At 44.6% G+C, this 60,270-nt stretch overlaps 2 protein-coding genes across 2 annotated transcripts; both read right to left on the bottom strand.

Annotated features, from left to right (window-relative positions):
* Positions 1–25,745: 25,745 nt before the first annotated feature.
* Positions 25,746–26,699, bottom strand: LOC307099295 (olfactory receptor 7A10-like; the record flags this gene model as incomplete). The annotated part of the gene is made up of 1 exon (XM_079770647.1): positions 25,746–26,699. One exon carries the CDS (start codon positions 26,697–26,699, stop codon positions 25,746–25,748), a length of 954 nt encoding a protein of 317 aa, XP_079626773.1.
* Positions 26,700–35,880: 9,181 nt separating this feature from the next.
* Positions 35,881–36,860, bottom strand: LOC307100512 (olfactory receptor-like protein OLF4; the record flags this gene model as incomplete). The annotated part of the gene is made up of 1 exon (XM_079772979.1): positions 35,881–36,860. The coding sequence occupies exon 1, from the start codon at positions 36,826–36,828 to the stop codon at positions 35,881–35,883; it is 948 nt and encodes a 315-aa protein (XP_079629105.1). The 5' UTR covers positions 36,829–36,860.
* Positions 36,861–60,270: the final 23,410 nt, after the last annotated feature.

The following is a 60,270-nucleotide window of genomic DNA, read 5'->3' as shown; positions in this document are numbered from 1 at the left end:
TTGGGTCTCTGAAAGGAAGGGCTCCTTGTAGAAGTCTGAATTGCTTCCTGGATGGTTAATGTTGGAAACTGAAGCTCTGTTCTCAGACAAAAGAGCAGGAAGGTGTCAAGCATTAGTTTCAGAGTCAGACTTGAGACTCCAAAAGAAACAAGTACGTTCTTTTCCAGCCTAACCTTGCACATGTTGTGAACCTGCTGCAGAGGAGATATTACTCTTCCTTTAACAGCTGGTTAGATGCTGTTTGCATTGTTGCTCCCACCTCTGAGCACCCAGTTTCCCTGTGGGACACACTGGTCAGAACAGAATGGAAAATATTCCTGCCGATTCTTTGTTTCCAAAGGACCAGGTTAGAAGATAAGTGAATCCTGTTTTTGTTACTCCTTCTCCATGACCCTCTTGAGGTCTCTTCTCCCAGCACCTTATCCAACTTTGAATTAAATTTTCTCTAAAGTCCAAGATTGAGGAGACTGGCTTGACTAGGAACTTTGGATTTTCAAAGTACTGACCTGTCGTGGGGCACAGCCCATGATACGTCCTGAAAATTGCAATTTCTCTCTTCAACAAGGGAGAGAACTGTGTGACTTTGACGTAAAGTCATACTCCTTGGCTTCATGACACATTTTCCAAATCAATGATAAATTTCATACTTATATCAGAAGATAAGAGCTGCTATTTAATCCCGCATGATAAGACCTTTGTTAATTATGAGACATAATTATATAATTCAATGTTATATAATCTGAGTTAAGTACCTTAAATATATTGTTTGATTTAAATTTTATAAAAGTTCTTTCTCTGAAATGATAAAATTATGACCTTCATTCTCCATTGCAGAAGTGGGGCTTGAAGAAGTTTAGTGACAAACCCAAAATTATAATCAGGGTAAGGTGTTGATTAGAATCTGTCATGATGCTTTCAGTTCTCAAATTGTGCAGTTGTTCCCAACGAGGGAATATCTGAAGGTAGGCTAGTAAATACTTGCAATACCCAACACACATATGTATGTCACATTTAGAAGGTAAAAATTCTTAGTCTAGATGAGCCCTTCTCCAACTTCAGAGTGCATATTATTGACTAAAAAATATTATTGACTAGATGTTTCATCACCAAGAGGATTTATTCAGGAAAAAAGAAAGTATTGCAACTCATGACAAGCCACATGCACACTCTGGCCTGTGTGCCAAATGGAGGGATACTCATGGAGGGGAAGGAAAAGGGAAGGGGAAGTTAGAACCATGGTTTGTTTGTTTTTTAATAAATCTTTATTGTTTAGATTATTACAGTTCTTCCTTTTTTCCCCTCCATAGCTCCCCTCCACCCAGTTCCCACCCACCCTCTCCCCTTACCACCCCCGACTGTCCTCATCCATAGGTGTACGATTTTTGTCCAGCCTCTTCCTTCACCCTCCACACCCTCTTCCCCCAGAGAATTATCAGTCCACTCCCTCTCTATGCCCCTGATTCTATTATATTCACCAGTTTATTCTGTTCATCAGATGTTTTATTCACTTGATTTTTAGATTCACTTGTTGATAGATATGTATTTGTTGTTCATAATTTTTATCTTTACCTTTTTCTTCTTCTTCCTCTTCTTAAAGAATACCCTTCAGCATTTCATATAATACTGGTTTGGTGGTGATGAACTCCTTTAGCTTTTTCTTATCTGTGAAGCTCTTTATCTGATCTTCAATTCTGAATAATAGCTTTGCTAGGTAGAGTAATCTTGGTTGTAGGTTCTTGCTATTCATCACTTTGAATATTTCTTGCCACTCACATCTGGCCTGCATAGTTTCTGTTCAGAAATCAGCTGACAATCATATAGGTGCTCCCTTGTAGGTAACTAACTGTTTTTCTCTTGGAGCTTTTAATATTCTCTCTTTGTCTTTTGCTCGTGGCATTTTAATTATGATGTGTCTTGGTGTGGTCTTCTTTGGATTCCTTTTGTTTGGGGTTCTCTGCGCTTTTTGGACTTGTAAGTCTATTTCTTTCACCAGGTGGGGGAAGTTTTCTATCATTATTTCTTCAAATAGGTTTTCAGTATCTTGCTCTCTCTCTTCTTCTGGCAACCCCATAATTCTGTTGTTGGTACGCTTGAGTTGTCCCAGAGACTCCTTACACTATCTTCAAATTTTTGGATTCTTTTTTTCTTTTTGCTTTCCCGGTTGGGTGTTTTTTTTTGCTTCTTTGTATTTCAAATCTTTGACTTGATTCTTGCGATCTTCTAGTCTGCTGTTAGATCTATGTATATTATTTTTTATTTCAGTCAGTGTATGCTTTATTTCTAGTTGGTCCTTTTTCATATCCTCAAGGGCCTAAATTTATTGGCTTTTCTAGAAAATTCTTGAACAATCTTATAACCTTGGCTTTGAACTCTATATCTAGTCGTTTGCTTTCCTCCATTTCTTTCATTTGTGACCTGGTTCTTTGTCTCCACATTTTGGCTGCTTCCCTGAGTTGTTAGAGTGGCTTTGTGTGCTAGGTGTCCTATAGGGCCCAGTGGATCAGTTTCCCCAGTTACCTGAGGTGGATACTCTTGGTCCCTCCTTTGTGGGCTGTGTGCACAGTCTTGTTGTAGTTAAGCCTTGATTGTTGTTGGTATTACTGGGAGGAATTGACCTCCAGGCTAATTGTCTCTGAGGATTAGCTGTGTCTACAATGGGAGAACTTCTGTGCTGGAGACACCCTTATGAGACAAGACTTGCTTCAGTGGGGCTTTGGTGCTTACTGAGTCTGCCCCTTGAGTGTGTCCCTTATGGATCTGAGGAGTTGTAATCTGGATGGTCCCACTCTGACCACTGGGTACACTGGCTCTTGGATCTCCAAGGAGGTGCAAATTTAGCCTCTGCCTGAGGCCACCCAGCAGGAGCTATGAAGAGATCTGCAGATTCCTCTTCTTTGTTTTGGTTTTGGAGGTGCCCAGAGGAGGCCCAGCTGTGAAGCAATGCAAGCTGCTGTGGGGCCTTAGGCCTTCTTTTGGATGTTTTGCATCTCACTGACTCAGCTGCAGTTTGTTAGGTAAGTTTAGAATTCAAAGGACCAGGACATTCATATGCAAAACCTCTGCGCTCATCTTGGATGGGGCAGAGTCTCAAGGCGGAGCAAGCAGCAGTGGCTTTGTGAGGCGGGATCTCAGTGTGGAGCAAACCTCAATGGCTTCCCATCAGCCCTGCCCTAAGAGGCCCCCAGGTCTTAGTGTCCGATGGTAATTGCTGCAAGCACCTCTGAGAGAAAGCCGCCCTCAAGTTTCACCCGCTGCCAGACAGTCCAGTTTCTCCCCGTATGAGTCTGGGTCCCCAGAGTCTCACCCGGAACTGGAGTTCCGAGCAGTCGGGAGCTTTTTTCTTTCTCTCGATTGAGAAAGCCAGCCATGTACTCAGTTGCCAGCCCTCTCTGCGCGCACACCTCTGTACCTCTGCCTTTTGTCTTTCCTTCTAGTTGTAGAATTTCCACTCAGCCAGCCTTCCTGTGGTTCTGTATAATGTCCGTTTTTTCTTTTAGTTGTAGTTTTGAAATTGTTGTGCGAAGCAGCAGTTCAGGTGTTTACCTATGCCGCCATCTTGGTTTCCCCCTCAAGTTTCAGGTTCCAGAATCTTTTTATTTTGATGTATTCCCATTTGTTTATTTTCTCTTTAGTTTCTATTGCCCTAGGGCTGTATCAGTGAAGATTTTGCTGACTGTGGATTCCTCTAGTATTTGTACGGTTTCCCATCATATGTTTAAGTCATTGATCCATTTTGAGTTTATTTCTGTGTATGGTGTAAGTTGGTGGTCTAATTTCATTTTTTTGCATGTATCTGTCAAATTTTCCCAATACCATTTATTGAAGAACTGTCTTGACTCCATTGTATGCTCTTGTCTCTTTTGTCAAATATTAATTGAGCATAGTGGTTTGGGTTGATTTCTGGGTTCTCTATTCTATTCCATTTATCTATATTTCTGTTCTTATGCCAGTACCAGGCAGTTTTGAGAACAGTAGCTTTGTAATAGAGCTTGATATCTGGAATTGAGATCCCTCATACGTTGTTCTTCTTTCTCAGGATTGCAGCCGCTATTTGAGGTCTTTTTTTATTCCAGATGAATTTTTGGAGAGCTCATTTTTGGTCTGTGAAATATGCCATTGGTATTTTTATGGGGAGTGCATTGAATCTATAGATTGCTTTGGGTAGTATGGACATTTTAATGATGTAGATTCTACCAATCTATGAACATGGTATGCTCTTCCATCTATTTATGTCTTCCTCTATCTCTTTTTTCAATGTCCTATAGTTTTCTGAGTAGAGGTCTTTTACCTTCTTAGTTAAGTTTATTCCTAGGTATCTTAATTTATTTGGTGTGATGGTAAATGGGATTGTTTTCTTAGTCTCTCTTTCTGTAAGTTCCTTTTTGGTGTATAGATATCCCATAGATTTCTTGGTGTTAATTTTGTATCCTGCTACATTGCCAAATTCATTTATTAAGTCTAATAATTTTTTGATGGAGTCTTTAGGGTTTTCTATGTACAGTATCATGTCGTCTGCGAATAATGACAATTTTACTTCTTCTTTTCCAATTTGGATGCCCTTTATTTCATCTTCTTGTCTGATTGCTGTGGCTAGCACTTCCAGTACTATGTTGAACAGTAGTGGTGAAAGTGGGCGATCTTGTTTTGTTTCTATTCTTAGTGGAAATGGTTTTAGTTTTTGCCTATTGAGTATGATGTTGGCTGTAGGTTTGTCATATAAGGCTTTTATTATGTCGAGGTATCATCCTCTATTTCCACTTTGCTGAGCATTTTTATCAGACAAGGGTGTTGGATTTTGTCAAATGCTTTTTTCTGAATCAATTGATATGATTATGTGATTTTTGTCTCACAATTTGTTTATGTGATGTATCACATTTATTGATTTGTGAATATTATACCAGCCTTGCATTCCTGGAATAAATCCCTTTTGGTCATGGTATATCTTTCTAATGTAATGCTAGATCCAGTTTGCTAGAATTTTGTTGAGGATTTTGGCATCTATGTTCATCAGGGATATTGGCCTGTATTTCTCTCTCATTGTGGTGTCTTTATCTGATTTTGGGATTAGGGTAATGCTGGCTTCATAGAAAGAGTTTGGAAGTGTGCTTTCCTCTTGAATTTTTTGGAATAGTCTGAGAAGCATTGGTTTTAGTTCCTCTTTGAATGTTCGGTAAAACTCCCCTGTGAAGTCATCTGGCCCATTGCTTTTGTTTGCTGGAATCTTTTTGATTACTGTTTCAATTTCCTCAGTAGTTATTGGCCTATTCAGGTTTATTGAATCTTCCTGATTGAATTTTGGAAGCTTGTATTTTTCTAGGAATGTTTCCATTTCATCGAGGTTGTCCAGTTTGTTGGAGTAGAGTTGTTCATAGTATTTTTTTACAATCCTTTGTATGTCTGTGGGGTCAGGTGTTACATCACCTCTTTAATTTCTGATTTTGTTTATTTGGGCCCTCTCTCTTTGTTTCTTGGTGAGCAAATGAACCAGCTCTTGGTTTCATTGATCTTATGTATTGGTTTTTGGTCTCTATGTCATTTATCTGCTCTGATCTTTATGATCTCCTTCCTTCTGGTTACACTGGGCTTTTCTTGTTGCTCTCTTTCTAGTTCTTTAAGTTGTAAGGTTAGATAATTTATCACCATTTTTCTTTTTTCTTTTCTTTCCTTTCCTTTTCTTTTTTTCTTTTTTTTTGAGGTAGGCCTGTAGAGCTATGAACTTCTCTCTCAGGACTGCTTTCATTGTGTCCCATAGATTTTGGATTGTTGTGTTTTCATTGTCATTTGTTTCCAGGATGCTTTTAATTTCTTCTTGGATCTCTTTGGTAACCCAGTCATTGTTTAATAGAATGCTAGTTAATCTCCAAGTGTTTGATTCTTTTCATTGTTTATTGTAGTAGATTTCTAGTTTTATGCCATTATGGTCTGAGAAGATGCTTGTTGTGATTTCTATCTTCCTGAATTTGAAGAGACTTTGCCTGTGTTCTAATATGTGGTTTATCTTTGAAAATGTCCCGTGTGCACTGGAGAAGAACGTATATTCTGTAGCTTTGGGGTGAAATGTTCTGAAGATGTCAATTAAGTCCATCTGATCTAATGAGTCTTTAGGATTGCTGTATCTTTGCTGAATTTTGTTTAGGGGATTTATCCAGTGGTGTCAATGGGATATTAAAGTTTCCTACTATGGTTGTATTGCTATTGTTCTCTCCCTTGATATCTTCCAGAAGTTGTTTTATGTATTTGGGTGCTCCTGATTGGGTGCATATATGTTTACCAGAGTGATAACCTCTTGTTGAATTGCTTTCTTTAGTATTATGAAGTGGCCTTTCTTATCTCTTGTTATGGCCTTTACTTTTAGGTCTATTTTGTCAGATATAAATATTGCAATCTCAGGTTTTTTCTCATTTCCATATGCCTGAAAAATTTTTTCCATCCCTTCACTATCAGTCTGTGTGAATCCTTTGTTCTGAGGTGCGTCTCTTTCAGACAGCATATATATGGGTCATGTTTTCTTGTCCATTCAGCTACCCTATGTCTTTTGATTGGATCATTTAGTCCATTTACGTTTAATGTTATTATTGATAAGTACTTACTTTTCATCATTTTTATTCTTAATGTTTGTGTTCCTTCTTGCCTTTCTGTTTCTTCTTTTTATAGCAGTCCTTTAGGATTTCTTGCATTTCTGGCTTGGTGGTAATAAACTCTCTTAGCCCTTTTTTGTCTGTGAAGTTCCTGATTCCACCTTCAATTTTGAATGATAGCTTTGCTGGGTATAGTATTCTTGGATTCATTCCCTTGGTTTGCATCACTTTGTATATTTCATTCCATTCCTTTCTGGCCTGGTGTGTTTCTGTTGAGAAATCCATTGACATTCTAATGGGAGATCCATTGTAAGTAACTTTATGTCTCTCTCTGGCAGCCTTTAACATTCTTACTTTGTCATTGATGTTTGCCAATTTGATTATGATGTGTCTTGGTGTTGGTCTTTTTGGGTTCATCTTGTTTGGGACTCTATGTGCTCCTTGGACTTGTGTGATTTTTTTTCTTGCCAATATCAGGAAAGTTTTCTGTCATTATTTCTTTAAACAGGCTTTTTATTCCTTGCTCAGTTTCCTCTCCTTCTGGCACTCCTATTATGCGGATGTTGTTTTGTTTTGCATTGTTCCAAAGCTCCCTTATGCTCTCCTCTTGCTTTTTAAGTTTTCTTTCCAGTTGTTGCTGTGTTTGTTTATTTTTTTTCTACCTTGTCTTCTAATTTGCTGATGTGGTCCTCAGCTTCTTCTAGTCTACTGTTTAAGCCTTCCATTTTGTTCTTTATTGCAGCTATGTCATTCTTTATTTCCTCTTGGTTCTTTTTCATGTTGGTGACATTCTCATTCAGCTCCTTATAATTCTCATTCATTTGTGTGTATTTGTCATCCAGCCATTTGAGCATCCTTATAACCATTACTCTGAATTCTTTCTCTGACATGTTACTTGCCTCCATTTCATTTAATTCCCTTTCTGGTGATTCCTCCTTTTCTTTCTTTTGGGGATTGTTTTTTTTTTCTCCTCATTTTTTGCTGTAACGTTTTAATTATTTCTGTTTCTTAGATTCAACTTCTTTGCTACCGAGGTTCTTTTGGGGGTGGTACTAGAGATGCGATCTCCCAGGTCTCCTGGGCTTGGTGATCTAGCAGAGCTCCCTCCTTGAGCTATTTGGGTTCTCTTGATGTATTTGGATCTTGATGGTTAGTTTCTTATTTGTGAATGAATTCTCATTTCGGGTTGGCAATGTGACTCACCCCCAGTTTCGTTGTGCACACTGTTTTGGATGTGATTGTGGTTCCGGCTCTTGTGGCAAAGGTTGTCTGAGGTCTTGCTGGTATGTTATCACTGTGGGTTCCCAGAGTCCACAGTCTGGGAGGAAGGAGTCTCAGGGTCTGAAGCTCAGGTACTGTGACTTTGGCCAGTGTGGTGTGACTCACGCTGGATTAGCATCACTCTGCAATTCACTGCGAGGGGCACTATGCCCGTGACAGTGGGGTGGGGGGGGGGGGCGGGTGTCTTGTAGTTTCTGGTTGAGGCAGTGGGACTCTGGCCAAAGTGATTTCCCTCTCTGAATCATGAAGGGGTTCAGGATCCTCTGGCTAGGGATGTGGGAATCTCAGGGTCTGTAGCTGAAATAATGTGAACTTGTCCAGGGAGCCAAGTCCTCAGTAATTCACTGAGCTGTCCAGAGGTAGGCAGCTGGGAGAGGTATGTCGTGGATCCTACTGAGGAACCCGTGCACCCCTGGTTGGAGAGGCTCACGCTCAGTGGCAGCACACAGAGGGGCCCAGGTGCTTTCTGCTGGGGGTGTGATATTGTGAGGCACACACACTGGATTGGAATGATTGTGGTGTGCCACTGACCCCGTGGAGGGAAAAGTCCCGGTTTCTGCTTCAGGGGATATGCTCCCTTGGTTGGATATGCACGTTCAATGGCTGCTTACAGAGGTGCCCAGGAGCTGTATACTGGGGCAGTGGGCTCAGGAGTCCCTGTGCCAGAGTGGCACTACCATGGGGACTGGATCCCAGTGGCCAGGTTTTTGCCTTGCGGCAGTTCTTAGAAGCACCTGGGGCCACCTGCCAGGGCAGTAGGCTCAGGGGTCTTGTGCACTGGATCGGTGTGACTGCAGTGACCAGAGGTCAGCAGCTGAGGAGTGGGAAGTCCGAGTTTCTACTGTGAGGCCTTGAGCCTTTGGTTGGATACAAGTGCACCTAGTGGCAGCTCACAGTGGCACCCAGGAGTTGCCTGTTGGGGCAGTGTCTTCAGGGGGCCTGTGTGCTGAAACCATGCGACGCAGTGTCTGATGTCTGTGGGTAGGCAGCCGGAAAGGGGGATGTCCAAATTTCTACTGCCAAGGCTGTGCTCCCTTGTTTGGATATGAGCACACTGAGCTGGGGTTCAAGGAAGCACCCAGGAGCTGCCTAAATGGGCAGCAGGCTCATGAGGCCTGTGTGCTGGAAAGGCACAATTGTGATGTGCAGAGGTCAGCAGCCAGGGAGAGGGATGTCCCAATTTTTGCTGCCTTGTGCCCTTGGTTGAAATCGCATGTGCCCAGCAGTGGCTCACAGAGGCATCCAGGAGCCGTCTATCAGGGTGGTGGGGCTCATGAGGCCTGCGCTCTGGAAAGGTGTGACTACGGTGTCCTGAGGTTGGCAGCTGTGGGGTGGGAAGAGTCAGTTTTTGCTGCCGAGGCCTTGTGCCCTTGGTTGGATTTGTGCAAGCCCAGCAGCGGCTCACTGAGTCACCTGGAAGCCGTTTGCCAGGGCGGCACACTCAGTGTGGCCCTTGCGTTGAAGCCGCGTGACTGAGGTGTCTATGGGAAGGCAGCCAGAATGGGGGGAAGTTCGAATTTCTATTGTTGGGGCTGTGCACCCATGTTTAGATACAAGTGTGTCCCGTGATGGCTCACAGAGGCACCCAAAATCTGCCTTTGGGGCGGTGGGCTCAGGAGCTGAAAAAGCATGAATGTGGTGTCCAGAGGTCAGCATCTGTGAATTGGGTAGACTCAGTTTTTGCTGCTGCGCCCTTGTTTGGATTTGCATGCACCCAGTGGTGGCTCATAGAGGTACCCCAGGGCTGTTTGCCAGGGCAATGCACTCAGAGAGGCCCTTGTGCTGAAGCTGTGTTACTGAGGTGTCTCAGGGAGGGCAGCCGGGAGTAGGGTAATTCAGAATTTCTACTACCGAGGTCCTTGTGCCCTTGGTTGGGTTTGTGTGCACCAAGAGGCAGCTCATAGAGGCACCCGGGAGCCATTTGCCGGGGCGGTGCACTCAGTGTGGCCCTCGTGTTGAAGCCCTGTGATCAAGGAGTCTGTGGACAGGTATCTGGAAAAAGAGGACTCAGAATTTCTGTTGCTGGGGCAGTGAGCCCTTGTTTGGATAAGAGCACGCCCAGCGGGGCTCACAGAGGCACCCAAGAGCTGCCTTTGCAGCCTTGGGCTCAGGAGGCCTGTGCGCTGGCAAAGCGCAGCTTAGTGTCCAGAGGTCGGCAGCTGTGAAGTGGGAAAACTCAGTTTTTGCTGCTGTACCCTTGGTTGAATTGGCGCATGCCCAGTGGTGGCTCACTGGGGTACCCCGGGGCTGATTGCCAGGGTGATGCACTCTGATGGGCCCTTGTGCTGAAGCCGTGTGACTGAGGTGTCTCTGGGCAGGCAGCCGGGAGTAGGGGGAGTCCGTATTTCTACTGCTGGGGGCCTGGCAGTGCGCTCAGGCACCCAGAGGAGCCCTGGCGCTGAATCCGAGGTGGCTACGGGGAGGTATCCAGAAAGGGGGAATCCAGAATTTCTGTTGCTGGGGCAGTGGGCCCTTGTTTGGGTAAGAGTGTGCCCCACGGCAGCACCCACTAGTGGCCTGTGGAGTGGTGGGCTCAGACAGCCTGTGTGCTTGAAAAGTGCAACTATGGCGCTGGAGAAGCACAACTCTGGTGTCAGGAGTTAAGCTGCTGGGGAGGGGAAAGTTGCACTTACTGCTGTGGTAGCGTGCACCCTTGGAGGTGAAGGTTCAAGGGTCCGTGGGTCTGTGGGTGGGGCAGCAGGATTTTGGCTGGAGTGGCTGCCAGGTCCCAGGCCGTGTCCAAGGCCTGTCTTGGTGGTGGTGTTGATGAGTTCCTAGAAGAGGTCTCTCTCCCCTTCAAGATGGCTTGGGCTCCATGCCTGTGCCCGAGTCCCTCAGTCCGGGAGTGCCCGCAGCAGTGGTAGTCTCTCCCTGTCCAAGAGAGCCTGGTCTGCCAGTCCCAGCTGCGCCTGCCGGATTTAACTGTCCCTCACTCACTCGCACACACACCACACACATCCACACACTCTTCTTTCACACCCTCACTCACTCACACCCTCTCCCTCACCTCTGTCCTGCACGCCATTGGTATTTTAATGGGGATTGCATTGAATCCATAATTGCTTTGGGTAGTATGGACATTTTAATGATGTTGGTTCTACCAATTCATGAACATGGTATAGTCTTCCATTTGTTTATGTCTTCCTCTATCTCTTTTTTCAGTGTCCTGTAATTTCTTGAGTACAGGTCTTTTGCCTTCTTGGTGAAATTTATTCCTAGGTATCTTAATTTTTTGTTGTTGCAAGGATAAATGGGATTCCTCCCCCCACCCCACCCCCACTGCAGGTTTCTTTTTATGTGAGTTCATTATTGCTGTATAAAAAAGCCATAGTTTTCTGGGTGTTAATTTTTTATCCTGCTACATTGCCGATTCATTTATTAATTTTAGTAGTTTCTTTATGGAGTCTTTAGGGTTTTTTTTTTAATGTACAATATAATGTCATCTGCGAACAATGACAATTTTACTTCTTCTTTTCCAATTTGGAAGTCTTTTTTTTCTTCTTGTTTGTTCGCTATGGCTAGCACTTCCAGTAGTATGTTGAACAGGAGTGGTGAAAGTGGGCATTCCTGTCTTGTTCCTGTTCTTAGCGGAAATGGTTTTAGTTTTTGCCTATTGGGTATGATGTTGGCTGTAGGTTTGTCCTACATGGCTTTTATTATGTTGAGTTAATATCCCTCTATTCCCACTTTGCTGAGAGTTTTTATCAAGAAATGGTGTTGGATTTTGTCAAATGCATTTTCTGCATCAATTGATATGATTATGTGATTTTTGTCTCTCAATTTGTTTATGTGATGTATCACATTTATTGATTTGCAGATATTGTTCCATCCTTGCATCCCTGGAATAAATCGCATTTGGTTATTGTGTATGATATTTCTAATGTAATGCTGGATTTGATTTGCTAGAATTTTGTTGAGAATATTAGCATCCATGTTCATCAAGGAAATTGGCCTGTAGTTCTTTTCTAAAAAAATTCTTTATTGATTAAGGTATTACATATATGTCCTTATTCCCCCACCGCCCCCCTACGCCCCACACTCATGCCCTCAACCCCCTGTTGTATGTGTCCATTGGTTAGGTTTATATAGATGCATAAAAGTCTTTTGGTTGATCTCTTCCCCTTACGCCCACACTCCCTTACCTACCCTCTGAGGTTTGACGGTCAGATAGATGCTTCTCTGTCTCTGGATCTATTTTTATTCATCAGTTTATGTTGTTCATTATACTCCATAAATGAGTGAGATCATGTGATATTTATCTTTCTCTGACTGGCTTATTTCACTTAGCATAATGCTTTCCAGTTCCATCCATGCTGTTGCAAATGGTAAGAACTCCTTCTTTTTTTACCGCAGCGTAGTATTCCATTGTGTAGATATACCACAGTTTTTTAATTTACTCATCTGCTGATGGTCACTTAGGCTGTTTCCAAATCTTAGCTATGGTGAATTGTGCTGCTATGAACATAGGGGTGCATATATCCTTTCTGATTCGTGTTTCTAGTTTCTTGGAATATATTTCTAGAAGTGGGATCACAGGGTCAAATGGGAGTTCCATTTTTAGTTTTTTTGAGGAAACTCCATACTGTTCTCCACAGTGGCTGCACCAGTCTGCATTCCCACCAGCGGTGCACGAGGATTCCTTTTTCTCTGTATCCTCACCAGCACTTGTCATTTGTTGATTTGTTGATGATAGCCATTCTGATAGGTGTAAGATGGGTACCGCATTGTCTTTTTGATTTGCATGTCTCGGATAATTAGTGATTTTGAGCATATTTTCATGTTTCTTGGCTTTCTGAATGTCCTTTTTAGAAAAGTGTCTATTTAGGTCATTTGCCTATTTTTTGATTGGGTTGTTTATGTTCCTTTTGTTAAGTTGTGTGAGTTCCCTGTAAATGTTGGAGATTAAACCGTTATCGGTGATAACATTGGCAAATATGTTCTCCCATTCAGTGGGCTTTCTTGTTGTTTTGTTGATGGTTTCCTTTGCTGTGAAAAAGCTTTTTATTTTGATGTACTCCCATTTGTTTATTTTCTCTTTAGTTTCCATTGCCCTAGGAGCAGTATCAGTGAAGAAATTGCTTTGGCATATGTCTTAGATTTGGCTGACTGTGGATTGCTCTAGTATTTTTATGGTTTCCTGTCATATGTTTAAGTCCTTCATCCATTTTGAGTTTATTTTTGTATGTGGTGTAAGTTGGTGGTCTAGTTTCATTTTTTTGCATGCATCTGTCCAATTTTCCCAATACCATTTATTGAAGAGACTGTCTTGACTTCATTGTATGTTTATGCCTCCTTTGTCAAATATTAATTGAGCATAGTGGTTTTGGTCAATTTCTGGGTTCTCTGTTCTATTCCATTGATCTATATATCTGTTTTTGTTCCAGTACCAGGCAGTTTTGAGAACAGTGGCTTTGTAATACAGCTTGTTATCCGGTATTGAGACCCCACCTACTTTGTTCTTCTTAGGATTGCTGCAGCTATTCGAGGTCTTTTTTTTTTTTTTTAATTCCAGATGACTTTTTGGAAAGTTTGTTCTAGGTCTATGTAATATGCCTTTAATATTTTAATGGGAAGTGCATTGAATCTATAGATTGCTTTGGGTAGTACAGACATTTTAATGATGTTGATTCTACCAATGCATGAACATGGTATGTTCTTCCATCTGTTTATGTCTTCCTCTATCTCTTTTTCAGTGTCCTGTAGTTTTCTGCATATAGATCTTTTACCTCCTTAGTTAAGTTTATTCCTATGTATCTTAATATTTTTGATGCGATGGTAAATGGAATTGCTTTTTTAGTCTCTCTTTCTGTAAGTTCACTATTGGTATATAGAAATGCCATAGATTTCTTGGTGTTAATTTTGTATCCTGCTACATTGCCAAATTCATTTATTAAGTCTAATAATTTTTTGATGGAGTCTTTAGGGTTTTCTATCTACAGTATTGTTTCATCTCTGAATAAGGACAGTTTTACTTCTTATTTTCCAATTTGGAGGCCTTTTCTTTTTTCTTTTTGTCTAATCGCAATGGCCAGTACTTCCAGTACTATGTGGAACAGGAGTGGTGAGAGTGGGCATCCCAGTCTGGTTCTTGTTCTTAGAGGAAATGGTTTTAGTTTTTGCCTATTGGGTATGATATTGGCTGTATGTTTATCATATGAGGCTTTTATTATGTTGAGTTAATATCCCTCTATTCCCACTTTGCTGAGAGGTTTTTTTATCAGACAAGGGTGTTGGATTTTGTCAAATGCCTTTTCTGCATCAATTTACAGTATATGACTATGTGATTTTTGTCTTTCAATTTGTTTATGTGATGTATCATGTTTATTGATTTGCAGATATTGTACCATCCTTGCATCCGCAGAATAAATCCCACTTGGTCATTGTGTATGTTCTTTCTAATGTAATGCTGTATTTGGTTTGCTAGAATTTTGTTGAGGATTTTAGCATCTATGTTCATCAAGGATATTGGCCTGTAGTTCTCTTTCTTTGTGGTGTCTTTATCTGGTTTTGGAATTACAGTAATGCTGGCTTCATAAAAAAATCTTTGAAGTGTGCCTTCCTCTTGATTTTTTTTTTTTTTGGAATAGATAAGTTTTAATTCTTTGAATGTCGGTAAAACTCTAATATGAAGCCATCCGGTATAGGGTTTTGTTTGCTGGATGGTTTTTTTTTGCTACTGTTTTAATTTCATTAGTAGTTATTGGCCTATTCAGGTTTTGTGATTCTTCCTGATTGAGTTTTGGAATCTTTTCTAGGAATATGTCAATTTCATTAAGGTTGTCCAGTTTTTTGGAGTAGAATTTTTCTTTTTTTTTTTTTTTTTTTTTTTTTTAAATTTCTTTATTGATTAAGGTGTCACATATTTGTCCTCATCCCCCCATTCCCATCCCACACCCCTCCCCTTGGATGCCCCAACCCTCTGTTGAACTTAAGCATTGGTTAGGCTCATATGCATGCACACAAGACCTTTGGTTGATCTCTCCCCCCTCCCCCCACCCTCCCCTATCCTCCCTCTGAGGCCCGATAGTCCGATCGATGCCTCCTTGTTTCTGGTTCTGTTCTTGTTCATCAGTCTATGTTGTTCATCATTTCCCCTAGATGAGCGAAATCATGTGTCACTATAGATATACTTATAAGAATTGAATGTGCGACGAGCAATAATAGTTATGCTGACAGGCAAATGAATCAGTCTGTAGTGAGTTTCTTTCTGGACCAACAGTTCTTTTGAGACCCAATATCAATGTCCACCGGTTCCCTATGAGTACATGTCGGCACTGACCCCTCAGCTCTGGATGGTGGACAAATGGTGGTAATGCAGGTCCGACTCCCTCTGGTTTGGTCTCGGCTGGACCCAGGGGCACTGCTTCACCCGGATCCAGGGGCCCACGGCCTCACCTGGACCCGGGGCCAGGCTCACCCGGCTCCAGGGGCCCGCGGCCTCGCCCGGACCCGGGGCCCAGGGCTCACCCGGCTCCAGGGGCCCGCGGCCTCGCCCGGACCCGGGGCCCAGGGCTCACCCGGCTCCAGGGGCCCGCGGCCTCGCCCGGACCCGGGGCCCAGGGCTCACCCGGCTCCAGGGGCCCGCGGCCTCGCCCGGACCCGGGGCCCAGGGCTCACCCGGCTCCAGGGGCCCGCGTCCTCGCCCGGACCCGGGGCCCAGGGCTCACCCGGCTCCAGGGGCCCGCGTCCTCGCCCGGACCCGGGGCCCAGGGCTCACCCGGCTCCAGGGGCCCGCGTCCTCGCCCGGACCCGGGGCCCAGGGCTCACCCGGCTCCAGGGGCCCGCGTCCTCGCCCGGACCCGGGGCCCAGGGCTCACCCGGCTCCAGGGGCCCGCGTCCTCGCCCGGACCCGGGGCCCAGGGCTCACCCGGCTCCAGGGGCCCGCGGCCTCGCCCGGACCCGGGGCCCTGGGCTCACCCGGCTCCAGGGGCCCGCGGCCTCGCCCGGACCCGGGGCCCAGGGCTCACCCGGCTCCAGGGGCCCGCGGCCTCGCCCGGACCCGGGGCCCAGGGCTCACCCGGCTCCAGGGGCCCGCGGCCTCGCCCGGATCCGGGGCCCTGGGCTCACCCGGCTCCAGGGGCCCGCGGCCTCGCCCGGACCCGGGGCCCAGGGCTCACCCGGCTCCAGGGGCCCGCGGCCTCGCCCGGACCCGGGGCCCAGGGCTCACCCGGCTCCAGGGGCCCGCGGCCTCGCCCGGACCCGGGGCCCAGGGCTCACCCGGCTCCAGGGGCCCGCGGCCTCGCCCGGACCCGGGGCCCAGGGCTCACCCGGCTCCAGGGGCCCGCGGCCTCGCCCGGACCCGGGGCCCAGGGCTCACCCGGCTCCAGGGGCCCGCGGCCTCGCCCGGACCCGGGGCCCAGGGCTCACCCGGCTCCAGGGGCCCGCGGCCTCGCCCGGACCCGGGGCCCAGGGCTCACTTGCCTCCAGGGGCCCGCGTCCTCGCCCGGACCCGGGGCCCAGGGCTCACCCGGCTCCAGGGGCGCACGGCCTCGCCCGGACCCAGGATTCAGCCTCACCCGGACCCAGGGGCGCACGGTCTCGCCCAGACCCAGGATTCAGCCTCACCCGGACCCAGGGGCGCATGGCCTCGCCCGGACCCAGGGGCCCGCGGCCTCGCCCGGTCCCGGGGCCCAGGGCTCACCCGGATCCAGGGGCCCGCGGCCTCGCCCGGACCCGGGGCCCAGGGCTCACCCGGCTCCAGGGGCCCGCGGCCTCGCCCGGACCCGGGGCCCAGGGCTCACCCGGCTCCAGGGGCCCGCGGCCTCGCCCGGACCCGGGGCCCAGGGCTCACCCGGCTCCAGGGGCCCGCGGCCTCGCCCGGACCCGGGGCCCAGGGCTCACCCGGCTCCAGGGGCCCGCGGCCTCGCCCGGACCCGGGGCCCAGGGCTCACCCGGCTCCAGGGGCCCGCGGCCTCGCCCGGACCCGGGGCCCAGGGCTCACCCGGCTCCAGGGGCCCGCGGCCTCGCCCGGACCCGGGGCCCAGGGCTCACCCGGCTCCAGGGGCGCGCGGCCTCGCCCGGACCCGGGGCCCAGGGCTCACCCGGCTCCAGGGGCGCACGGCCTCGCCCAGACCCAGGATTCAGCCTCACCCGGACCCAGGGGCGCACGGCCTCGCCCAGACCCAGGATTCAGCCTCACCCGGACCCAGGGGCGCACGGTCTCGCCCAGACCCAGGATTTAGCCTCACCCGGACCCAGGGGCGCATGGCCTCGCCCGGACCCAGGGGCACGTGGCCTCACCCGGACCCGGGGCCCAGCCTCACCCTGACCCAGTTCCCAGCCTCACCCAGACCCAGGGACACGCGGCTTCACCCGGATCCAGGACCCAGCGGGGTTTCGTCTTCTTGATCCCATTTCCTGTTGGTCAATTCCATCTCAGTAATTCCTTCGGCCATTTTCTCAGAGCTCCAGGGCAGCCGCCGCAGAACTCGTTGGGCGGCGGGCTCGGCGTAGCTCCGGTGTGCCCGGTGCGCGGCAGCGGGCTGGTCCGGTGTTGCTGCGTCAGCCCTTGGGTCTGCAGCGGTGGCCAGTCACCGAGCGTGCGCACCTGGCCGCTTCCGTGGCGTTGAGATTCTTGAAGGACTCGGAGGTCAGCAAGCGCGGAGTCTCCCACCCCATGACTCCCAGGGGCTTGTCTGTCCGTGCTCGGCAGCGAGTGGGGCCTTCCCCTCAGCCGGAGACCGCTGGGGGAACTGCGCCGAGCACGTTCCAGGCCGCCACTGTGTCGTCTGAGCCGTAGTTCTTAAAGTGTGATCTTTGGGTCGCCGGCATCAGCATCATCCCGAGTACCCCTCTCTTTTATTCTAGTTGTAGAGCGTCTGCTCAGTCAGCCCTCCGGTGGTTCTGGATGGTGTCTGCTCCGCTCTCCCGTCGTAGACTCAAAATTGTTGTGGTAGGCAGCAATCAGGCTTCCGCCCTATGCCTCCATCTTGGTCTTCCTTTGTATAGTTAAGTCTTGATTGTTGTTGGTGTCGCTGGGAGGAATTGTCCTCCAGGCCGATTGGCTGTGCGGATCCTCTGTGACTATAAAGGAAGAGTTGCTGTGTAGGAGACAGATTTATGGGCCGGGGCTTGGTGCAGCAAGGCTTTGGCGCTCACTGAGTCTGCCTCTAGAATGTGTCCTTTATATGAGTGGTTGAAATCTGGTGTCATCTCATACCGACCACTAGATGCCCTCGTTTCTGGGTCTCCAATGGTGTGTAGGTCAGCTACTACCTGAGACCACTCAGCAGGACTTACGGCAAAAACTGCAGTTTCCTCCTCCTGTCTGAGCGTCCCTAGAGCAGTCCGACTAGAACCGCAGTTTATCTGGTCAAGCTGCCACAGGGCAGGCCACCTATATGCAAAAGCCGTTGCTTGGAGCCCAGGTGTGCCTGTAAGACGTGCGGGGCGGAGCTGCAAAATGAGCTGGGCGGGTCCCAGGGCGGGGCGAGTCTCAGGGCGGGGCGGGGCCTCAGGGCGCCACCAGACCATGGCGAGGCGAACCGCTCTGGCTGCAAGTCCGCTCCTTCTGCCCTCCACGCTTCCAAGCCCCCTCGCTCCGCACTCCAATGCAGCAAACACTGATTGCTGGGCGCGCCTCCGCAAGGAAGTCACTCCCACTCTCCGATCCGAAGGCCGAGAGTCGCGCCTCTCCCCGCAGGCGTCTGGGGCGCTAATCTCCCCTAGGTTTGGAACAAAAGCCACAATTCCCTTCCCCCGACCCACGCGCCTCCGCACCTCAGCTCCTCCAGAGTTTGCTCTTTCCTCTTCTCTCTTAGCTGTAAATCCACCATTCAGCCTGCTCTCCTGTGGTTCTGGGTGGCAGACGCTCTGTGCGCGCAAAGTTCCTTTGTTTAACCTTGTAATTGTTGTGCGCGAAATTCCCTTGCTCGACTCTGCTGCCCTCCCGGTTCTCCTCTCCCAAAATGGCCAGAGGACCCGAGTGTAAGACAGGAAGTCCTAAGAATCCTCCAAGTCGGTGTTGGCGGTCTCCGGGGCCCCGAGGATCTCAGTGGGGAGCTCGGTCGGGTCGGTGACGCGGGTGGGCCCGTCTCGCAGAAAGATGGTCTCTTCCTTCACCGAGAGCCGCTGCGCCGAGTCCGCGGCTGCCGCCACAGCAGTTGCCGCGGCGCCCACGAGCCCATGGCCCCGGCTGCGGTGCTGGCTGAGAGGAGCCGCCGCCCGGTCTGGGGAGACGCGAGCAGGAGTCGCCGCGCTTGCCAGTCCATCTTTTAGTTTTTTTTTCGGAACTGCCATGCGAGGCAACAGATCAGCCGTTCACCTCCGCCGCCATCTTTTTTCCTCCTCTGGAGTAGAATTTTTCATAGTATTATTTTACAATCTTTTGTATGTATGTGGGGTTGGCGGTTACTTTACCTCTTCCATTTCTGATTTTGTTTTCTGGGTCCTCTCCCTTTGTTTCTTGGTGAGCCTGGCTAGAGGTTCATCAATCTTGTTTATCTTTGAAATAACCAAATCTTTGTTTCATTGATTTGTTTCATATTGTATTTTGGTCTCTATCTATGTCATTTATTCCTGCTCTGATCTTTATTACATCTTTGCTTCTGCTTACTCTGGGATTTTCTGGTTGCTCTCTTACTACATCTTTAAGTTACAGGGTTAGATAACTTATTACCATTTTTTTAAAGGTAGGCCTATAGAGCTATGAATTTCTACTCAGGACTGCTTTCACCGTGTCCCATAGATTTTGTATTGTTGTGTTTTCATTGTCATTCATTTTCAGGTTGTTTTAATTTCTTCTTTGATCTCTTTGGTAACCCAATCATTGTTTAATAGCATGCTATTCAGCCTCCAAGTGTTTGAATTTTTGTGACTGTGTTTATTGTAGTTGATTTCCAATATTATGTCATTGTCATTTGAGAAGATGCTTGATATGATTTCAATCTTCTTCAATTTGGAGAGACTTTGCTTGTGACCCTATATGTGGTCTATCTTTGAAAATGTCCCATATGCACTTGAGAATAATGCATATTCCTTAGCTTTGGGGTGAAATGTTCTGAAGATGTCAATTAATTCCATCTGATCTAGTGAGTCATTTAGAATTGCTGTGTTTTTTTTCTCCAGAGGATTTATCCAGTGATGTCAGTGGGGTATTAAAGTTCCCTACTATGATTGTATTGTTGTCCATTTAACCCTTGATTTCTCCCAGAAGTTTTTTTTTTTAACGTATTTGGGTGCCCCTGTATTGGGTGCATATATTTTTACCAAAGTTCTGTCTTCTTGTTGTATTGATTCCTTTGGTATTATGAGTGGCCTTCCTTATCTCTTGTTATGGCCTTCACTTTGAGGTTTTTTTTGTCAAATATAAGTATTGCTACCCCAGCTATTTTTTTATTTCCATTTGCCTGAAAGATATTTTTCCATGCCTTCTCTGTGCTCCACTTGTTCTGAGGTGGATCTCCAGTGGATGGCATATACATGGATCATGTTTTCTTATCCATTCAGTTACTCGATGTCTTTTGATTGGAGCATTCAGTCCGTTACGTTCAAGGTTATTGTTAATAGGTACTAGTTTGTAACCATTTTTATTTTTTGTGCCTATGTTCCTTCTTCCCTTTTAATTTCTCTCTCTCTCTCTCTCTCTCTCTCTCTCTCTCTCTCTCTCTCTCTCTCTTACAACAGTCCCTTGATAATTTCTTGAATTGTTGGCTTGGTAGTGATAATCTCCCTTAGGCTTTTTTTTTTGTCTGTGAAGCTCCTGATTTCCCCTTCAACTTTGAATGATAGCCTTGCTGGATAGAGTATTCTTGGACTCAGTTCCATGCCCTGCATCTCTTTGTATACTTCCTTCCATTCCTTTCTAGCCTGATGTGGTACTGTTGAGAAATAATTTGAAAATCTAATGGGAGATCCCTTGTAGGTAACTCTCTGTTTCTCTCTTGCAGTCTTCAAGTCTCTCTCTTTGTCATTTAAGTTTGCCATTGTAATTATGATGTGTCTTGGTGTGTTTTTGGGTTCATTTTCATGGGAATCTATGTGCTTTGTGACTTAATTATTCCCCAAATTAAGGACGTTTTCTGACATCATTTCTTCAAGTAAGTTTTCTAACCCTTGCTCTTTTTCTTGTCATTCTCTCATCCCTATCATACATATGTTGCATTGTTTCATGTTTTCCCAAAGCTCCCTTCAGATCTCCTCCTGCCTTTTAAATTTTTCTTCAATTGCAGTTCAGATTGGATGTGTTTTGCTGCCCTGTCTTCTAATTCATTTATTCGGTCCTCCACTTATTTTAGTCTACGGTTGAAACCTTCCACAGTGGTTTTTATTGTAGCTATATCACTCTTTATTTCCTCTTGATTCATACATTAGTTGTTGATTTTCTCATCCATCTGGTTTATGAACTGCATGACCCTATTCTGAATTCTTTTTCTGAAAAATTGCATGCCTCTGTTTCATTTAATTCCTTTTCTGATGATTCCTCCTTTTCTTTCCTTTGGGGGTTGTTTGTTTGTCTCCCCATTTTTGCTCTCACTGAAAGATCTAGGTATTGAGTCACACTGGGCCTGTGACTGTAGCAGCGGCCTTGGTGGTAGGTTGCATGGTCACCAGGCCCAAAGTCGATGCATCAGTCTTGGTGGAGATTTGTGCAGTTGTGGTGCTTGGGGTTGATGTGTAAGGCTTGGCTTTTTGCATTCACTGAAGTGGCACCTGGGGCTAAAGCGTCTGGCTGGAGCTAGAGGAGTGCATTCCAGAAATCACAGGAGCCCGCAGTCAAGGAGGTTGGAGTCTTGTGTTTGTGGGTTCACATCTGAGGCAGCAGGTCCCTGGCCAGAGTAGCTGTAAGGTTCTGGGTGGTGTCCAAGGGCACCCTGGGTGGAGGTTAGGCTGGGCTCAGTCACAGCAGCTACCCGCTTCAACATGGCATGGCCTCTGTGGCAGAGCTGGCTGCCCCAGGAGAGATTGCAATAGTAGCAGAGACTACCTGGCTAGGGGAGACTGGTCCACCAGTCTCCCTAAGTCCTGCGGAATCTGACTGCCCTTCACACACACATACACACACCCCACACACCCACACACTCCCCTTTTGCTCCTTCACCCACTCACATGCTCTCCCTCACTGCTATCTTGCTGTCTGCCATCTTCCTTCCACAATACTATTGTTAAAGAGAAAACCACCGGCCCAAAATGGCATCACTCCAGTTAAAAGCCCAGGATGCTAAATCTAGATTTCATACTGGATTTAATGGAAGTTTCAACATCTCTCAAAAGCTTAATTTTAATCAACCAGCCTTAAATTTTCTGGTCAATGAACAGTAAAGTAGTCTGTCACATGGTCCTTCCCATCCCCCACAGAAAGAGAGGGAATCTGTATGATAGAAATCCTTCCTCCCGTCTTGGCCCCCAAATAATTCTTTCCCTTCCTGTTTTTAGTAGCTCCTTCATTCCTTCCTCTTTTCTATAAACATCCTTTTTTTGTTCATCCCCTCTGAGCTCCCCTTTAGTTGTCAGATAGGAACTTTTATCTCTCCCTTAAAAAATTTAAACTTTGAGTCTTGCCAATAATAAGAATTATCATCAGAGATAACATTTTATGACCTACTAGAGGCCTGGTGGTTGAAATTCTTGCACTTGATGGGGTCCCTCAGCCCGGCCTGCACCCTCTCTCAGTCCGGGAGCCCTTGGGGGATGTCCAACATCCTTTGCACTGCTGCGGAGGTGGCAGAGGCTCCTGCCATCACTGCTGAGCTCGACAGCTGTGAGCCCAGCTTCTGGCTGAGCGGCGCTCCCCCTGTGGGGCAGCTACTGCTTTGAGTGTCTTCCCCATGGTGGTCAGTGTGTGTCATAACAACAGGTCATTCTGCCATTCAGTCAATTTTCATATTAGCATTTTATAATATAGGATACCTAGGGCAGGGCAAATTTCTAATTACTGAACATCTTTTCTTCTTTTTAAAAAAATATATTTTATTTATTTTTTACAGAGAGGAAGGGAGAGGGATATAGAGTTAGAAACTCGATGAGAGAGAAACATTGATCAGCTGCCTCCTGCAAACCCCCTACTGGGGATGTGCCCACAACCAAGGTACATGCCTTTGACCGGAATCGAACCTGGGACCCTTCAATCCACAGGGCGACGCTCTATCCACTGAACCAAACCAGTTAGGGAACATCTTTTCTTCTTATTGTCTTACAATGTCCTTCCTCCCTTCTGTAGCTCCAGTTGCTTTACCTCTTAATGCCGTATAAATGGTACCTCACTGTCTCTTTCTATCTCTGAACCTCTCATGCACGTTTCCAAGTAGATTCCACTGGAGATATACACTGAGCAGTCAGACTATTATGATCTCTGAACGCATAATAATCTGGCCATTCAGTGTACTTCTCTTGAATACCTTATTTATTTGATATCAAAGATACTATAAATCATGCACCTGATCAGTTTTCCCCTTTGCACTGGCTGATAGAAAGCTCAGGGAAAATAGGTGGTTGATCTCCAGCAAAAGTCTAGAATACTTTTGGTACCAATTTGAGATACAAATACACTGAGTGGCCAGATTATTTTGCTTTCAGAGATAATAATAATCTGGCCACTCAGTGTATATTTGATAATCAAGTTTTGCCAGTAAATATATTTTTAATTACTTTATTGATTAAGGTATCACATATTTGTCCTCATCCCCCCCATTCCCATCCCTAACCCCTCCCCACGCGTGCCCTCACCTCCCTGTTTTCCGTGACCACTGGTTAGGCTCATATGCATGCACACAAGTCCTTTGGTTGATCTATCTCCCTTATCCCCACCCTCCCCTACCTTCCCTCTGAGGTCCGACAGCTTGATCCATGCTGTTCTTGTTCATCAGCCTATGTTGTTCATCATTTCCCCTAGATGAGTGAGCTCATATGATACTAGAAATACACTTATAAGAACCGAAAATGAGACAAGCAATAATGGTTATGCTGAGAGGCAAATGAATCAGTCTATAGTGAGTTTCTTTCTGGGCCAACAGTTCTTTTGAGTCCCAATTTCTATGTCAAACAGTTCCTTATGTGTACATGTCAGCAATGATAGTTCAGTTCTGGATGGTGGACAAATGGTGGTAATGCAGGTCCGACCTTCTCTGGTTTGGTCCTGGGAAACCTGCAGCGACGCAGAGCTGCGCCAATAAATATGATAGTTATGATTGTTCCCTATAAACCTCAGTCTACTGATAATGATGCAATAGGATAGGAATGCCAGGGCACTTGCCTGGTTTCCACTACTTCTGAGATCAGAGTCAGTATTGTGACTAGATGGACTCTTGTGGTCCTTATTATATTTGCCACAATTGGACCCTCATCTAAATAAGACAGTAAAACCTGTAAATTATGTATGAAATACAGTAGCATGTTGGTATCACAAGTACCCAACTAAGCTTTTTTTCAAAGACACCCAACTCAGATAATCATATTGCCATATGTATGACATTGCTACTACATAAGCACTCACACCACCCACAAAGTTCCCCTTTAATGTTAATTTGATTTGGAAGTTGAAATATATGCAATTTTATTTTTAACTAGTGGCCCACTGCATGAATTCATGCACGGGGGCCGGGGGGGGGGGGAGGGAGTTCCCTCAGCCTGGTAGGCGATCAGTACTGATCAGGGAAGGCTGGCCAACCAGGTGGTGGGACTGCGGGAGGTTGGCCAGCTGGCTGGGGGGAGGGACCATGGAGGTTGCCCTTTTGGGGGAAGAGACCACAGGAAGTTGGCCAGCTGGGGAGAGGTACAATGGGAGGTTGGCCAGCAGCAGGTTGGCTGTGGGAGTGCACTGACCACCAGGGGGCAGCTCCTGTGTTGAGCATCTGCCCCCTGTGGGTAGTGCACTTCAAGTGATTGGTCATTTGATCGCTCAGTCATTCGGTCATTCAGTTGTTTGGTTGCTTAGGCGTTCATACTGTATATATAGATTAGAAGCAAATTCAATATAAGCAAAGGAAGAAAGTTCACATTAAACAATGAATATATCTAGTTAGCAAAGTTTATTTGGAATTAAACACAGAATTTTTGTGATTTTTACACAAGATTAACATATTACAAAATTCCCATCTTAGAAAGCTAGATAAGTGACCTTATAGGTGAGCCCGCTTTTCCTTCCTCTGCTCTAATTTCAAGTCTTATGTTTTAAAGAAAAAGTAAACCCACAAAACCTTAGCCATCCTGTCTTGGACCCTAATACAGGCAGAGCCCTTCAGTCAAAGTCCATTTCCTATCTCTCTGTCTGCCTGTCTCTCTCTCTCTCTCTTTCACACACACACACACACACACACACACACACACACACACACAATTTCCTGTGTGGCATTTGGACATGCTAGACCTGTGAGTAATAAAACTTACATTTTCATAGTTCCATGATGCTTACTGCAATCGTAATAAGGACCATAAGGATCCATCTGGTCACAATATTGACTCTGGTCTGAGGAACAAGTAGTAGGACACAAGCCAGTGCCCACACATTCCAATCCTAGTCTATCACTATCAATAGATGGAGACTTATAGGGAACAATCATAAAGTGTACAGTATCAGGAAGATCAGTTAAGGTACTTATGTACAAAGAATGAGGGACGGATGGTGAACACAAGAACAAATTCCTTACAATGATATATGTAATTTGACAAGAAATTATTGTTAAGACATCAATGTTGCCAGTGAACTAAATGAAAACTTCCAAATATTTCTGACCAAGACTGGGGAAAACATTGTGAAGGTGAAAAAAGACAAAGGGAACAACTGTCCATATAACAGACAAAGCAGAAAGCTTACTAAAATGGTTACTTAAATTGTATAGGCGAGTTGAAACAAACAAAGGAAATTCAAGGACAGAATACAAGGAACAAGTCTGAAAACTACAATCTGATGAAGGAATCTCAATTTCTGGTTTTGGGTCTTGGAGCACTTTTCTACCTCAGGATGATTGTCCCTTTTGTACCTGCCATCCCATAGAATCTTCTCAGGGCCCTCTTTATGTCTTTGTTCCTGAGACTGTAGATGAAGGGGTTCAGCATGGGTGTGACCACAGTGTACATCACTGAGGCTGCTGCGCTTGAGTGTGAGCTTTGGGTAGCAGCAGAGCTGAGATACACTCCTAGGACTGTACCATAAAATAAGGAGACAACTGAGAGGTGAGACGCACAGGTAGAAAATGCCTTATACTTCCCCTGAGCTGATGGGATTGCACAAATGGAGGACACTATCTTAGAGTAAGAGTAAATGATACCAGCGAGGGGACCACCACCCAGTAGTGCAGTTACAAAGTACATCATGATGTTATTAAGAAAGGTGTCAGAACAGGCAAGTTGGACGACCTGTTTGATTTCACAAAAATAATGGGTGATTTCAAAGTGTGTACAGAAGGACAGCTGCAATACCATTATGCTTTGTAACAGGGAATTCAGGCCACTAATGATCCAGGACACCAGAACCAGCAGTCCACAGAGCCGGGGGTTCATGATGACCATGTAGTGCAGGGAGTGGCAGATGGCTACAAAGCGGTCATAGGCCATCACAGTCAAGAGGATGTTATCCAACATTGCAAATAGTAGGAAAAAATACATCTGGGTGATGCAGCCTTCATAGGTGATGGCTTTGCTCTGTGTCTGGATGTTCACCAGCATCTTTGGGATGATGGTGGAAGTTAAACAGATGTCTACCAAGGACAGGTTGGAGAGGAAGAAGTACATGGGTGTGTGGAGGTGGGAATCTGTGGTGAAGGCCAGGATGATGAGCAGGTTTCCCAACACAGTGATCAGGTACATGGAGAGGAAAAGCCCAAATATGAGGGGCTGCAGTTCTGGTTCCTCTGAAAATCCCAGAAGAAGAAATTCTGAAATTGGGGTATCATTGCCTCGTCTCATGTGGTGTAGGTGACTTGTAGGAAAGAAAAAAATAGCATGATCAATTTTTAAACAAATGGCTATCACTAACACAATTGAAATACACCAATTATACTTTGCAGTAAAGTAATCAATATCTATTTTTTGAACATATCACCCCCTTTAAGACACACACCCCAACCCATGACATCTCTGATTAGGAATTTCTGTCCTCCTCAAACCTTTTCCCCAAGGTGGTCATGGATTACACAGGTTTTTGTTTGTTTGTTTTAAAATCCTTATTATTGAGAGTATTACAGATGTCCCCCTTTATCAACCCCATTATCCCCTTTACCCGGTTCCCATCCCACTGTTGGTCTTTACCATGCTACTGGCTGTGTGCATAGGTAATGCATATATGCACATAAGTTCTTAGGTTAATCTCTTCCCTACTCTCCCCCTTCCCTCTGAGATTCATCAGTCTGTTCCATGTTTACAGGCCTCTGGTTCTATTTTATTCATCAGTTTATTTTGTTCATTAGATTCCTTGTTCTTTCACCTTTATTTTTAGTTTGTTTTTATTGTCATTCTATTGTTCATATTTTTGGTATTTTTCTCCTCCTCCTTCTCCTTGTCCTCCTCCTTGTCCTCCTCCTTCTCCTCCTCCTCCTCCTCCTCCTCCTCCTCCTCCTCCTCCTCCTCCTCCTCCTTCTCCTCCTCCTCCTCCTCCTCCTCCTCCTCCTCCTCCTCCTTCTTCTTCCTCTTCCTCTTCCTCTTCTTCTTCTTCTCCTTCAAGAATACCCTTAAACATTTCATGTAATACTGGTTTGGTGGTGATGAACTCCTTTATCTTTTTCTTGTATGTAAAGCTCTTTAACTGACCTTAAATTTTAAATGGTAACTTGGCTGGGTAGAGTATTCTTGGTCCTTGATATTCATCATTTTGAGTATTTCTTACCACTCCCTTCTGGCCTGCAAGTTTTCTGTTTAGAAATCAGCTGAGAGTCTTATGGGGGCTCCCTTGTAGGTAACTAACTTCTTTTCTCTGGCTGCTTTTAAGATTCTCTCTTTGTCTTTTTCTAAAAAGTATATCTTTATTGATTTCAGAGAGAAGGGAAAAGGAGAGAGAGATAGACACATCAATGATGAGACAGGATCATTGATTGGCTGCCTCCTGCACATCCCTTACTGGGGATTGAGCCCGCAACCTAGGAATGTGTCCTTGAGCAGAATTGAACCCGGAACCCTTCAGTCTCGGGTCCATGCTCTATCCACTGAGCCAAACCAGTTAGGGCTACAGCCTAATAATTGTTAATATCCTCATATGATGGTGAAGATTGCAGTATCCATTGGCCTATGATGATGGACAGATAATCAATATGCTGTAGGTAGAGAGCTTGGTGTACTTTCTTCTTGTTAGTAAATGAATGGTTACCACTGTGATGGGATGAGGCTGATTATTCTACATCTCAAATGTCTTTATTGCTTCCCAACACTTCGGTCTCCAATACCACAGACATATTTCAGTTCCCTGTCATCTCTGCCTTCTAACTGGTGGGCACCCCTCTAGCCAAATGCACACATTGACAGAGAGAACTTTAATGCTGATCATTGAACTCTCTGATTTAAATTCCTCCCCTAGTCATACCTCACTGGAGATAGAAGCCAAAATTCTGTAGCTTCAAAAGGGAGGCTCAAGTGTCTGTGAACTTTCAGTCAGCTCCACCCTCAAAGAGCCCTGTCATCCCTCACGCTGTTCTAGTAAACATTGATCCTGACTCCAGTTTCATCTGACACCACAGCTTCAGGCCTCAGAGCCTTTATGGGCTTGCTTTCCTCTGCTTGGGGTCACCCCATTGGTCTTTTTGGAATTTTTTACCCCCTTCCATCCTCCAAATTTCAACTCCTCTTTCAGAGAGACTGGATTCTCTCCTTCATGAACCTTTTATTTACCTAACATTAGCACAGGAAAAGGTCACTTTCTCTGCTCTTAATCTATGTGATAAGGCACCCATGTTGAGACTTTTATTTAACTCCATGTGTTTGTGCCTTGCTAGACTGTGAGTACCTAAGGCATATAGCATGTTATACAAACTCATTCTCCCCTTTCAGATTTAGTTTAGTGTGACTGAATTCTATGACAGGATTCTATGAAGTTAGGTGTGGAGGACATTGAGGAGTGTTCTCCATATTCTGAGATCAGGAGACATTAGGGTGTCAGGTTACATTTGTAAGAATGAAATAGAATGGAATCAAGGAGGTACAAAAGGAAGTATTAGAGTGTGTCATACATAGTGAGAGGACATACATAATAATTTCATGGTTCCCTGTGTTCACTCATGCATGCGTGTGTGTGTGTGTGTGTGTGCGTGTGTGTGTGAGTGTGTGCACGCACACGCAAAAATGATGGGTGACAATGTAAAAGGCATGTCTTATTTTGGGACACAGTAAAAAAATCTGGAATTTAACACAATAAATGCAAGGACAGCTTACAAGGCCACTTCCTGATAATGAGGGAAAATAATAGTGAATAGCCCAGCAGAGAGCCAGGTGCAGAGAGAAGAGGGAGCCAGCGTGGGTACTGAAGTTACCTGACTCAAGGGACCACACACTGACTGGAATTTCACTGCTCCACTGGCCTCATCACAGCATCCTCTCCAGTCTCTGATCTAATTGTGATTCCTGCACCTATTCCATGTTTATTATATCACCCTGGTGTTTATATGGCTCAATAGCATCTTTCCTTTGCTATTTTTGGCTTTGAGTTTAGACCTCTTTTGTGACACAACTGATGGGTGGACACTAGTCCTGGTTCTGTTCCTTGTTGACATATAAATCATTCCAAACATTTTTTTATAAAATCCTGCTAATGCCACAACAATCGATCCCCTTTCATATTCACCCCTGAGAATATGATATCATAGCACACTTATTTCATTGTACTGGGCCTTCTTTGTATAATGTGAGGTCAAATGAGCAGGGAGCTCACTGACTGACTTTGTTCATTTATGTAGTTTTATACTTGTGCGCTTTTATATGGAAAAAAGTTAAGGTATGGAATATTCATAATATAAAAATGGCAGGGAACATAAACATGGTTAAATATTGTGTATTCAAATATTGGCATTAATAAAATGGAATAAAATTGTAAACCAAAGAAGAGCCAAACCCCCTGCCCCACAAAACTTTAATCACATCAGTATAGCCCTCCACTGCCAGATATATGGGCAAGGATGTGGAAATAAAAATACAAAAATATACTTTTAAAAGGCAGTGAAGTAAGCAGTATCTACAATTATAATTTCTTCCTATGTAAACATAAATAGATTATGCTTAGAAAATGGATGGAAAAGATCATTAATTGAATGCAAAAGAATGTTTTTGCCAAGGTGAAAGATGTAGAACTGTTTATGTTTAAAAGTTATGGGAGAAGACACAATATGACAGACTGATGGAATTGACCACACAAAATTAATACATTTTTATCCATTCCCCTAAATCCATCTATACATATATAAAGGAATTCTATACCAAACAGCAATGACTTTAGGAGAAAACTAATTTAGCATACTAAATGTATTAACTATGTATTCGCCTACCTAACAAACAGATATGGCAGTCTCTCAGTTCTGAGCTGGCCTGGTTAGGCTCTCAGGTTACCTCAGGGAGAAATTCTGGGATGCATTCTTTGAATCTTCCCACAGCATCTGCTGCACTCTCAGACTCACCTGGCTGGGTCCCTGAAAGGAAGGGCTCCTTGTAGAAGTCTGAATTGCTCCCTGGATGGTTAATATGGGAGACTGAAGCTCTGTTCTCAGACAAAAGAGCAGGAAGGAGTCAAGCACTAGTCTCAGAGTCAGACTTGAGACTCCAAAAGAAACAAGTACGTTCTTTTCCAGCCTAACGTTGCACATGTTGTGAGTCTGCTGCAGAGGAGATATTACTCCTCCTTTATCTGCTCATTTGATACCTGTTTGCATTGTTGCTCCCACCTCTGAGCACCCGGTTCCCTGTGGGACACACTGGTCTGAACAGAATGGAAAATGTTCCTGCCGATTCTCTGTTCCCAAAGGACCAGGTTAGATGTTAAGTGAATCTTGTTTTTGTTACTTCTTCTTCATGATCCTCTTGAGATTTCATCTCCCAGCACCTTACCCAACTTTGAATTAAATTTTCTCTAAAGTCCAAGACTGTGGAACCTTGAATTTTCAAAGCACTGAATTGTTGTGAGGCACAAGCCACTATACCTCCAGAAAATTGCAATTTCTCTCTTCAACAAAGGAGAGGACTGTGTGATTTGATGTAAAATCATACTTCTTGGCTTCATGACACATTTGCCAAATCAATGAGAAATTTCATACTTATATCAGAAGATAAGAGCTGCTATTTAGTCCCACATTATAAGACCTTTGTTAATTATGAGACATAATTTTATGCTATACAATCTGAGTTTAGTACATTATATGCATTATTTGATTTAAAGTTTATAGAAGTCCTTTCTCTGAAGTGATAAAATTACCAATTTCATTCTCCATTGCAGAAGTGGGCTTGAGTAAGTTTAGTGACCAAGCCAAGATTATAATCAGAGTAAGGTGTTAATTAGAATCTGTCATGATGCTTTCAGTTCTCAAACTGTGCAGTGGTTCCCAACGAGGGAATATCTGAAGGTAGGCTGGTAAATACTTGCAATACCCAACACACATAATTATGTCATATTTAGAAGGTAAAAATTCCTAGTCTAGAGGAGCCCTTCTCCAACTTCACAGTGCATATTATTGACTCAACAATTTTATTGACTGGGCGTTTTATCACCAAAAGGATTTATTCAGGAAAAAGAAAGTATTGCAACCCATGCATGCAGACATGCCAAGCCACATGCACACTTTAGCCTGTGTGCCAAGATGGAGGGGTCCTTATGGAGGGGAAAGGAAGAGGGAAGGGGAAGTTAGAACCATGGAGTTTTATAAACATAGAGTTCTTCCTGTAGGGCTCTCCCGATTACATACAGTGTGAGAAATTCCATTAGTGCTAGCACCTCCCATAGTCCCTCCTGACTGGTTATGTTTTCTTAAATTCTTGTTAGTCTTTATCAATACGAATCACCCACAATTCTAGTTCAAGTACAGATACTGATTCAGCAGGTGCTGGTGGGCCTGTGGCATCTGCATTTCTCAAAAGTCTCAGGAAAATGCTGGTTTTGAGGTCCTAGTCTGAGGACCACTCTTTGAGTAGCAAGTTTTGGTCCTGTTGTAGAGTAAGGGGCAAGTAGTTGTAGGCCATCTTCACCAAAAATTGTGTTTGCTTAAGATTTTGAAGGGAAGATGAACAGTTATGCACTGCTTAACAAACAGGGATATGTTCTGAGGAAAGCATGCATAGGCGATTTTGTCATTTAGGGCACATCAGAAAATGCACTTACACAAACCTAGATGGAAACCTAGGAAAATTAAGTAATCCTGAAAATACCACCTTATCCACCACCATTAGCTGAAGACAGAAAAAGTTGTTGATGGAGGGGAGTCAGATATAGGTGGTTACCAGGAAAAGCACAGTAAACAGGGTAAGGTTGTTATGCAGGTTTAAGTAATTGTCTTTTGCATTGATATTAGTTTCTAGAAATAAGGTCACTGCCTCCCCATTCCTAGTACAGGCTCAGATAGCACACTCCTTTGTGGGCTGTGAGCTCAGACAGGATGGCAAGGGGGCTGGGAGCATAAGGCTTGTGCAGTCCCCTAGGCTGGTGCAGATTGGAGGGGAGTGTTTGCCCCAGGAAAGATGGCACTGGTCTTGATGTGGCTTCTTCTACAAATATTTGGTTGTAAGACTTCTGTTCAGCTGTTTTCAGTGGGATCCCCAGGTTGATTGTTGTATAATTTAGTTGTGATTCCAAGTCCTGGCTGGGAGGAGGAGAGAGCAACTTCTACCAGCTCTGCCGCCATCTTCCTCAACAATTTTACTTTAAACCTTTGTGTCAACATTTCTTTCTTTAAATTTCACTTTAATTTAACCATTTGTTCTTTTAACTTCCATTCCCTCCAGTTTTTTTTCAAGTTCTCTTTCAACATGAAAGATGAAAATTTTAATGAGTCTATGTTGGACATATATGTGTGTGTGTTTATTAGAAAGAAATTCAGATAAAATGTACACACATGTACGCATACATATACTTCTTCCCTGTGAAGGAGTTCTTAGACTTACCAAATATTTCTAATTATTTTATTTATTAACAAAATTGACTGAATTAAGTTTATCACCTCACATCATCACCAGAAATAAGGAAGCAGAGGATCAGGGTAATTACTTGTACTCTTAATTTCTGTATGGCTCCTTTAATTCAGAAAAGTTTGCATTTTAAATATGTTCAGTTTATTTCATCCATTAATTCCAATAAGTTATTTAAAATAAAAACAATTAGTTAGAACCAAAAATGAATTCAGTAACATTGTGGGATACAAAATGAATTTACAGACATCTGTGGTGTCTAATAACAAACGGTCAGAGAGAGAAATTAAGAAAACAATCCCACTTACAACTGCATTAAAAAGAATAAATACAAGGAGTAAACATAACCTAGGAAGTGAAAGACCTTTACACTGAAAACTATAACATATTGCTGAATGTTAATGAAGAAGATGCAAAAATAGAAAGGTATACTCTGGTAATAGATTGGAAGAATTAATATTGGCATCACTCAAGCTAAAAGTCCAGGATGCCAAACCCAGATTTAATACTGGATCTAATGGAAGTGTCTACATCTCCAAGAAATATAATTTTAATCAGCCAGGCTGGAAACTTTTGGTCAAGCACCAGTAAGGTAATCTGTCACATGGGCCCTCTCCATCCCTGTAGAAAGAGGAAGGAATCTGCATGATAAAACCCTCTTGTTCTCATCTCCCAAAGAAAAGATGTCAAGCTCCCCCACACCCCCGCCCAATTCCTTTTTTTTTCTGTTACTAAGAGCTCCCTTATGCTACTCTTTTTTTTCTGTAAAAACCTTCTACTTTTGCACGACCCTTCAGAAATTTCTCTTAGTTGTTAGGGGGGATGCTGTCTGATTCATGAATCACTTAATAAAGCCAATTAGATCTTCAAATTTACTAGATTGAATTAGAAAAATACCCAAAGCAATCTATATCAATTCAGTGCAATCTCTATCAAAATTCCAATGTCATTTTTCACAGAAATAGAACAAACAATTCTTAAATTTGTAGGAGCTACCAAAGATCCTGAATAGCCAAAGCAATCTTGAGAAAGAAAAATTAAGCTAGAACCATCATGCTCATAGGTTTCAAACTACATACAAAGCTATAGTACTTAAAGCAGTACAGTATTGGCATAAAAACAGACTCACAGATCAATGGAACAGAACAGAGAACCCAGAAATAAACCCATGCACATAAGGTCATTAATTTAGGAAGAAGGAGCCAAGAGTATCCAGTAGGGAAAGGGTAGTATCTCCAATACTTCTCTTTAGCTCAGAATGTCACATGTGCCTCATTTCCCCTTTGTCTCTGTACCTCTCATGAATGTATGTGTTACTGGACCGCTTCTGTGCTGGGGCTTGGTCCTGCCCCAGCACAATCTGGAACTTTTGGGTGTCAGGTGACCTTCAGATCCTTGACTCATCCAGGAAAGATTTCAAGGATGAATCCAAGTGAGAATAAAGCAAGTTTTATTGAGGTAGAGACAAAGAAAGAGGCCTGGGCGTGGGTGCCACTGTAGAAGAAAAGTACCCATATGAGTGGACCAATGTGAGAGTGAGTTGCGCAGGTGGTCAGTTAGTTCCTGGGATTTTATGTGTGTTCAAGGTGGAAGAGGGTGGGGGGTGTCTCCAAGCGCTGTGGCACCAAATTCTGACTCTGCCTTTTGGGTGGGAGGGGGCCTTGTTCCTAACAGGGTTGTTGTGGAAGTGTCATGGAGTTTGTCCCCCTTGGCCACCTTTCTATTTGTGGTGTCACTTTTCATTGTAATGATGGTATAATGAGCTTTGGGGTAGGTCTTTGGTCAATTTTCTTCCATCTTGGAATGATCTGGTTCTAGTCAGTCCTTGTTGTTGTGACCTCTAACCACTGCAGGGGTTTCCTGCCATAAACTGTTTTCTCTTTGATCATGCCCAGATGTGGGGGCTTTGGTTTCTTTCTCTCCTGCCTCATATCCATATAGAAGCCACTGGGACATATATACTTGATAATCAATGTTCCCAGGCATTATTCTATGAATTCTGGACATGGAGTTGAATAAGGTAATAAAACTAGGAGATTAGTTATAAGTCCTAGTAGCATGATACTAGTGTAAATACCTGACATTAAACTTTTGATGCATGAGGCATCAATTTCAACGACATCTATCTCAAATAGTCCTATTGCCAGGTTTATGACAAGGCTACTAGAGAAGCACCCAAGTCTCCCCTCCCAACTCGACCTATACTCTCTGTCTCTCTCCCTTCTTCTTCCCTTCTCCATTCTAAGACCTTCTAATGGGTCCCTTAGGATGCTGTGTATCCTCTAGGACCCATGAGTAATAAACCTTGTGATTTCATAGATCCCTCATGATTGTTGCAATTATAATAAGGATCACAAGAGCCCGTCCATCCAAACATTGACTGTGGTCTGAGGAACAAGTAGCAGGGCCCAAGGCCAGTGCCCAGGCATTTTCAGCCTATAGCATTACCATCCATAGGCTGAGACTGATAAGGAACAATGATAAAGTCAACAGTATCAGAAAGAGCAGTTAAAGTACTGATGTATAAGGAATGAGAAATATAAAAGTTAAAATGGAGGTGTCAGATTTTTCTGGAATGAAATTATATAAATAGTGTGAGTAACCAAGCAAAGTTTTTCCAACATGAATAATACAACTTATGACTATTCTATCTATAAAATAAGAAAAACTCCCTAATAATGATGTAAGTCATTTGAGAATAAATTAACCTTCAGAAATCCATGTTGTCCATGAAATAAACTGGAATTAGCATTCTGATCAAGGTAGGAAAATGTATATTAGGTTAGAACAAAGGAGAAATGGAAGAACTGTCTGTGTAATAGACGTAGCAAAAAGCGTAATAAAATGGTCACTTAAATTGTATAGAGAAGTTGAACTGAAATAAATGGAAATTCTGGGAAATAAATAAAAGAAGCAAGTTGTACAAACACAATCTGCTTGAAGGATCTTAATTTCTGGTTTTCAGTCTTGAAGCCATGAAATCAAGTGCACTTTGTCAGACTCAGCACAGCTGTTTTTTTATAGCCTCCATCCCAAAAAATTGTTTCAGGGCCCCTTTTATGTCCTTGTTCCTGAGACTGTAGATGAAGGGGTTCAGCATGGGTGTGACCACAGTGTACATCACTGAGGCTGCTGCACTTGAGTGTGAGCTTTGGGTAGCAGCAGAGCTGAGATACACTCCTAGGCATGTACAATAAAATAAGGACACAACTGAGAGGTGCGACACACAGGTAGAAAATGCCTTATACTTCCCCTGAGCTGATGGGATTGCACGTATGGAGGACACTATCTTAGAGTAAGAGTAAAGGATCCCAGCTAGGGGACCACCACCCAGTAGCACAGCTACAAGATACATCACCATGTTATTAATAAAGGTGTCGGAACAGGCAAGTTGGGCCATCTGATTGAGTTCACAGAAAAAGTGGGGGATTTCCAAGTCTGTACAGAAGGTTAGTCGTAACACCATTAAGCTTTCTAACAAGGAATGCAGAGCACTTGTGATCCAGGACACCAGAACCAGCAGTCCACAGAACCGGGGGTTCATGATGACTGTGTAGTGCAGGGGGTGACAGATGGCCACAAACCGGTCATAGGCCATCACGGTCAGGAGGCAGTTGTCCAGTCCTGCAAATAGTAGGAAAAAATACATCTGGGTGATACAGCCTTCATAGGTGATGGATTTGCTCTGTGTCTGAATGTTCCATAGCATCTTTGGGATGGTGGTGGAGGTGAAACAGATGTCTACCAAGGACAGGTTGGAGAGGAAGAAGTACATGGGCGTGTGGAGGTGGGAGTCTGAGCTGACGGCCAGGATGATGAGCAGGTTTCCCAACACAGTGATCAGGTACATGGAGAGGAAAAGCCCAAATATGAGGGGCTGCAGTGCTGGTTTCTCTGAAAAACCCAGGAGAAGAAATTCTGACACTCCTGTAAGATTCCCTGGTTCCATGAGGTGGGGTGACTTCCAAGAAAGAAGAAAGGAGCATGAGGACTTTTCATACACTCTAGTGTTACTCACGTGGCTCTAACGCTACAGTGCGTCTCCCGCAGTCAAGAAAGTAGTTTCAGTATTTTGGTCTGGATTTGGTTCCATCTAGGACCTTTCTGTGTCATTTCAGAGTAGGAATTTTTCCCAATCTGCTTTTTACCTAAGATGTCAGGTATACTTTAGTTTTAATGGGAAAATTTTCATGCATTTCAGGAATATGTACGGAGTGCTGACCATGGTTTCAGCACTGTCCGGGCTATAAGTAGAGGGTGCTGAAGAACAAAGTCCCTACAACTCAATCTGGAGGAAAGAATATAGAAGCAAATAATAGAAATATGTAAATACTAGTCGATGGTAAAAGGTGAGAACACCTAGTTGATATCAGCACTTCTCCAATTTCAATGTTCCTATGCAGTCCCCAGGATTCGGGCTCAAATGCAGAATTTGATGCAGCAGGTCTGGAGGGCTCAGAGACTCTGCATTTCCGACAAGCTCCCTGGTGGTGTGATGCTGCAGGTCCTGGCCTGAGGACCACTCTCTGAGTAGAAAGGCTGTGATTCTGTGTTAGTGTTAGCTGCAGGTAGTTTTCATCTTATGATCCAAGTATTGTCTTTGCATGGAGTTTTAAGGAATAGTGTATTTACTCATTGTAGAAGCTATGATGAAATATTTGTTTCTGTTATATAAGGGCCCTTGAGGGACACAAAATAATACTGAAAAATGATTTGTAGGAGGTAGAATAATCACCTCTAAAAGGTGTCCACATTCTAATTCCAAGTACTTTAAATATATTATTTTTTTATAGCAAGGGAAACTTAGGGTAGCAGATGGAACAGGGTTGTTAATTGGCTGACTTTATTTTATTTTAAAAATATATTTTTTCATTGGTTTCAGAGAGGAAGGGAGAGGGAGAGAGAGCTAGAAACATCAATGATGAGAGATAATCACTGATCAGCTGCCTACTGCACACCCCCAAAGGGGATCAAACTCACAACCCGGGCATGTGCTCTTTTTTTGTTTTCTTTAAATCTTTATTGTTTAAAGTATTACTTATGTCTCCTTTTACCCACATTGACCTCTCTCTGGCACTCCCACTCCCCAGCACATGCAGGGCATGTGCTCTTGACCGAAACCCACCCGGGACCCTTCAGTCCACTGGCCGACGGTCTATCCACTGAGCCAAACCAGGTAGGGAGCTAATTGACTGAGTTTAAAATAGAAGATGAGCCTAGATTATCCAGGTGGAACTAAGGTAAACACAATGGTCCCCTAGATGCAAAAGGAGAGACAAGATTAAAATGTACACTATTGGTTTTATTTTGTTTTAAATATATTTTTATTGATTTCAGAGAGGAAGGGAGACTGAGAAAAAGAAAACAATGATGAGAGTGAATCATTGATTGGCTGCTTCCTGCAAGCCCCCTACTAGGAATTGAGCCCGCAACCCCACCATGTGCCCTTGACTGGAATCAAATCCGGGACCCTTCAGTCCACAGGCTGACGCTCTATCCACTGAGCCAAACCAGCTAGGGCTACGCTATTGGTTTTGATGAAGGAGGAAGGGCCCTGAGTGAAGGAATGCAGGTGGTCAGAAATGCAAACTGGAATTGGGAAGAAAACAGATTCTCCCCTGAGCCTCTAGAAGGAACCCAGTCCTGCACACATCTTGATATGAGACTCATTTCAGGCTTCTGGCACGTAGGCCTGTATATGGTCACTTTCAACAAAGACTGCAGGAATATTTTACAGCAGCAATGGAAATCTAACGGAGTAATTTATTCAGTAAAATATGATTCATGGAACTTAGTTTAAGTCTCTCTATTCATTAGGTTCCTTGGGTAAGGGCATTTTACTTGGAAAACCCACATTAAATAAAGAAGAAAATTTAAAACTATTTGGAGATATTCCACCCCATGAGCTGGAACAGTGAAGTCCTCATTACATAGATGTAAACTATTGTGAACTATGATGCCTTTGTGTCATTAAGACTTAAGGTACAGTGTGTGGCCTTAATTTCTCTATCACTGAACTGTAAGAAGTATTGTTTCTCAGCACACTATACTCTTTGGCTAGAAGATGGTCAGTCCTCAATTTATATTCACCCAGTGCATGGCAGAATTTCTCATTCAAAGTATGGAAAAATGACCACTGCAGGAAAAGGTTGAGTGTGAGATAGGAATTTCCACTAACTGTGCAATATAGAAAGTAAAAGAGTACAAAACCCCAAAATATATGCAGCCTCATGAGTGATGAAGGAGAACTATTTAGTATTCCTCTTTAGACTTGTTAAATATTCTTCGTGTGAATACCAGTGTGAGAGAAGAGACTGCAATGTATGTCTCACTAACTGCTGTTTCAAGCTACTCATATCTACACTCATTAGTCCGAATCTTTTCAAAGAACACAAAGCAATTTCAAATACACCTCGTCTTAGAAATTTAATACAAACACTCTAACTTCACTGCATTGTCCTCTACACCTAATACTCTATCTCCTTCTCCCTGAACAGCAAAGCTTCTCAATATGTTTTCATTTCACTACAGGCATTTTATGCATCTCACTCATTCTACAATGTCATCGAACTGGACTCCCATTTCCACCACTCAATTGTCAACTATGGGCCATATATTGCAGATTCAAAGAGATACATACATATTAACATATTAAGTAAATTGAGTATAAGTTAGTTACTTTACTTAACCAAGAATACAAACAGAGATATAGGGCCTCTGGGCTGGGTTGATTAGGGTCACAGTTACTCTGGTAAAAGCTGACATGTTCCATCCTCCCTGACCCTTTCCTGATGTACCTGCTGCATTACCAGACTCACCTGGATGGGTCTCGGAGAGGAAGGTCTCCGTGTGGAAGTCTGAATTGCTCCCTGGATGTTTGATGATGAGACTGAAGCTCTGCCCCACACGAGACAGCAGGAAGGAGTGAAGCATCAATCCCTGAGCCAGCTAAAGAATCAAAAGCCACAACCATGTCCTGTCCCCCAACATTGTACAAGCTGAGGACTGCACAGGGGAGATATTTACAGCTCTCTCTATACCTGCCCATCAGGTACATTTCCCTTGTGTCATTTAAACATCTAAGCACATGATTTCCCTCTAGGCCTCTGGAATAAACAGAAAGAAATTTTTCCTAATGATTCTCTGATCCCAAGAGACCAGGTTAAAAATCAAGTGAGTTCAGTTTTTATGATGCCTTGTCTTGATCTTACATGCTTTCCAGAGATCTAACCTCTTACTACCTCATTCCAACACTGATTGACCATTTTCTTTTTTTTTCCAAAAATTTTTTTATTAAGGTATTATATGTGTACATATCTTACCATTGCCCCCCCCCCACTCCCATATATGCCCTCACCCCCCAGAGTTTTGCATCCATTGGTTATGTTTATATGCATGCATACAAGTCCTTTGGTTGATCTCTTATCTTCCCCACCTCTCCCTAACCTTCCTGCTGTAATTTGACAGACTGTTTGATGCTTCACTGCCTCTGTATCTATCTTTTTGTTCAACAGTTTATAATGTTCTTATTATCCATAAATGAGTGAGATCATGTGGTATTTTTCTTTCATTGACTGGCTTATTTCACTCAGCATAATGTTCTCCAATTCCATCCAGGTTGCTGCAAATGGTAAGAATTCCTTCTTTTTTATGGCAGCATAGTATTCCATTGTGTAGATGTACCATAGTTTTCTGATTCAGTCATCTGCTGATGGGCACCTAGGCTGTTTCCAGATCTTAGCTATTGTAAATTGTGCTGCTATGAACATAGGGGTGCATATATCCTTTCTTATTGGTATTCCCAGTTTCTTAGGATATATTCCTAGGAGTGGGATTACTGGGTCAAATGGGAGTTCCATTTTCAGTTTTTTTGAGGAAAGTCCATGCTGTTCTCCACAGTGGCTGCACCAGTCTGCATTCCCACCAGCAGTGCACGAGGGTTCCCTTTTCTCCACATCATCGCCAACACTTGTCGTTTGTTGATTTGTTGATGATAGCCATTCTGACAGGTGTGAGATGGTACCGCATTGTTGTTTTGATTTGCATCTCTCGGATAATTAGTGACGTTGAGCATGTTTTCATGTGTCTCTTGGCCTTCCTTCTGTCTTCTTTTGAAAAGATTCTATTTAGGTCTGTTGCCCATTTTTTTATTGGATCATTTATCTGCCTTTTATTAAGTTGTATAAACTGCCTGTAGATGTTGGAGATTAAACCTTTATCAGTGATACCATTTGCAAATATGTTCTCCCATACAGTGGGCTTTCTTGTTGTTTTGTTGATAGTTACTTTTGCTGTAAAAAAGCTTTTTATTTTGATGTAGTCCCATTTGTTAATTTTCTCTTTAGCTTCCATTGCCCTAGGGGCAGTATCGGTGAAGAAGTTCTTTTGGCATATGTCTGAGATTTTGCTGCCTGTGGATTCCTCTAGTATTTTTATGGTTTCCTGTCTTATGTTTAAGTCCTGTATCCATTTTGAGTTTATTTTTGTGTATGGTGTAAGTTGGTGATCTAGCTTCATTTTTTTGCATGTATCTGTCCAATTTTCCCAACACCATTTATTAAAGAGACTGTCTTGATTCCATTGTATGTTCATGCCTCCTTTGCCAAATATTAATTGAGCATAGTGGTTTGGGTCAATATCTGGATTATCTATTTTATTCCATTGATCTATATGTCTGTTCTTGTGCCAGTACCAGGCTGTTTTGGGAATAGTGGCTTTGTAATACAGCTTGAAATCTGGTATTGAGATTCCTCCTACTTTGTTCTTCTTTCTCAGGATTGCTGTGGCTATTCGGGGTCTTTTTTTATTCCAGATGAATTTTTGGAGAGTTCTTTCAAAGTCTGTGAAATATGCCATTGGTATTTTAATGGGGAGTGCATTGAATCTATAGATTGCTTTGGGTAGTATGGACATTTTAATGATGTTGATTCTACCAATCCATGAACATGGTATGTTCTTCCATCTGTTTACGTCTTCCTCTATCTCTTTTTTCAGTGTCCTGTAGTTTTCCGTGTATAGGTCTTTTACTCCTTAGTTAAGTTTATTCCTAGGTATCTTAATTTTTTTGGTGTGATGGTAAATGGGATTGCCTTTTTAGTCTCTCTTTCTGTAAGTTCACTATTGGTGTATAGAAATGCCATAGATTTCTTGGCATTAATTTTGTATCCTGCTACATTGCCGAATTCATTTATTAAGTCTACTAGTTTTTTGACGGAGTCTTTCGGATTTTTTATGTACACTATCATGTCGTCTGCAAATAAAGACAGCTTTACTTGTTCTTTTCCAATTTGGATGCCTTTTATGTCTTCTTCTTGTCTAATTGCAATGGCTAATACTTCCAGTACTATGTCAAACAGGAGTGGTGAGAGTGGGCATCCCTGTCTTGTTCATGTTCTTAAGGGACATGTTTTTAGTTTTTGTCCATTGAGTATGATGTTTGCTGTGGGTTTATCATATATCGCTTTTATTATGTTGACGTATGAGCCTTCTATTCCCACCTTGTTGAGAGTTTTTATTAAAAAAGGGTGTTGGATTTTGTCAAATGCTTTTTCTGCATCAATTTATATGACTGTGTGATTTTTACCTCTCAGTTTGCTTATGTGATGTATCACGTTTATTGATTTGCGGATATTGTATCATCCTTGCTTTCCTGGGATAAATCCAACTTGGTCATGGTGTATGATCTTTCTGATGTACTGCTGGAGCTGATTTGCTAGAATTTTGTTGAGGATTTTGGCATCTATGTTCATGAAGGATATTGGTCTGTAATTCTCTTTCATTGTGTTGTCTTTATCTGGTTTTGGTATTAGGGTGATGCTGGCTTCATAGAAGGAGCTTGGAAGTGTTCCTTCCTCTTGAATTTTTTGGAATAGTCTGAGGAGGATAGGTTTTAGTTCTTCCTTGAATGTTGGGTAAAACTCTCCTGTGAAGCCGTCAGGCCCCGGGGTTTTGTTTGCCGGAAGCTTTTTGATGACTGCTTCAATTTCGTCCATAGTTACTGGCCTATTGAGCTGTTTAGATTCTTCCTGATTGATTTTTGGAAGGTTATATTTTTCTAGGAATATGTCCATTTCCTCCATGTTGTCCAGTTTGTTGGAATAGAGTTGTTCGTAGTATTTTGTAACAATCCTTTGTATCTCAGCGGGGTCTGTTGTTATTTCACCTCTTTCATTTCTGATTTTGTTTATTTGGGTCCTCTCTCTTTGCTTCTTGGTGAGCCTGGCTAGAGGGTCATCAATCTTGTTTATCCTTTCAAAGAACCAACGCTTGGTTTTGTTGATCTTTTGTATTGTTTCTTTGGTCTCTATGTTGTTTATCTCCGCTCTGATCTTTGTTATTTCCTTCCTTCTGGTTACACTGGGCTTTTCTTGCTGCTGTTTTTCTAACTCTTTGAGTTGTAGGGTTAGGTAATTTATTACCATTGTTTCTTGTTTTTTGTGATAGGCTTGTAGAGCTATGAACTTCCCTCTCAAGACTGCTTTCTCTGTGTCCCATAGATTTTGGATTGTTGTGTTTTCATTGTCATTTGTTGCCATGATGTTTTTTCTTTCTTCCTTGATCTCTCTGGTGACCCAGTCCTTGTTTAATAGCATGCTGTTTAGTCTCCATGTGTTTGATTTCTTTGGATTGTATTTATTGTAGTTGATTTCCAGTTTTATGCCACTGTGATCTGAGAAGATGCTTGATATAATTTCTATCTTCTTGAATTTGAAGAGACTTTGCCTGTGACCCAGCATATGGTCTATCTTTGAAAATGACCCATGTGCACTTGAGAAGAATGTATATTCTGTGGCTTTGGGGTGAAATGTTCTGAAGATATCAATTAATTCCATGTGGTCTAGTGAGTCATTTAGGATTGCTGTTTCTTTGCTGATTTTTTGTTTAGAGGATTTGTCCAATGGTGATAGTGGGGTGTTAAAGTCTCCTACTATGATTGTATTGCTATTAATCTCTCCCTTGATATCCTCCAGGAGTTTTTTTTTAAGTATTTAGGTGCTCCTATATTGGGTGCATATATGTATACCAGAATTATTTCTTCTTGTTGGATTTTTCCCTTTAGTATTATGAAGTGGCCTTCCTTATCTCTTGTTATGGCATTTACTTTGAGGTCTATTTTGTCAGATATAAGTATTGCTACCCCAGCTTTTTTTTTTTTATTTCCATTTGCCTGAAAGATATTTTTCCATCCCTTCACTTTTAATCTGTGTGAGTCTCTTGTTCTGAGGTGGGTCTCTTGTAGACAGCATATATATGGGTCATGTTTTCTTATCCATTCAGCCACTCGATGTCTTTTGATTGGAGCATTTAGTCCGTTTACATTTAAAGTTATTACTGAAAAGTATTTGTTTGTAGTCATATCTATTTTTGTGTCTGTATTCCTTCTTACCTGTTTATTTCTTCTTTTTATAGTATTTCCTTTAGCATTTCTTGCATTGCTGGTTTGGTGGTGATAAACTCCCTGAGCCTTTTTTTGTCTTCAAAGCACCTGATTTCCCCTTCAATTTTGATTGATAGCCTTGCTGGATATAGTATTCTTAGATTCAGTCCTTTGCTTTGCAACACTTTGTATACCTCCTTCCATTCTCTTCTAGCTTTTTGTGTTTCTGTTGAGTAATCATTTGACAATCTGATGGGTGTTCCTTTGTAGGTAACTCTCTGACTCTCTCTTGCTGCCTTTAAGATTCTCTCTTTATCATTTATATTTGCCATTGAAATTATGACATGTCTTGGTGTGGGTCTTTTGGGGTTGATCCTGCTTGGGACTCTCCGTACTTGCGTAACTATTTTCTGTCATTATTTCTTCAAATAGATTTTCTAATCCTTGCTGCTCTTCTTGTCCTTCTGGCAGCCCTATTATACGCATGTTACTTCATTTCATGTTGTCCCGAAGCTCCCTTAGGCTTTCCTCCTGCTTTTTAATTTTTTTCTCCAGTTGCTGTTCAGATTGAGCTTGTTTCTGTACCTGATCTTCTAACTCACTAATTCGGTCCTCTGCTTCTTCTAGTCTACTGTTGAAACTTTCCATGGTGTTTTTGATTGTAGCTATATCACTTTTCATTTCTTCCTGATTCTTGCATAAGTTGTTGATTTTCTCATCCATCTGATGTATAAATTCCACGACCATTACTCTGAACTCTTTTTCAGTCATGTTGCACGCTTCAGTTTCACTAATTTCCTTTTTTGGTGACTCCTCATTTTCTTTCCTCTGTGAATTATTTCGTCTCCCCATTCTGACTATCACCAGAAAGCTCAAGCTTCAGTTTGCGTGGACCTGGGCCGTGTGCTGTGGGGACTTCGCTCCACCCGAGTTTCACTGAAGTGCTCTGACACTAGGACGTGTGGCTGCCGTTGGTTGGTGGGAACCAGGCTTGCCCAGCGTCAGTGTCCCCAGTGTTCCGTGTGGTCTCGTGTGCGCATTTAGAATCAGGGGCCCTGTCTGCACCACACTGTTGGTATGTGCCGAAAATGAGATCCTTAGCATGTGCCAGGAGTCAGAGTTTCCCTGTGTCTGCACCAAGAATCGAGTGTCAGAGTCTCTGTTGCCTCGTGCGGTTTCTCGTTGAGAATCAGGGTCCCTGTGTGTGCATGCACCAACAATTGGAGTCACTGGCTCTTAGTGTGAATGCTCTGTGAGTCAGGGATCCTAGGCAGCTGTGTCCAGCGTGCCAAATTCCCTGAAGTGGAGCTGGGTCCTGTGTGTGCTCTCTCTACTGAGCCAAACCAGCTAGGGCTACGCACACTCTCAAATTCCTGAAGGGGAGCTGCCTCTGTGCACTCTCCCTGATTCCCCGAAGGGGGGCGGAGTCCGTCCTGCATGCCAAATTCCCCAAAGGGGAGCCCCTCTGTGCATGCTCTAAGATTCCCTGAAGGGGAGCTGTGTTCCACAAGCCAAATTCCCCCAAATTCCCCAAGGGGAGCCCTCTGTCCGCGCTGTCAGATTTCCCCGAAGGGGAGCTGCGTCTGTCCAGCGCGCCAAATTCTCTAAAGGGGAGCGCATCAGTGCGTGGGCGCTCTGCAGCTTGGGTGAGGGACAGGTCTATCAGTTACTATGGCGCTATCAGCGAGCCTGCAGGGAGGGGGATAGGCTCTTTGACTCACGGAAATCTGCTGCTGGGAAGTCTGGATTCTTGTTGTTTGTTGGTCTGAAGCTGTGATAGCAGTTCTCTGTCCCCAATGGCTGCAGGGTCCTGGTTTGTGTCTGAAGCCAGGATCCTAGTCTCAGGCAGCTCTGTTTCTCAAGATGGTGTGGTCTCCGCGTCCGCACCAGCCTTCGAGAAGTATCCGCTTTGTGCGCGGGGCTCCGCCGTCTAGGACTGCCCGGTTAGGCAGCCCCTTGGAAGACCTGCAGAATCTAACTGACCCTAGCTCATACACACACACACACACACACACACACACACACACACACACACACTCACACACACACACACCACAGACGTCTACACTCTCCTCTATGGGTTCCTCACTCACACTCTCTCTCTCTCCCTACCTTCCTGCCGGTCGCCATCTTTTTTTCTTTGATTGACCATTTTCTTCAATGTCTGAGATGATGGAGCCCATCAGGACCAGGTCCCAATGATCCTCAAGCACTGACCTGTGGTGGGGACACAGCCCTGATGTCTCTAGAGAATTGCTCTTCTCCTCTCCAACAAAAGGACTGAGTTCCTTTGATATGGAATCCTGGGCTTCACACTCTTTGGCTTCCTGACACACTTGTCAAAATAATAAGGAATTTTGTACTTATTTCACAAGTGAAGAGCTGTTATTTAGTACCTCATTATAAAATATTTGTTAAGTATGAGATACATTTTGATAGTTTTATGTCATATATTTTGAGCTTAGTACCTTATAGTCTTTGCCTGATTTAATTTTTCAAAATGTCCATTCTATTATGAATTCCATTCCCTTTACAAAAATTGAGTTTGAAGGAATTTATTGATTTGCTCAAAGTTATGACCTAAATTAGGGATGGGCCTTGATTGGAATCTGTCAGGTTGCTTCTAATTTTTCAACTCTGGGCCAGTGGTTATGTACCCAAGATGATTTTGTCCCTGGAAATATTTGGCAATGTCTGGAGGAAGGTTGCTAAACACCTATAATACCCTACACCAATAATTATCCTGCCCTACTTGCCAACATGAGAAGGTCAGAAAATCTAGTTTAGACCAGCACTTCTCCAACTTCAATGGTGCATATAAGTTACCAGGATTATAGTTCAAATGCAGGTCTTGGTGGGCCCAGAGATTCTTTGAATCAAACAAGTTCCCAAGTGGTATTGTTGCTGCAGGTGCTGGTCTGTCACCACACTTTGAGTAGGAGGGTATGGCTGTGTTAGAGTCAGGTGAAGCTAGTTCTAGGTCTTTAGAACCAGAAATCATTTTGCATGTAATTTTGAATGTATAGTGTATTCACTCATTCTAGAAGCTGTTATAAATTCACTAGAGGCCCGGTGCACGAAATTTGTGCATGGGGGGGAGGGAGTGTGTTCCTCAGCCCAGCCTACACCCTCTCCAATATGGGACATCCCTCTCACAATCCAGGACTGCTGGCTCCCAACTGCTTGCCTGCCTGCCTTCCTGATTGCCCCTAACCGCTTCTGTCTGCCAGCTTGATCACCCCCTAACCACTCCCCTGCCAGCCTGATCGATGCCTAACTGCTCCCCTGCCGGCCCAATTGCCCCTAATTGCCTTCCCCTGCTGGCTTGGTTGCCCCCAACTGCCCTCCCCAGCAGGCCTGGTCACTCCCAACTGCTCTCCCCTGCAGGCCTGGTCCCCCCCAACTGCTTTCCCCTACAGGCCTGGTCCCCCCCAACTGCTTTCCCCTGCAGGCCTGGTCATCCCTAACTGCCCTCCCCTGCTGACCTGGTTGCCCCCAACTGCCCTCCCCTGCCGGCCATCTTGTGGTGGCCATCTTGTGTCCACATGGGGGTGGCCATCTTTGACCACACAGGGGCGGCCATATTGTGTGTTGGAGTGGTTGTCAATTTGCATATTACCTCTTTATTATATACAATTGTTCAATTATTTTTATAAGGATTTATAAATGACATCATGTGATATTCTGAAAAATACCTTTTTTAAATTTTTTTATATAAAGGCCCTTGTGTGACACCATGGAATACATTATTGAATGAATTTTTATAGTAGGCAGAGCCTCCAAAGATATCCACATCATAATCCCAAGAAACTTGTAATATGTTACTTTTCATTGCAAGATAGGATTAGTGTAGCAGATTGAATAGTTGGACTAATCAGCTGATTTTAAGATAAGATTGGCCATAATAATATAGGTGGGACTAATGAAATCATCGTGGTTCTAATATTTGGAAGAGGAAGGATGAATTGTTGGAATCAGAGGGAGACTAAAAGATGCTACACAGCTGTCTTTAAAGATGGAGAAAGGGCCATGTGGCATGCCAAACTGGAGTAGGAGAGGAAATGGATTCTCCCCTGGAGACTCCAGAAGTAACACGGCCCTACAAACATCTTTTTAAAAAAATTGCCATTTTTCTGTATTTTTTATTTTTATTGTTGAAAATATCACAGATGTCTGCCAATTCCTCCATTGCCTCCTCACCTCCATCTCCTCCCACCCTGGCCTTCACCACACTAATGTCTGTGTCCATGGATTATGTATATCCTATATAATAAAAGGGTAATATGCAATTTGACCCTAACGGCAGACTGACCAGAACGACCGCTCAACCAGTCACTATGAGGTACACTGATCAACCCTCTGTCTCTTTCCCTGGCCAGCAGGCTCCCATCGCCCAATGGCGAAAGGGGAACTGGGGGTGGGTGGTGGCAGGGGGTGGGGCTGGTGAGTGGGTGGAATGGCTGACCTCTTGGTTGCTCCCCCCTGTCCAGAAGGCTTTGATCACCCAATGGTGAATGGGAACCAGGGGTGGGTGGCGGGATATATGGGTGGTGCCAGGCCAAGGCCCCTGTCCTACTAGTCACCCCCCACACAGAGGGTGACCCATGGCAGGGGTGGGGCCAGTGACCTGGCAAGAATGGCTGACCTCTCGGTCCCTCCCCCAGGCCGTAAGGCTCTGATCCCCTGATGTAGAATGGGGAACCGGGGTGGATGGCAGTTGTGGGCAGGGCTGGCTGCGGGAAATTGGGGAAGATGGCTCTGATCACAGGCCAGGCCTAGGGACTGTACCTGCTCACGAATTTAATGCGCCAGGCCTCTAGCCTATATAATAAAAGCCTAAGCAAACATTAAGGCGGAATGACCAGAAAGACTGGTCGCTATGATGCACACTGACTACCAGGGGGCAGATGCTCAATGCAGGAGCTGTCCCCTGGTTGTCAGTGCACTCCCACAGGGGGAGCACCACTTAGTCAGAAGCCCGGCTCACGGCTGAAGATCACATCGGCGGTGGCAGGAGTCTCTCCCATCTCCACGCCAGCACTAAGGAGTAGCAAGCAGGTGGGCGGTAAGGAGCGAGGGGTCCTGGACTGCAAGAGGGCACAGGCTGGGTTGAGGGACCCCTTCAGTAAACAATTTTCATGCTCCGGGCCTTTAGTATGCGTATAAGCATATAAGTTCTTTGGTTATTCTCTACCCGCCCCTCCTCCCCCCTTTTCTGTGGGATGCATCAGTCTGTTCCATGCTTTCATGCCTCTGGACCTATTGTTTTGGTTGATTTATTTTGTTCATTAGATTCTACAAATAAGTGAGATCATGTGATACTTGTTTTTCTCTGACTGGCTTATTTCACTTAGCACAATATTCTCCTGTCCCTTCATGCTGCCTCAAAGGGTAAGAAATCCGTGTTTTTTAAAGCTGCATTGTATGCCATAGCTTTTTTTATCCACTCATCTACTAATGGGTACATGAGCTGTTTCCAGATCTTAAGTATTGTAAATAATGCTGCTATGAAAATAGGGGTGCATATCCTTTCTGATTGGTATTTCTGTTTTCTTGGGATATATTCCTAGAAGTGGGATTACTGGATCAAATGGAAATTCCATTTTTAATTTTTTGTAGAAACGCCATACTGTTTTCCACAGTTGCTGCACTAGTTCTGCATTTCCACCAGCACTGAAGAAGGATTCATTTTACTCCACATCCTTGCCAGCACTTGTCATTTGTTGATTTGCTGATGATAGCCAGGTGTGAGATGGTACTTATTGTTGTTTTGATTTGCAGCTCTCAGATGATTAGTGACTTTGAGCATGTTTTCATATGGCTCTCGGCCTTCTGTATGTACTCTTTTGGAAAGTGTCTATTTAGCTCCTTTGCCCATTTTTAAAAATTTCTTTATTGATTAAGGTGTCACATATTTGTCTTCATCCCCCCATTCCCATCCCACACCCCTCCCCATGGATGCCCCAACCCCCTGTTGAACTTAACCATTGGTTAGGCTCATATGCATGCATACAAGACCTTTGGTTGATCTCTCCCCCCTCCCCCCACCCTCCCCTATCCACCCTCTGAGGCCCGATAGTTCGATCGATGCCTCCTTGTTTCTGGTTCTGTTGTTGTTCATCAGTCTATGTTGTTCATCATTTCCCCTAGATGAGCGAAATCATGTGTCACTAGAGATATACTTATAAGAACTGAATGTGAGACGAGCAATAATAGTTATGCTGACAGGCAAATGAATCAGTCTGTAGTGAGTTTCTTTCTGGACCAACAGTTCTTTTGAGACCCAATATCAATGTCCACCAGTTCCTTGTGAGTAAATGTCGGCACTGACCCCTCAGCTCTGGATGGTGGACAAATGGTGGTAATGCAGGTCCGACTCCCTCTGGTTTGGTCTCGGCCGGACCCAGGGGCACGGCTTCACCCGGACCCAGGGGCATGTGGCCTCACCCGGACCCAGGGGGTGCGCGGCCTCACCCGGACCCAGGGGCGCGTGGCTTCACCCGGTCCCAGGACCCAGCCTCACCCGGATCCAGGGGCACACGGCCTCACCCGGACCCGGGATCCAGCTTCACCCGGACCCAGGGGCGCGTGGCCTCACCCGGACCCAGGGGCGCGTGGCCTCACCCGGGCCTGAGACCCAGCCTCACCCGGATCCAGGGGCACACGGCCTCACCCGGACCCGGGATCTAGCTTCCCCTGGACACAGGGGCGCGTGGCCTCACCCGGACCCAGGGGCCCGTTCCTTTGCCCATTTTTTGATTGGATTGTTTATCTTCCTTTTGTTGTATGAGTTCCCTATAAATTTTGGAGATTAAACCCTTATTGAAGACAACATTGGCAAATATGTTCTCTTTGTTTTTTTGATGGTTTCTTTTGCCATGAGAAAGCTTTTTATTTTTATGTAGTTCCATTTGTTTATTTTCTCTTTAGTTCCCATGGCCCTAGGAGCTGTATTGGTAAAGATATTGCCAACAAATGTCTGCTATTTTGCAGCCTTTAGCTTCTTCTAAGATTTTTATGGTTTCCTGTCTTATGTTTAAGTCCTTTATCCACTTTGAGTTTATTTTTGTGTATGGTATATGTTGGTGGTCTAGTTTCATTTTTTTTTTGCATGTATCTGTTCAATTTTCCAAACACCATTTTTTGAAGAGACTGTCTTGACTCCATTGTATGCTCTTGACTCTTTTGTCAAATATTAATTGAGCATAATGGCTTGGGTCAATTTCTGGGATCTCTCTTCTGTTCCATTGGTCTATGTGTCTGTTCTTGTGCCAGTTCCAGGCAGATTTGAGAACAGTGGCTTTGTAGTATAGCTCAATATCCTGTATTGTGATCCCTCCAACTTTGTTCTTCTTTTTCAAGACTGCTGTGGCTATTTGGGGTCTTTTTTTTTTTTATTCCAGGTGAATTTTTGGAGAGTGTGTTCTAGGACTTTGAAATATGCCATTGGTATTTTAATGGGGATTGCATTGAATCTATAGGTTGCTTTGGGTAGTATGGACATTTTAATGATGTTGATCCTACCAATCCATGAACAAGGTATGTTCTTCCATCTGTTTATATCTTCCTCTATCTTTTTTTTTTTAGTGTCCTGTAGTTTTCTTAGTATAGGTCCTTTACCTCATTGGTTAAATTTATTCCTAGGTATCTTTATTTTTTTTATTGCAATGGTAAATGGGATGCTCCCATCCGCCAGTTTCTCTTTCTGTGAGTTCTTTATTGCTATATAAAAAAGCCATAGATTTATGGGTGTTAATTTTTTATCCTGTTACATTGCTGAATTCATTTATTAATTTTAGTAGTTTTTTGATGGAGTCTTTAGTGTTTTCTATGTGCAATATCATGTCATCTGTGAAAAATGACAATTTTACTTCTTCTTTCCCAATTTGAATGCCTTTTTTTCTTCTTGTCTGATCGCTATGGCTAGCATTTCCAGTACTATGTTGAACAGGAATGGTGAAAGTGGGCATCCTTGTCGTGTTCCTGTTCTTAGGGGAAATGGTTTTAGTTTTTGCCTATTGAGTATGATGTTGGCTGTAGGCTTGTCATATGAGGCTTTTATTATGTTGAGGTATGATCCCTCTATTCCCACTTTGCTGAGAGTTTTTATCAGGAAAGGGTGTTGGATTTTGTCAAATGCCTTTTCTGCATCAGTTGATATGATTATGTGATTTTTGTCTCTCAATTTGTTTCTGTGATGTATCACATTTATTGATTTGCGGATATTGTACCAGCCTTGCATCCCAGGAATAAATCCCACTTGGTCATGGTGTATGATTTTTCTAATGTAATGCTGGATCTGATTTGCTAGAATTTTGTTGAGGATTTTAGCATCTATGTTCATCAGGGATATTGGCTTGTATTTCTCTTTCTTTGTAGTATCTTTATCTGGTTTTGTGATTAGGTAATGCTGGCTTCATAGAAAGAGCTTGGAAGCGTGCTTTCCTCTTGAATTGTTTTTTTGGAATAGTCTGTGAAGGATAGGTTTTAGTTCTTCTTTGAATGTTTGGTAAAACTCCCCTGTGAAGCCATCTGGTCCAGGGTTTTGTTTGTTGGAAGTTTTTTTTATTTTATTACTGTTTTAATTTCATTAGTACTTATTGGCTTATTCAGGTTTTTTGATTCTTCGTGATTGAGTTTTGGAATCTTGTATTTTTCTAGGAATATGTCCATTTCATGTAGGTTGTCCAGTTTGTTGGAATAGAGTTGTTCATAGTATATTTTTACAATCCTTTGTATATCTGAGGGGTCGGCTATTATTTCAACTCTTTCATTTCTGACTTTGTTTATTTGGGTCCTCTCCCTTTGTTTCTTGGTGAGCCTGGTTAGAGGTTCATCAATCTTGTTTATCCTTTCAAAGAACCAAATGTTGGTTTCATTGATCTTTTGTATTGTTTTTTGGACTCTATGTTGTTTATTTCTTCTCTGATCTTTATTATCTCCTTCCTTCTGCTTACTGTGGGCTTTTCTTGTTGCTCTCTTTCTACTTCTTTAAGTTGCAGGGTTAGATAACTTATTACCATTTATTCTTTTTTTTTTTTTTTTGAGGTAGGCCTGTAGAGCTATGAAATTCTTTCTCAGGACTGCTTTCACTGTGTTCCATAGATTTTGGATTGTTGTGTTTTCATTGTCATTTGTTTTCAGGATGTTTTTAATTTCTTCTTTGATCTCTTTGGTAACACAATCATTGTTTAATAGCATGCTATTCAGCTTCCAAGGGTTTGAGTTTTTTGGACTGTTTTTATTGTAGTTCATTTCTAATATTATGCCATTGTGGTCTGAGAAGATGCTTGATATGATTTTAATCTTCTTGAATATGGAGAGACTTTGCTTGTGACCCAATATGTGGTCTATCTTTGAAAATATCCCATGTGCACTTGAGAAGAATGTATATTCAGCAGCTTTGAGGTGAAATGTTCTGAAGATGTCAATTAAGTCCTAGTGAGTCATTTAAGATTGCTGTTTCCTTGCTGAGTTTTTGTCCAGAGGATTTATCCAGAGATGCCACTGGGGTGTTAAAGTCCCCTACTTTGATTGTATTGTTGTCTATCTCACCCTTGATTTCTCCCAGAATTTGTTTTATGTATTTGGGTGCCCCTGTATTGGGTGCATATATGTTTACCAGAATTCTATCTTCTTGTTGTATTGATCCCTTTGGTATTATGAAGTGGCCTTCCTTATCTCTTGTTATGACCTTCAGTTTAAGGTCTATTTTGTTTGATATAAGTATTGCTACCTCAGCTTTTTTTTCCCATTTCCATTTGCCTGAAAGGTATTTTGCCATCTCTACACTCTCAGTCTGTGTGCTCTCCTTGTTCTGAGGTGGGTCTCCTGCAGATGGCATATATATGGGTCATGTTTTCATATCCATTCAACCATTCGGTGTCTTTTGATTAGAACATTCAGTCCATTTATGTTCAAGGTTATTGTTGATATGTTCTTGTTTGTAGCCATTTTTATTTTTTGTGCCTTTGTTCCTTCTTCTCTTTTTATTTCTTCTTTTTACAACAGTCCATTCATAATTTCTTGCATTGCTGGCTTGGTAGTGATAAACTTCCTTAGGCTTTTTTTTTTTTTTTTGTCTGTGAAGCTCCTGATTTCCCCCTTCAACTTTGAATGATAGCCTTGTTGGATAGAGTATTCTTGGACTCAGTCCCCTGCCCTGCATCACTTTGTATACTTCCTTCCATTTCTTTCTGGACTGATGTGTTTCTGTTGAGAAACCATTTGATAATCTAATGGGAGATCCCTTGTAGGTAACTCTTTGTTTCTCTCTTGCAGTCTTTAAGTTTCTCTCTTTATCATTAAAGTTTGCCATTGTAATTACGATGTATCTTGGGTTGTTTTGGTTCATCTTGATGGGACTCTCTGTGCTTGTGTGACTTTCTTCTTCCCCCCAATCAAGGAAGTTTTCTGACATTATTTCTTCAAGTAAGTTTTCTATCCCTTGCTATTCTTCTTGTCAATCTCTCAACCCTATTATACATATGTTGCTTCATTTCATGTTGTCCCAAAGCTCCCTTCAGTTCTCCTCCTGCCTTTTAATTTTTTTCTTCAGTTGCAGTTCAGATTGGATGTGTTTTGCTGCCCTGTATTCTAATTCATTTATTCGGTCCTCCACTTCTTCTAGTCTACTGTTGAAACCTTCCACAGTGGTTTTTATTGTAGCTATATTACTCTTTGTTTACTCTTGATTCATACATAAATTGTTGATATTCTCCTCCATCGGTTTATAAACTGTATGACCCTTATTTTGAATTCTTTTTCTGACAAATCGCATGCTTTCTTTTCATTTAGTTCCTTTTTTGATGATTCCTTCTTTTCTTTCCTGTGGGGTTTGTTTCTTTGTCTCCCATTTTTGCTCTCACTGTAAGATCTAGGTGTGGAGTCACACTGGGCCTGTGACTGCAGCGACGGCCTTGGTGGTGGGTCACATGGTTACCAGGCCCACATGGTCGATGTGTCGGGCTTGGTGGCGATTTGTGCTATCATGGTGCCTGGGGTTGCTGCATAAGGCTTGGCTGTTCGCATGCACGGTACGGCACCTGAGGGGAAAGCGTCTGGTTGGTGTGAGAGGAGTGCATTCCAGAACTCACAGGAGCCCATGGTCAAGGAGGTTGGAATCTTGGTGTTTGTGGGTCCATAGCTGAGGCAACAGGTCCCTGGCCAGAATGGCTGTAGGGTCCCAGGTGGTGTCCGAGGGCACACTGGGTGGAGGTGAAGCTGGGCTCACAGTCACAGCAATTCTCCCCTTCAAGATGGCATGGCCTCTGTGGCAGAGCCAACTGCCCTGGGAGAGATTGCAGCAGTAGCATAGATTGCCCGGCTAGGGGAGCCTGGTCCACCAGCCTCCAAAAGTCGTGTGGAATCTGACTGTCCTTCACGCACACCTACACCACCCCCACACACACATCCATGCACTCCCCTTTTGCTCCCTCACTCACTCACACTCTCTCCTTCACTGCTGTCCTGTTGGCCGCCATCTCCCTTCCACAATACTATTGTTAAAGAGAAAACCATAGGCTCAAAATGGCATCACTCCAGTTAAAAACCCATGATGCTAAGTCTAGATTTCATACTGGATTTAATGGAAGTTTCAATATCTCACAAAAGCTTAATTTTAATCAACCAGCCTTAAATTTTCTGGTCAAGGACCAGTAAGGTAGTCTGTCACATGGTCCTTCCCACCCCCCACAGAAAGAGAGGGAATCTGTATGATAGAAATCCTTCTTCCCATCTTGACCCCCAAATGACCCTTTACTCCCCTGTTTTTAATAGCTCCTTTGTCCCTCCCTCTTTCCTATAAAAAACTTCTTTTTTTGTACATCCCCTCTGAGCTCCCCTTTAGTTGCCAGATAGGAACTTTTACCTCTCCCTTAAAGAATTTAAATTTTGAGTCTTACCAATAATAAGAGTTATCACCAGAGATAACATTTTGTGACCTATACCTAGGACAGGGCAAATTTCTAATTACTGAGCATCTTTTCTCCTTATTGTCCTACAATGTCCTTCCTCCCTTCTGTAGCTCCAGGTGCTTTACCTCATCTTTAGCTCAGAATGTCATATAAACGGTACGTCACTGTCTCTTTCTGTCTCTGAACATCTCATGTATGTTTCCAAGTATATTCCACTGGGAGATAGATATTTGATAATCAAGTTTTGCCAGTAACTAAGGTAGTTATGATTGTTCCCTCTAAATCTCAGTCTATTGATAATGATGCAATAAGAGAAATGCCTGGGCACCTGCCTGGTTCCTACTACTCTTTCCTGAGACCAGATGGACCCTTGTGGTCCTTATTATAATTGGACCCTCATTTTGACCCTCATCTAAATAAGACAATGAAACATGAAAATTATGTATGAAATACAGGAGCATGTTTGTATCACAAGTACCTGACTAAGCTTTTTTTCAAAGACATCCATGTCAGATAATCATATTGCCAGGTGTATGACACTGCTGCTACATAAGCACTCATGCTGCTGCCACCCACAAAGTTGCCCTTTAATTTTATTTGATTTGGAACTTGAAATATATCCAATTTTATTTTTAACTAGAAGCCTGGTGCATGAATGCTTGCACTGGTGGGGTCCCTCAGCCTGGCTGGTGATTGGGGTCGATCAGGGGTGGCCGGCTGTCCAGGGGTGGGACTGCAGGAGGTTGGCCAGCCGGCGGGCGGGGGTGGAGGGGGTAAGGGAAGAGACAGATCTTGGGAGGTTGGCTGGCTGGGGAGAGGGACCATGCAGGATGGCCTTCCAAGGGGAGGGATCGCAGGCTTTTGGCCAGCCGGGGGGAGGGACCACGGGAAGTTGGCTAGCTGACCAGGGGGAGGGACCATGGGAGGTTAGTCAGCTGCACTAGGTTGGCAATGGGAGTGCACTGACCACCAGTGGGCAGCTCCTGTGTTGAGTGTATGCCCCCGGTGGTCAGTGCACATCATTGCGACCCGTCATTTGGTCGTTCAGTCATTCGGTTGCTTAGGCATCCTATCTAATAAAACAGTAATATGCAAATCATCACTCGGCTACACTCACAAGCCACGCCCACCAGCCAATCAGAAAGCGAATATGCAAATACACCTAACCAAGATGGCTGCAGCCTCGGAGAGCAGAGGTTGTTGGAACTGGGATATTGGAGCCGAAGATCAGAGGGGAAGATTGGAGCCAGTGGGGGTCCCCCACAGGTGATCAGAGCCAGCTGGGGTCCCCTGCAGGCGATCGGAGCCAGCTGGGGGTCCCTGCCCAGGGCCCGAGCCTCAGCCAGAGGCTTGCAGCCTTGGCTGGGGGCGGAGCTGGGCCATTGGAACCAGCTGGGGTACCCTGCAGTGATTGGAGCCAGCTGGGCGTCCCTGCCCAGAGCCTGAGCCTCAAACAGAAGCTTGAGGCCTTGGCCTTGGATGGAGCGGGGGATAGAGCCAGCTGGGGGTCCTGCCCAGAGCCCAAGCCTTGGCCAGAGGCTTGCAGCCTTGGCCGTTGGGGCGGAGCCTGGTGATCGGAGCCTGGTGATCGGAGCCAGCTGGGGTCCCCTGTGGTGATCGGAGCCAGCTGGGGGTCCCTGCCCAGGGCCCAAGCCTCAGCCAGAGGCTTGCGGCCTTGGCCACTGGGGCGGAGCCTGGCGATCAGAGCAAGCTGGGGTCCCCTGCGGGTGATTGGAGCCAGCTGGGGGTCCCTGCCCAGAGTCCAAGCCTAGAGGCTTGCAGCCTTGGCCGTGGGTGGAGCCGGGCGATAGAGCCAGCTGGGGTCCCCTGCGGGTGATCGGAGCCAGCTGGGGGTCCCTGCCCAGAGCCCAAGCCTCTGCCAGAGGCTTGCGGCCTTGGCCATGGGTGGAGCTGGGTAATTGCACCAGCTGTGGGTCCCTGCGGGCGATCGGAACCAGCTGGGGGTCCCTGCCCAGGGCCCGAGCCTCAAACAGAGGCTTGCGGCCTTGGCCATGGGTGGAGCCAGCTGGGGGTCCCTGCCCAGGGCCCGAGCCTCAAACAGGCTTGAGGCCTTGGCCAGGGGCGGAGCCTGGTGATCGAGCCAGCTGGGGGTCCCCTGCCAAGGGCTGGAGGCTTTAGGCCTTGGCAGGGGCGGAGCCGGAGATCACAGGAGATAGGTGTGAACTACAGAGGAAATACCTTTTCTGACCGCTCATTGGCTAAGCTCCCTGTATGCCACTGGTAATATTCTTAGTAACTTGGGTATAAGAATCCAAAAAGGTGATCTAGGGCTTTTCCACCACACTCCTGGAGAAAAAAAACAAAGGTCCACTGCTGGAGGGCTAAGAAATGTCATAACCTGCCCTACACGGTTTGGCTCAGTGGATAATGCCTAGGTTTGCCAACTGCAGAGTCCAGGTTAGATTCTGATCAAGAGCATGTACCTAAGTTGCAGGCTCCTCCCTGGCTGGGGCCTAGGTCAGGGCTCATGAAGGAGGCAAGCAATCTAAGTATTCCTCTCACTTTGATGTTTCTCTCTGTCTTTCCCTTTCTCTTTCACATTCTCTAAAAGTCAATGGAAACATATACTCAGGTGAGGATAAAAATAAAAAAAAAGAAAGAAAGAAATGTCATAGTCTATGAAAGACACATCTTGAAAATGCCTAAAGAAAGTTGTAATTTTTTCTTGGTGAAGGGACTGGAGTCCGTGTTGATGAAAACACCTTGGTGGCTGTGGTGACTGGCAGTGGCTGCAGCAGCGGGGTGATGGGGCTGGTGCCTTTCCCTGATCAGCCTGGTTGTCTCTCACAAAGGGAGGCCAGACTTCGGCTTAGGCCCGCTCTCCATAAGCCGTCAGTAGGACATGCCCTGAGGGCTCCCAGTATGTGAGAGGGGGCAGGCTGGGCTGAGGAGACCCCCCCCACCCAGTGCACGAATTTATATATATACATTAGTGGCCTAGTGAACGAAATTCGTACATGGGGGTGAGGGGTGGGGTAGGGTGGGGGGTAGGGGGCGCTGTCCCTCAGCCTGCACCCTTTCCAATCTGGGACCCCATGGGGATCAGGCCTAAACCGGCAGTCAGACATCCCTCTCGCAAACCGGGACCACTGGCTCCTAACTGCTCATCTGCCTGCCTGCCTGATTGCCCCTAACCACTCTGCCTGCAGGCCTGCTTGCCCCCAACTGCCCCCCCCCCTGCTGGCCTGCTCACCCCCAACTGGCCCCCCACCCCTCCGCCTGATCTTCCCCAACTGCCTCCCACTGCTGGCCTGATCACCCCAACTGCCCTCCACTACTGGCCTGCTCGCTCCCAACTGCCCCCCGCCCACCCAGCCTGCTTTCCCCCAATTGTCCCCCACTGCTGGCCTGCTTGCCCCCAACTGCCCCCTCGCCAGCCTGCTTGCCCCAACTGCCCATGGGTACCCTCGCAGGTAGTAGGTGCTGATTGGGGGAGGAGAGCATGATTGTTTCCAGGGACTGTAGGTTTTGAAGCTTTGCAGAGGGTTTGGCAGGCCTTGGAGGGGTGGGTTCTGGCAAGCAGCCCTGAAGCCATAGTTGACCCTGGAGGCGCTGGCAGGGAGGGGCGCTAGGGGGGTGGTGAGGCCGATGGGGTAGTAACTGTCAAACCTCCCCGCTTGGCGCCATTCTTTAAATGTGGCCCTTTCACAGCTGTAAGTGTTCAGGGCGGGCCTCAGATCTCCTGGAGTGGGGCTGGGGCTGGGGCTGGGTCAGGGTGGGGCCAGGTAGCCTAGGAGGGCAGGTTTAGCCATGGCCCCCAGCGAGGTTCAGTGCACTTCCGCTGCAGAGACAGTGCTGCTGCTGTTGGGGGTGTGGGTCTGACCCTGGGGGACTGCTCAGGCCTGCCTTCACCCGGGTCTGGAGTTGTAGGGAGGAGAGGCGTGCCTGGCCCCAGTGGAGCAGGCTCAGCAGTGGCAGGCCACGGGACCCGGGTGCCTCAGGGCACTGACTGGTCATCGTTGGCATGCTATTATTGTGGGCGCCCCTGGCAGGGGTGGCTGGGGGAAGAGATAGGGAGTTGGAGGTGTGGGCTGCAGCTACCCCCGAGGCTGGGTCTTCTCCCTGTCCTGTCACCTTC

The sequence above is a fragment of the Cnephaeus nilssonii genome (genome assembly GCF_951640355.1).
Source record: "Cnephaeus nilssonii genome assembly, chromosome: 5".
Classification (NCBI taxonomy): Eukaryota; Metazoa; Chordata; class Mammalia; order Chiroptera; family Vespertilionidae; genus Cnephaeus; species Cnephaeus nilssonii.
The sequence above is the reverse complement of the archived record's forward strand: the minus strand, read 5'-3'. Positions and strand labels throughout refer to the sequence as shown.